The sequence below is a fragment of the Gossypium hirsutum genome, chromosome D03 (assembly GCF_007990345.1).
Source record: "Gossypium hirsutum isolate 1008001.06 chromosome D03, Gossypium_hirsutum_v2.1, whole genome shotgun sequence".
Classification (NCBI taxonomy): Eukaryota; Viridiplantae; Streptophyta; class Magnoliopsida; order Malvales; family Malvaceae; genus Gossypium; species Gossypium hirsutum.
This window is the reverse complement of record NC_053439.1, coordinates 54863011-54930943: the sequence shown is the minus strand read 5'-3', so window position 1 is coordinate 54930943 and position 67933 is coordinate 54863011. Positions and strand designations below refer to the sequence as shown.

At 34.8% G+C, this 67933-nt stretch overlaps 10 protein-coding genes across 15 annotated transcripts in view; 5 read left to right on the top strand and 5 right to left on the bottom strand.

The window, feature by feature from the left end:
• LOC107938564 (uncharacterized) overlaps positions 1–10216 on the bottom strand; it is a 10788-nt gene extending 572 nt beyond the window's left edge. Inside the window, exons 1-16 of the mRNA XM_041089923.1 lie at positions 10094–10216; positions 9767–9991; positions 9135–9707; positions 8653–8847; positions 8407–8561; positions 7104–7521; positions 6414–6646; positions 5669–5710; positions 3861–4001; positions 2655–2767; positions 1631–1735; positions 1429–1530; positions 1106–1178; positions 772–969; positions 408–484; positions 162–301 (exon numbers count right to left, since the gene is read on the bottom strand). Coding sequence (XP_040945857.1) covers positions 7134–7521; positions 8407–8561; positions 8653–8847; positions 9135–9707; positions 9767–9991; positions 10094–10216 — 1659 coding nt within the window. The 3' untranslated portion in view covers positions 162–301; positions 408–484; positions 772–969; ... (6 more) ...; positions 6414–6646; positions 7104–7133. The remainder of the gene's footprint in view (positions 1–161; positions 302–407; positions 485–771; positions 970–1105; positions 1179–1428; positions 1531–1630; positions 1736–2654; positions 2768–3860; positions 4002–5668; positions 5711–6413; positions 6647–7103; positions 7522–8406; positions 8562–8652; positions 8848–9134; positions 9708–9766; positions 9992–10093) is intronic.
• A 1290-nt stretch (positions 10217–11506) lies between these two features.
• LOC107938555 (uncharacterized) lies at positions 11507–15362 on the top strand. 2 transcript variants are annotated; one of them, XM_016871755.2, is made up of 5 exons: positions 11507–12215; positions 12303–12380; positions 12823–12904; positions 14650–14792; positions 14963–15362. In XM_016871755.2, exons 1-5 carry the CDS (start codon positions 11730–11732, stop codon positions 15170–15172), a joined length of 999 nt encoding a protein of 332 aa, XP_016727244.1. In that variant the 5' UTR covers positions 11507–11729; the 3' UTR covers positions 15173–15362. The 2 variants fall into 2 exon arrangements, with proteins under 2 accessions (XP_016727244.1, XP_016727245.1); XM_016871756.2 differs by having other exon boundaries at positions 11583–12215; positions 15048–15362.
• A 574-nt stretch (positions 15363–15936) lies between these two features.
• LOC107938565 (WAT1-related protein At4g19185) lies at positions 15937–19386 on the top strand. Its single transcript, XM_041090663.1, has 5 exons — positions 15937–16973; positions 17096–17381; positions 17882–18037; positions 18561–18712; positions 18855–19386. Exons 1-5 carry the CDS (start codon positions 16966–16968, stop codon positions 18997–18999), a joined length of 747 nt encoding a protein of 248 aa, XP_040946597.1. The 5' UTR covers positions 15937–16965; the 3' UTR covers positions 19000–19386.
• Positions 19387–20414: 1028 nt separating this feature from the next.
• On the bottom strand, positions 20415–23112 carry LOC107938591 (uncharacterized). Of its 3 annotated transcripts, none has more exons than XM_016871804.2 (6): positions 22580–23112; positions 22274–22404; positions 21860–21985; positions 21632–21759; positions 21332–21397; positions 20415–21013 (listed from the first exon to the last, which is right to left on the bottom strand). In XM_016871804.2, the coding sequence occupies exons 1-6, from the start codon at positions 22776–22778 to the stop codon at positions 20725–20727; spliced, it is 939 nt and encodes a 312-aa protein (XP_016727293.1). In that variant the 5' UTR covers positions 22779–23112; the 3' UTR covers positions 20415–20724. The 3 variants fall into 3 exon arrangements, with proteins under 3 accessions (XP_016727293.1, XP_016727295.1, XP_016727294.1); XM_016871806.2 differs by having other exon boundaries at positions 22751–23104; XM_016871805.2 differs by lacking the exon at positions 21332–21397.
• A 948-nt stretch (positions 23113–24060) lies between these two features.
• LOC107938577 (cyclin-dependent kinase F-4) lies at positions 24061–29134 on the bottom strand. Of its 3 annotated transcripts, none has more exons than XM_016871788.2 (19): positions 28938–29134; positions 28072–28326; positions 27951–28001; positions 27327–27837; positions 27163–27241; positions 26992–27060; positions 26827–26916; positions 26602–26740; positions 26410–26512; positions 26262–26314; positions 26107–26173; positions 25811–25919; positions 25655–25720; positions 25449–25517; positions 25274–25337; positions 25059–25178; positions 24872–24903; positions 24684–24753; positions 24061–24422 (listed from the first exon to the last, which is right to left on the bottom strand). In XM_016871788.2, the coding sequence occupies exons 4-19, from the start codon at positions 27332–27334 to the stop codon at positions 24217–24219; spliced, it is 1344 nt and encodes a 447-aa protein (XP_016727277.2). In that variant the 5' UTR covers positions 27335–27837; positions 27951–28001; positions 28072–28326; positions 28938–29134; the 3' UTR covers positions 24061–24216. The 3 variants fall into 3 exon arrangements, with proteins under 3 accessions (XP_016727277.2, XP_040946596.1, XP_016727278.2); XM_041090662.1 differs by having other exon boundaries at positions 28067–28326; positions 28938–29094; XM_016871789.2 differs by lacking the exon at positions 25655–25720.
• A 10339-nt stretch (positions 29135–39473) lies between these two features.
• On the top strand, positions 39474–48510 carry LOC107938581 (protein ENHANCED DISEASE RESISTANCE 2). Its single transcript, XM_016871792.2, has 22 exons — positions 39474–40041; positions 40477–40551; positions 41048–41101; positions 41732–41797; positions 41993–42096; positions 42737–42804; positions 42889–43005; positions 43165–43205; positions 43311–43411; positions 43582–43677; positions 44547–44611; positions 44705–44776; positions 44868–45023; positions 45326–45558; positions 45641–45680; positions 45793–45947; positions 46043–46144; positions 46987–47031; positions 47114–47254; positions 47431–47526; positions 47618–47719; positions 48096–48510. Exons 1-22 carry the CDS (start codon positions 39904–39906, stop codon positions 48201–48203), a joined length of 2175 nt encoding a protein of 724 aa, XP_016727281.1. The 5' UTR covers positions 39474–39903; the 3' UTR covers positions 48204–48510.
• Positions 48511–51621: 3111 nt separating this feature from the next.
• On the top strand, positions 51622–54221 carry LOC107938562 (4-coumarate--CoA ligase-like 6). The gene is made up of 6 exons (XM_016871762.2): positions 51622–53010; positions 53107–53296; positions 53380–53525; positions 53614–53681; positions 53781–53883; positions 53992–54221. Exons 1-6 carry the CDS (start codon positions 51739–51741, stop codon positions 54109–54111), a joined length of 1899 nt encoding a protein of 632 aa, XP_016727251.1. The 5' UTR covers positions 51622–51738; the 3' UTR covers positions 54112–54221.
• A 765-nt stretch (positions 54222–54986) lies between these two features.
• Positions 54987–59062, top strand: LOC107938583 (plastidal glycolate/glycerate translocator 1, chloroplastic). Its single transcript, XM_016871794.2, has 8 exons — positions 54987–55441; positions 55519–55834; positions 57121–57382; positions 57499–57614; positions 57800–57909; positions 58208–58385; positions 58533–58662; positions 58753–59062. Exons 1-8 carry the CDS (start codon positions 55097–55099, stop codon positions 58901–58903), a joined length of 1608 nt encoding a protein of 535 aa, XP_016727283.2. The 5' UTR covers positions 54987–55096; the 3' UTR covers positions 58904–59062.
• A 407-nt stretch (positions 59063–59469) lies between these two features.
• Positions 59470–61868, bottom strand: LOC107938584 (phosphoribulokinase, chloroplastic). Its single transcript, XM_016871796.2, has 5 exons — positions 60756–61868; positions 60517–60601; positions 60340–60424; positions 59980–60224; positions 59470–59875 (listed from the first exon to the last, which is right to left on the bottom strand). The coding sequence occupies exons 1-5, from the start codon at positions 61313–61315 to the stop codon at positions 59624–59626; spliced, it is 1227 nt and encodes a 408-aa protein (XP_016727285.1). The 5' UTR covers positions 61316–61868; the 3' UTR covers positions 59470–59623.
• A 1959-nt stretch (positions 61869–63827) lies between these two features.
• LOC107938595 (secretory carrier-associated membrane protein 4) lies at positions 63828–67686 on the bottom strand. Its single transcript, XM_016871815.2, has 12 exons — positions 67424–67686; positions 66678–66779; positions 66524–66586; positions 66291–66324; positions 66070–66192; positions 65651–65713; positions 65459–65552; positions 65316–65361; positions 65171–65238; positions 64815–64863; positions 64536–64601; positions 63828–64189 (listed from the first exon to the last, which is right to left on the bottom strand). The coding sequence occupies exons 1-12, from the start codon at positions 67478–67480 to the stop codon at positions 64157–64159; spliced, it is 798 nt and encodes a 265-aa protein (XP_016727304.1). The 5' UTR covers positions 67481–67686; the 3' UTR covers positions 63828–64156.
• Positions 67687–67933: the final 247 nt, after the last annotated feature.

The following is a 67933-nucleotide window of genomic DNA, read 5'->3' as shown; positions in this document are numbered from 1 at the left end:
TGATAAGTAATATCGAGATGCCTAATCATGATAGTGATAAGTGGCATAAATATGCAAACATATATGGTGAGTTTCTTAAATCCTAAAGACACAACCATTAATGGAGATACTTTTAGTACCTCAAAGAAGGAAAAGCATCAAAATATCACCATATTATTTACCAGAAAAAGTAGCGTTTGAAACTGAATCAAAGGGTTTGTGAGGTGGCGCTGTTTGAGAAAATTCACAAGGTTCGGCTCTTCTGTCTTCCATCCTGCTATTAACCCATTGACGACAATCCTGCATGTCAAGCTGTGTTCTCCTACATATTAGAACAGCAGTTGTCGGCTCACTAGTTCTTGTAGAGTAATAGCACTTGCAAAAATAGAAAATTAAACATTTTCAAATAAAACATTAGTCCACCCCACCCAAGAGAGAGCGAGCGAGATGAGTGGCATGGTCAAAACCAGATATAAAACAGTTGAAGCCGTTGAAGAGCTCGAACCTAAAGTAGTTCGTAGGTCAGTAACTAAAGAAAACAGATATAAAAATAAGTATCAGCTTCCACTGAGATGGATAACATTCAATCAGCATATGGCAGAAAGGAATCAGATATAAATAGAACACCAGGAAAAGCGTTCGCCATTGTAATCTTTGTATTTGAAATGTTAATGAAGGAAAGGTGAAGTTCAAAAGAGGTTGATGAGATGCTATCTTCATGGTTCAGTAATCATCAGATACTAAATTAGAAAATGCAGTAAGTTGGGTCACGGGTGCCAGAAGATCAGAAACCTGAGATCGTATTCTTCTCCTCCTTTCAAGGAAATTGGATCTGTGCTCGAGTAAATCATGATACCTGGCTTCTCTAGATTGTGACGTTTCAACTTCATGGCCCTGAATGTTAAAAACGGGGGTGTGCGATATAACGGTGGTAGTATGAGCGGAGCCAGAAACGGAAGTAGATGTGGAGTACTGATTGTTTTGCATCCTCTGCAAGTATAAATACATATAGATGTCCAACATTTCATATATCAAAGAGAATCAATAGGAAGCACTATTAGTGAAATGAATATGCAAAGCATTTTTGTCCTAGGACCAAAGCATATATGGTTCAAAGTAAACATGCCTGGAGGAGAATCAGCGAGATGAATATTGTCTAAATCTAGCTTGGATAAGAGAGCCAAAACCTCCTTCTCTTCCTGCATCAAGAGGATACAACCTATCAACATTGATTTGCAGACACGCTAAGAATACAGATACTTAAGACATTAGCATTGTTCATTAAGCCATTCCTTTTTCCGCCAGACTTTACAACAGCCTGTGGTAGTATAGTTACAAGTATATATTATGCATCGAAAGATGGCACAATCAAGAAAAGAAACAAAACGGTGCCATTCATTTTTCTTTATAATTAATAAGACAATCCCTAAAGAAACAAACTACACTTACAGATATATACTGAATGACTTCTTCACTACCAACAATAGAAGCAGTTATGCGCTTTGCTGGCTCAACAGAATACTCAGCTCTAGCATTCCGGAGTGCTCGAGTCTAGCACATAAATTATCAGAGGTTAGCGATTCCCTTACCTTGGGTTGAAGAGTATTTGGTGGCGAATGTAGAGGAAAAAAGAAGAGTTCTATAAACTCACCACAGCTTGTAAATTTTCAAATCTTTTTACCAAATCAGTACTCCTGGGAAGAGAAGTTTGTGGCTAGGAAGATATTATAAGAGCTTCTCTCCGATTGGGAAGTGCCTGAAGATAAATAAAATAAAAGAAAAATCCACAGTTACATCTGCAGAAAACCTTAGGGGATGCCTAAAACAATAAAAGAAAAGAAAAAATATCATTTCTTGTATGAAGCACTATTCATGTATGCTGTAATGTGAACCCAAAATTCACTTAAGTACATGTGCATGTGCAAAGTCAGGCGTGCACATTAAATCTAGACTTGATAAGGTGCTCATAAATGGAAATTGTGTTCCAACGGATTTTATCCAAACTTAATATTAACATGAATGATCAGATTCAAGAATATGGTAAACTAAATGAGTTTAAATTATAAAAATTATATTAACAAAAAATGTGGTAAACACTACAAAGCCCACACCTGCCACAGTTCCTCAGTTACGAATGGCATGAATGGATGTAATAATTTCAGTATATTCTCGAAAACGTAGAGTAGAACTGTCTGAGCTACTAAAGCAACTGAATCATCTCCAGAGTGGTAAATGCGAGCTTTACTTGCTTCAATATACCCATGCAAACGACAAAAACATAAATCCCAAGCATGGGTTGCAGATCTAAAGACTGCACATATAACACGAAAATAACTACAGCTAATCAGAGTAAAAATTATACCAGTTTTTTTTGCAAAAAAACATACAACCATGACAGGTATTTCATGTATGTGTCAACAGCACATATTGATCCAACTTACAATAGAATTCTAGTAATGATAACACTAAAATAACACACACTATCCACCAAATGAATTTTGTAACTTTAACCTTAGAAAAAAAGGGCATTAGTGCTATATAACAACAGCATAAACTTCAGTACTTTTCAGTTTTCATGATCTGTAAATGGCATAAAATCCAGAACTTAATGGCATAAAACAATAGAACTACATTCTATTAGCAGAAAGCAGATTATAAAAGAACATTCTACATACCAGTCAGCAAAATCACCCCAAAAGAAATCATATATTCCTCTCCCAACGTCCCCAAAGAAAAATTTGTTATAACTCTCAGTGACAGCATCAATAAGCATATGCAGTTTTGAGACCTGAAAAATGAACAACAGTACTCAAGTAACTTCTCTGTAGCATTCAGAAAAAGAATAATCAGGGTATGTATGAATGGAGGTAACTTGGCTCAACTATACAAATAAATAGATGGTGGCGAAACAAGCACAGTATTTTTTTCTAACCACCCAACATTCTGGAAGAGGAAGCCTTAGAAGATACCCCTCTGTGTTAAACTGAAAAGGAAAGTTTACCGATTAGGATGATGCCAATCTTCTTAGGAATAGGACATTGTGATGATGTCAAAAGAAAAATTAAGTTACACCCTATGCAATAATAATAGATTTCTTTTTCTTCTGAGAGTAATAACAATAGTTACAAATGCAAGCATAACTCAGATTAATACTGTTGATAGTACAATCAATAAACACAGTAAATACTCCACCTATCGAAACAGTATAAGTTCCTTTGCAATGCCATCGAAAGAAGCTAAACATATGTCACAATAGCAACCAGTAGAAAATAACAAATCAACAAGACAAATGCTTAGAAATTCAATGTAACAGACAGTGAAAGGAAAAATGGAAGTGAGAAAGAACAAGTGCATCTGCATGTATGTTGCAGTAGGAGGAGAATGCACCATGCATCACAACAAGTAAAAGCTCCAATACAACAATAGGAAGGGATATGTAATGTTAGATGGTAACGCCAAAAAGAATACCAGATCATTGGCAGACCAAAAAGATGAGCAAGACATGTAGAGGTTCCAATGTCACAACAAAATTGGAAAGGAGACCTAATTTTTATCGCACTTGACAGCAAGTTGCAAGAAGTATGGCACGTTTAGGTCACCCAACACTGATACATGAGCACTGGAAGAACTGACACAACCATTTCAAATTAGAGGTTATTACTCCGAACAGAGTAACAGATGACACACTTCAGCATATTGTATTTTGACACCAATAAATGTGATAAACGCAAAGAAATGCCAACAAGTAATGCCCCATGTTAATAAATTGTAGATCCACCAAAAGTAGTAGAATTTATAGTACAATAATAGGGAATCGGAGACATCTTGTACTTGGAAGAGGATGCAGATACATCTATATCTATTTCCAACTCCATTTATACCTGAAGGAGCCGTCTATACTGCCCTAGCATAACTTCTGTTTCCATTTGACCCTCTAGTGTCCGGACATCAACTTGTCTGCTCCAAAGCACTATAACGTATATTTCTTAATAAATTTTCATCTGTTGCACCATATCTCCAACCTGAAACAAATCTGAAATACTGTAAAATACAATAATGAAGACTAAGTGATTATCAGTAAGAAATTTGGGAATAAAACTCTGATTTAAAGAATGACAAATATTGCAAAAGAGATATGCGTGAGTATTACAGACAATATAAATTCATCGAATTTTGAGTTATCTCCTCCATTAATTAGTTTATTTTTGTCGTCCCCAGCAACAAAATCGAAATAATAAAACAAGGATTAAGAGGAAGAGATCGATATGGTGATTAAGATTGACTCCAAGCAATTCAATTCTAGTCCATAGGTTTCCCATAAGAGAACGAAACATTATCTCCCCCAAAAACAGATTTGGGAGTTGAGTTGTAGCTTATATTTTTAGAAAAATTTAAAGAAAACCCATCACCAAAAACCCTTTTAAAACAAAATTTGATTGTTGCAAGAACAGAAACGAAACCAAACGAAATTAAACCTGAAAAGAAAAATCTGCTAACCTGAAAGTGTATTGTTGTGATAAAAGAAGCAACTTTGAACGCATTTGCAGAGAAAGTGTGAAGGAGATTTTGGGAAGAATTTTCTTCATTTCTATTCGGCCATGGTCGGAATGGCCATTCAAAGCTTTCAGCACTGAATCCCTCTTACGCATTTGAGGGAATAGAAACGCTTTTAACTAATTCGGCTGAATGAAGAAACCGTAAACCAAACAAAAGCATTGATATTCATCCAAGAATAAAGAGGGAACCAACCAAGCGTGGCCTGGTTCTTTTAATCTGAAAACCGAAAACCTTGACAAAAGCTAGCTTAAAACATTAGTAAAACGAAGCATATAAACTTAAAAACAAAGGGGTATTCTTGGAATGGGATATACCTATGCCGGGGTATCCTTCAAAAGGATATCCCACAACCGGGATATCCTGGGAATGGGATATCCCTTGCTGGAATAAGTACGACAGGTAACCCGGTCCAAACACTTAAAAAATCTGAACCGGATGCCAAAACAGCTGAACCGGGCACTAAAAATAATGAACCGGGAAGGGATATGATGGGGATATTCTTGGAATAGCCTATCCCGATTCAGGATATGACGGGATATCCTCAGAGTAGAATAAGAATGAAAATTAACCCAGTATTTAATGTCAAATTCTCTGAAAATATTTTAAAACTCAGTATGATTTAATTAGTGTTTTCTTATTCCTTCAACAAATATAATGTTTTTACTTGTTGAAAAAGGGAAAATGAGGAGACGATAAAAGGGAAAGAAACAGGAAAATATTTCCATTTATTTTCTGCTAATCAGTTAGGGTTTTAGGGTAGATACTTATATAGTTGTTAGAAACATATCTTCACTATAAAATCTCATAAATAGGACTCAAAGATTTGCAAGAAAATGTCCTTAAATACAGAAAACAAACAATTGAAAAAAAATAAAACACATAACAGGCGATAAACTATCAAAAAGATGACGACATCACAAGATTTAAAAAGACAAATATAAGCAGTGTTTCATAAGGCTGAACACCAAAACGAATAACAAAAACACACTGAAAAATCAAAAAAAGAAGCATAAATCTGATAACTAAAACAGAGATGAAAACCACAAAACCCACAGAAATAAAAGAAGATAAGCATAGGTCTGAAACTAAAAAAGACGTGAAAAGAAAAAGTTAGTAGAAGTGAAAATCATACCTGAAATTACAATCCGATGAAGAAGGGGATTTCAATGTCCTGCTATAGTAAAGAAAGGGAGGAAGAGAAAATAAATAAAAACAAAAGAAAAAGAAGGTAAAAATCAGAATAAAGGGAGACAGAGTAGACACAATTTACAGGAGAAAGAAGGGTCTTCATCAAGAATTTAGAGAGACGTTGGAAGCTGTTTAATGTATCATTTAATTATCAAAAGACACTATGATATCTGTAGGCCTGGTCCAACCTGAACTTAGACAACGTTAAACTCAAAACACTGATTTAAAACCAGGCCAAAAATAGGATGAAAACTTGTAAAGTGAATACTCAGGAATGTATCACTGAGTGAGCTAAGAATCAATCATAATAGTAGGATGAAAACTCAGTGTTTGAATTGATAACAACTTGTTAAAGAGTTTTTTTTTTTTCAAGAAACACTTCCTTGCGAATGTTAAATATCTGGTATGCCCTCAAGTTTCGACAGATGGCCAAGCCATGACTGTCGGAGAACTTGCATTGTCCCCCACACTTGCTTCACTTGGAGGCTGCCTCCTCTTGCGTGGAGGGCATGCAGTGGAATTCCCATCATTGACCTTCAAGTGATCCATTTTCCATTCACGGATTTCATACATGTGGAGCAGCATTTCAAAGGTCCATATATATTTGTGCATATTACAAGCAAAGTTCATGATGCTTTAAAAGAAAAACTGCTTGAACAAGATAGGATAACTTGTTTCTAATATGTTACCTGTAAAGTCAGATCTAAGAGTTTCACATGAACGTTGCACTTGTTTGATGCAAGGTGAGAAGGAACACAGAGTTCCATCTTGTTTCAACATGTTTCAAGCTGAAGGAATGGTTAGCCAAGGTTGCAGTAGGTCCAGAAATACGGAGTCAGCCAACCCAGAAAACTGATCGGAAATCCCTCACCCTGAATATCTCGGACTCCCACAGTGACTAAAGCGCTTATTCCAGTCCTCTCTGTTGAAGGAGTGAAAAATCGTAAAACATTCCTTCTTTCGCGAACCAACACAGAAGAATCAAAGAAAAAAAAAACAACCATCCTTTGATCTTTCTATTATCAATTAGACAAACAGAAACCATATAATGGGACAAAATATGCATCATAAATGAGACCTACGCAAGGTTCCATAAAACCAAGATAATTTTGAGACTATGAAGCTCAACCTAAGCAGTTTCTAAAATCATATTTCATAATTATCTTTGAAACCAAAATTTCATAACAATGCACTCACTAATGAAACTAATAAAGATCTGTAAACCGACATAATTAGAGACAATGAAGTATCACGGCAACAAAATGTAGATCTATGAAGACATCAACTCAAGATAACCCAGAATTCAAGTTCAACCTAAGCAGTTACTATATCATATTTCATCACAATGCACTTTTGCAAACGATAACATTAAGGCTTACCTAGCTGAGGCAGCCCTCTGCTAATGGAAATCAAAGGTATACACATGTCCCGTTGGAGCCACTACTGGTCCCGGATTCAAGAACCAAACAACCAGGAACTACTTCCAAGTACATAATCACAAAGTTAATATCCTCAATGTAAAGAATCTGAGTCCTATGACTTAGAACCAAAGTCCATAACTCCGGTGCCAGAGCCAATAGGTAAACGAATCCACCTTTGTTGCTGAAAATTATGGAACCAAATGGCTTCCCGAGCCAATCTGAATGTTTAAATACACCGACACGATTTTGACGAACCGAATTCTTGCACATTTTAACAGCTTTCATAGTATCGTGCCTCTCATTTACAATAATCAAATCTCCATCTCTAATGCAGCGATTGAAAGATATCTTCATTGAGGAATCCATAAGCAATATCCTTAAAATACGAAAAACACATACAATTGAATATGCAGATGATGTTGGACTAATATGCAATTTCTGGACCAAAATTTACTCCACAAAACGAAAATATTTACCACATATCCAAAGTTCCATTAAGAATAAACTATCACCTAGAATACCAGGAAGACCAAAATTCATTAATATATATATGTATATAAATAGGAAAAGAGCATCATCATTGTCAATGGAGATACCCATTATATTTGTAGTTTCTAAAGGTCACTTTCTCAATACAGGAAAATTCTCAGGACATGTATCATTCTTGTGATTTCATGCCAACCCAGCTCCACAAAATCTCTAAACTAAACCTTTTCAAGCAAGCTCATTAAGAGTGTTAGACGCCAAACCTTCATGAGCCTACTGCTGACTATAACTTGGAAGCATGCCTTAAAACTTAGCATCCAAAAATGATCTAGATTCCAATTCCTACGTGATAGTAAACTAACAATCATTCTTCTTAGCGCACTTAATTCGCTGATTGGATACTGATTTTAAGCCATTCAGCTTTAAATTCTCAAACAAAGAAAAAAGTTTAGTTACCTTATTATTTATTTTAGTCTCATATTTTCATTAGCTTAATTATAGTTATGATATGAATCAAACTGTCTTATTATCAATTTGTAGCTCAGAAAGCTTTTAGTTTCTGCTTTGTAGAACTGATTATGTTTTATTTGACCTCATATACAAATTCATAACTTACTCTGAGCTAAAATGCCAACCACATATTCTTTTGTTGCAGGTCCATTTAAAGTCAAGGCACACACAGTTAAATCTCATCTTCAACTATCCGTCAACAAAAAAAAAAAATATTCAAGTGTGCTTCACATTTCTCAAACAGCAGAGAAAAATAAATACTTACTGTCCAGTCTCATCATTATGAAGTTTGTGTGACTTGTTATAAATTTTGACAGGAAGCAATTCCGCAACTTCATTAGGAGCGGGAACAGATCCAATTGAAGATACAGAAGGTCGAGAAGATAAAACCTCAGACTGCTGGTGGATTTCATCCAGAACCTAGTTAAAATGCATAGAAATTAACTCCAACAGATAGGTGCAAAGAGAAAGAAGACCCACCCAGACTAATAACATAAGAAATAAAAATTACCTCAAATAAAGCTTCAGCTAACATAACGATTCTGGATGGCCTAGCCCTAGCACTTGTCTTATCATTTGAATTGGAATCTCGATTATTTACACGACATGTGCATCCACCAGTTCTATGTAGACCAGATAAAATACAAGACCTTTCATGTCCAGAGAAGTTCTCAAAATGGCTTCCTAGCCGTTGAAGAGCTCGAACCTAAAGTAGTTCGTAGGTCAGTAACTAAAGAAAACAGATATAAAAATAAGTATCAGCTTCCACTGAGATGGATAACATTCAATCAGCATATGGCAGAAAGGAATCAGATATAAATAGAACACCAGGAAAAGCGTTCGCCATTGTAATCTTTGTATTTGAAATGTTAATGAAGGAAAGGTGAAGTTCAAAAGAGGTTGATGAGATGCTATCTTCATGGTTCAGTAATCATAAGATACTAAATTAGAAAATGTAGTGAGTTGGATCACGGGTGCCAGAAGATCAGAAACCTGAGATCGTATTCTTCTCCTACTTTCAAGGAAATTGGATCTGTGCTCGAGTAAATCATGATACCTGGCTTCTCTAGATTGTGAAGTTTCAACTTCATGGCCCTGACTGTTAAAAACGGGGGTGTGGGATATAACGGTGGTAGTATGAGCGGAGCCGGAAACGGAAGTAGATGTGGAAGGCGAGGTAGCAAATTGTCTCGTGTCCCTGTCTCCTCTAAATGCGTGAGTTTGACTGCCGACTTGACCATTTTGTCGTAAAGGGCACAATGTGAAATTAGATAAGGAAGGTCTGCGAAGAACACGCTCACGAAGCCTTCCAACACTTAATGTTCTGCTAAAACGAACATTCCTTTCAACAGATTCTCGACTTCCAACTCCAACACGCCTATCCCTCTCCCTATCTGTGTCTGAATCATTGAAGGTTAAGGGAGAATATAAGTTTATAGAAGAAGAATTTGGGGAAAGTTGTCGATGTTCAAGTGTCTCGAAGTTGTCATCACGGTTCAATATTGTAAGACTTGGAGGAGAAACAGGATATGCCCTAGACGAACCCAAACTATTAGCTCTGCGAAGCTAATGTTACCCGAAAAGAAGCTAAAGCCAGAGAGGCAGCGAGAAGGAGAGTGATGCACTGCTGTGGTGGCTCTGCCAGAGCTGCTACCACTTCTCGAGGCATCTATATCTACACCATTGGAAGATATGCATGGCAGTGGCATTTCACAATCAGATGGCGATTCAGCTTTAACCTTTCTGGAACATTCTCTTTTCATTTGATCCGACAAAGATTCCCGTTCTCTCCTGTTCTGGTTGGTGAAATTAGAGCCGTAGTCTTTATTATGGTGATCAACAACAACCACCTGAAGAAGCGAACTTCTTTTTCAAGGAAGAGGAAGAAGAGAGAAGGGAAAAAATGAGACGAGAATGGAGAAAGACCTGACGGCCAAAGTGGGAGTCAGCACCAGAAGGAGCTCCCAGGAAAGAGGATTGGAAAACTCTATTCTTTCCAATAGATCTTCCCTTCCTCCCACCACTCGACGAGGAAGCTCCTCCCCTGCAAGAACCCTTGCTCCACCGGATCCCATCAGTTCTTACCTAAACACACACAAAAATAAGCCTAAATTACGTCATTGCTTGAAAAATGCATGCATATTCTTTACAAATTACAAGCAGAGTAGAACTTTGATATGGGTTGGTTGTTAGATGTTGGTTGTTAGATGAATTAGGCTAATCTTAGCATATGGCATGTATATACACTACAAGCATTTTGCCACTCATTTTCCATTTTATTATTTTCTGTTTAATTGCTTCTTAAGTTCTTTTATCATTTTCACCATTCATCTTTAACTTAGTTATCATTTCGAAAAAAATAGTAAAAGATATGAATCCGCACTAAAAAATATTTTAACACATATTTACATCTTTAACTTAATTTAATTTCAACTCAAAAAGTACACGATGAGTTGAAGTTGTTTGGCCAACAGTCGGGAAAATGAGACGGTCGTCTGCAGAGTTCGAATTCCCGCAAACAAGTTGGCGTGTTCGAGTGGAAAAAGCTAGTTGGATTTCGTCAAGGGAGATAATGATCGGATTTAAATGACCCACGCGGTTGAGGCCATTGATTCAAGTTGGGCTTTCTAGATCGTAAGGCTATCGAAATCTTAAATTAGGGCATGAGTTACATTGTTAGAAATTCAACAAGGGTTGATTTGCAGGTCGTACCGGAACCGACTACAAAAAGAAAAGTTATCAATTGAGGCGTCATTGATCACTATAACCAACTTATCGTTTGGAAGGGAAAATCTATTTTTTAAGGATCGGTTTGAGTTCGAAATATACTAAGACTGAGGCTAAACTTTAATATATTTAATTCACAGGTTTAATTTAATTCACTTAATTTTATTTTGCAATCATAATTCTATTTCTATTTTTTTTATTTATTATATATTTGTTTATTTTATTTTTCTTTATAAATTAGATTCCCCTTTTTATTTAGTTTACAACTTTGCACACAGAGGTCGAAGGCGACAACTGTCTAGACTCAAAAAACAGAAAAATTAAGAATCTTAGTTCCAATGAGATCTACCTTACTACTCTATACTATTATTTAATTAAGTTATAACATAAAAATTTATATTTGGTGATTCTAACTCACATGCTTTTATTTCAAAAAAATGGAAATCTACCGATGGATAACTGTATTGATTAACCTTTAAATTCAACCAATAGAGATAGGAATAGGTAATGAGATTAGATTCGCTGTTTTTGTCATCTTGCGCGACTAATATTTACTGTGCTCATGATGTGTTAAAATGACTATATACAATTAACAAAAAAGAGAGATTATATATACATGCCACGTGCTATATGGTGGCATCACATTTACGCTGACAATCCAATTCAGATTCAAATGATAAGATGATTGTTTAGATTTTTTTAAAACTCTATTTATCACTATCATCAAAAAAAAAAACTTTAATTATCACTAAATGGGGTGTAGTTGTGAACTTGTAATACGCTATTTATTTTCATTTTTTCAATCACCAGTCACCAACTGAAAAGAGTCTGGACTGAACTAAAGTGTACAATGCATTGTACATGGCTGATTATGTGTGGTTCCAATACTTCCATTTTGGTTTCAAGTTGGATGCAAATTGCCAAGGAAAAAACCAGCTCCAATCCCATCGCATCCTTTGCTTGCTCCACTGCTTCGTATTCTATACATATATTAGTATTAGTCCATCCCTGAAACTACCCTTCATTCCATTTGGTGGTCTCATTCTGCTTCACTCTTTATGCCAAACCATGAAGATGAAACCACCTTCTCCTTTCCACTTCACCCCCAAACCTCTCAGAACCACCACGCTATTGATGCAATTCTACCACACTTCTTCCAGTTTGGGACCAAATTGCAGAAGGGTTTCTTCTATACTTGAGCCTCGTGCCACCGGTAAATTCCCACTCACGAAAAGCTCTCTGCATCGTACTCGTATCCCATCAGTAACCTTTGCTACAGCCAACTCCCATTTGGACACCCCGGGCTCATCCAACAAGTTGGAAGCTATGGAAGAGCGCATAGAGAAGGTCAGATATTCTATATTATTATTTCATTAGATAAGATATTGACTCAGATAATGCGCACTTATCTCCTTTTTTGGATGTATTTTACAGGTCATTTATCGATGTCGGTTTATGACTCTTCTGGCTGTTTTTGGGTCTTTAACTGGATCATTCCTTTGCTTCATCAAGGTTTAGTCAAATAGACAAACACAAATACATATACATAGTAGACTCTAACATGGAATGCTTTTGGTAGTATTTTGTATTTTGTATGTGTTATTGAGTTACCCTTCCGGTGTTTACTTGATTATCTTCTACAATAAATCGGCTTCAACTTTTGTTTTCATGGATGTAATATTGCTTATTTTGTTCTATATTGTATATTCTAGTTAGAGCTGAGATTCTAGGACTGCAACGGAGCTCTTTTCTGATTTTCCCCTTTCATTTTGAGATTCTAAAAATTCAAATAAGAATCTCAGGATGCTAATGAGATAATATAAAGAGCTGATGTAACCTGGAGAAAACATAATTTATAATGCTTTATTCTATGTACCACATGTGAGGAGAGGCGTCTTAGAATATTGCATTAATCTGTTATCTTAAATGAATTTATTTACACTGTCATATGCAGGGCTGCAGTTATATCATGTCATCTTTCATGGAATATTGGGTGGATCGGAGCAAAGTGATTTTGTTGCTGGTTGAGGCCATAGGTGAGGGTTGGTTTGTTATGGAAGAGTCAAAGTATTTGTGCTCTTATGTTTATGGATGATAGAGAGTAGCAATCAAAGAAACAACGGAGCTTGCCTTCATTTCTTATCTACAATTTATTTGATTCTGTCTCAATTACTATTGCTACCATACTTGGCTGTCAATTGAAATTCAACTCTTACTGCTAGTAATCTTATACATAGAATGAACTGGTTCTACAGCCTACGTCTGATGCTCAAATTTCCAGGGCAAACAAGCTTTTGGTAATAAGCAAGTTCCCTAATCAACGTTCATTTAGGTTTTACATAACAGCTGCATTAGCATCAATATCCATTACACTTTTTTTCTCTAGAAACTGTTTGAAACCAGCGATTCAATAAAAAGAAAAAACCAAATTCATGTTATGGATCTGGTGTAAAGCTGACAGTGGCTGATATCAAATAATCTGTTTATTAAGTTGCCACTACTAGTTTATGTAATTCCATTTGGGTTTCCTATTTCTTTCCTGAAACTAATATTAGTTTGGAGTCTAGATTTGCATGCTGATATTTTCTTTTGTGTGAGAAGTGACAACTTACGGTTTTGCATGATTAATAGGCTTTTATCATTTTGTTATTAATTCCCAGATCATTTGCTACCCGCTCCCAAGCATTATTTTCTCTCAACTCCCATACTATCAAGCCTATTCTTGCTGCTTCTACTTATTTGCTTTTATAGGTATTATGAGAACGTTCAGGTTGAAGAAAAGTTATACTTAGTTAGACAAACACATGAATTTTCAGTTTGTTTGCATTTAAAACTTTCCTTTCTGCTGATCCTGTTTGGTGAAGCTGGGGGACAATATCCCAAATCGCAAGTACTATACCCTAGAGGAAAACCTGTTTTTTGTGCATAATTTTGAAACTGCTATTCTATTCTTTAATTCTGATTGATGGTCTTTTTACTCCTTTCTGAATGATTGATTAGAGTGCTCTATCTTTTCTTCTTCACGAGGTGGGATGGCTTTATAATTTTGTGTCCAGCTGCATGGTTAGTTGATAACTTGAGCAAGATTATTATACTTTAAGGCTACTAAGCATTAAAGTCTAGATGCTCAGCCTCCAGCTTAAACAAAGTTTTCCACCTTGAAGTAAACTCCTCTTGTGCTTTTGAGCCTGCATAGATGGTTTTATTCTTGTTAATTCAAAGTGATGACCCTAGAATTGTGTCCTTTGTTGCCTCATGCTTTACCATGTTACACTTTGTCCAATTAATCATCTCTCAAGGCAGATATGGAGATCCTTGTAACTAGCAGCGACTCTGATTTCTATCTTTTCCTTCTCAATTTCACAATATTTTGACTGGCTATCTAGCTAGGTTTCCAAGTTTCAAAGATAACCACGACTTTTGGTTGGTTTTCAATGTGATGCTTACGACCAGATACAAACCCTTGATGATTCTAAACCATTTAGACTTAAATTATTAGGTAAATTGCTGCTTTGCTGAGTATTAGAATCTACAGCAAAGGTGTTGAAAGTCTTTATCTTTATGTATATAAAAATGAGCTTAGTGTATTAGAATTATTCAGTAGTTGCATAGAAGCTGTGCTCTTAAGTAGGTTATGCATCTGATGTGGTAAACTTGTTCTGTTTAGTGTTGTAATGTCAAAATACAGGTATGCGGTTTATTGTTTCTAAACCCAGATTGATGCTTGTAGTTAGATCCTATTGAGATGAGGCCACTAATTGCCACTGTATTGTTCTTCCAGATATCTATCTAGTGGGAACAGTAATGCTGGTTTTTGGAATGGGTCTTTATGAGCTCTTTGTTTGCAACCTTGATATTGCAAAAACACAATCGAAGGAAAAGGCCACATCAACATCAAATCTCTTTGGATTGTTTGCTTTAAAGGTCAGTCAAAATTTTTTTTCTTTTATCTTCCTAGTTTTGGTCATGAGGATCTTTTATACTACTTGATTGTGAGATTTAATTAATTGGTGGAAGAAAGAAAAACACTTGTGGAAAATTCGAAGTTATCACATTCATGTAGTAGCTTGTGAATATAATTTCATTTGTACCAGGAACGACCAAGATGGTTGGAAATAAAATCAGTGAGTGAACTGAAAACCAAACTTGGGCATGTAATAGTGATGCTTCTTCTGATAGGATTTTTTGACAAGTGCAAGAAGGCTGTAATACACTCTACACTGGATTTGCTTTGCTTCTCAGCTTCTGTCCTACTATCGTCCGGTTGCCTATTTTTGCTATCTAAGCTCAATGGCTCTACATGAGACTTGATCCTTCTCTTCTCTTCTCTTCTGTTTCATTCAGTAAAGAGGATAGTTAGGCAAAGCTATGTATGTAAGATATATGTTAGAAACAAGGAGTGGTTCCTGCTTGTTTGTTACTACACGTACTGATGTATGCATTGGGATGTATTATTTGTAGACTATAGATATAATAAAACATATTTGAAAAGTATCTTATCTGATTGTTTGAAGAGGTTGGATGACACTAAAGTAGTTGATTAGTTATAGACAACGGAAATATATATAGCTTGGTGGATGGGTAGTTTCCTAATTTCTCCTTCGCTTAACATTTCTTCCAATTCCAAGCAATGAATTCTCAAAACAACTGTTTGGAAGAGAAGCTCAATCACTGCAAGCAAGCAGAGGAGCCGGGATCCCTGCCTCCGCCTAAATCCTCTATCTTCCATGCCACAACAAACATAAAAGTGAGCTTTTCAGAAGTTGGATCTCAAGCTGTGTTTCTCGGACTTGCTGCACTTAACTGCCTCTTGCCATTCGCTCAAATCAAATCACAATAGTTCATTCTGTAAATTCTTCTTACATTTTTTTTTATTTCAATTGTGTCTTATTCTATAAAAATTTATCATTTTTACAAAAATTTCAAAATTAAAATTTATTATTTGATAAATGTTGAACTATTATTAGATTAATAGAAATATGCTCACCTCAAATAACTGTGATTAAAAATTTATTTTCAATTTTTTTAATGATTAAAATATAAAGCGGGTAATATTTCAGTAACCATGTAAGTTGTCCTATTAAATAATATGATATTTGGTTATGGGAATGAAAATTTTAATATGAGACTCAAGAGCCTACCCCCTTAGCCCATTCACTTCGCCCCTGTTTTCGTTCCCATAACCAAAAATCACCCAAAATTCTCATTTATATGTTATCATTATTTCTGCTGTCTAATGTGGATTCGGAAGGAAGAAGATGTCTGTAATGAATGGAGGAGCGTCCCATGGAGAAGCTTGGAAAGCTCATGCCTCCATGGCGTTGGTGCAGCTCATGCATGGAGGCTATCACGTAATTACCAAAGTAGCCCTCAATGTTGGTGTCAACCAGCTTGTCTTCTGCGCCTTCCGCGATGTTCTTGCTCTCTCTCTTCTTGCCCCCATCGCCTATGTTCATGAAAAGTATGACCCTTTTTTTTTCTGTACTTAACTCTGCTTCTTCTCAACTACCATTTTAGATAAAATGGGCCATTTTCTTTTCTCCTTTTTGCATCCGTTTCTCACAGAGATGAAACTGACCTGGTATCGTGATTGATCTTACTAATCGACCTGTTCTCATCTCATTAAAATTATCTACATGTATCAACAACTGAATTGATAACCGTAGTTTGCTTGTTTGCTGACTCGTCCAACTAATTCCTGTAATTTTTAGTCAATTTTCAATCTGGCATCTCTGTTGATCATATGATATGTACTCACAATTTGGTTTTCTGAACGCTTGGATTGAAAATATAACTTTTGGATGATGATGTTTCACTTTCCGGTAGAAGTATTCGACCTCCTATGACCAAACGCCTCCTCCTGTCTTTCTTCTTTCTTGGGTTAACTGGATGAGTATTGCTTCTCTCTGGCAATATAATATCTAATAAATTCCGCCTCTAAAAACTTCCTGCCACCCAGCTTATCCGGCTTTTGGTTAACTGGAAAAGGATTTTCGCCAACCAGCTTTTATTTCTCATTGGTCTAAGCTTTACGAATCCAACTTATGCTGCTGCCATACAGCCTTCGGTTCCAGTCTTTGCCTTTCTCTTGGCTGTAATGATGGGGTAATGGCATTATGCACTATACTTTTTCTTCTAAAAAAGAATCTTTTTTTTTTTTGGTTCATTTATATATTTTAATGTCTCTATTACTTTTTGCCATAATTTATTTGAAAATCTACATGCAGTACAGAAAGAGTGACTTGGCTAAGCATTGAAGGTCAAGCCAAGGTTGGAGGTACCCTAATCTGTGCTTCTGGTGCAATATTAATGGTTCTGTTTCGTGGTCCAGCCTTGCTTGGACAGATGGATGCAGACTTTGCTGATCAAAATGACATCAGTGCCAGGAGTCAACCAGAAGGTGCTGGATGGCTTATTTCTAGTCTCCTCGCATTTGGGCTTGAACATTGGCATGTTGGAGTTTTATGCTTGATTGGGAACTGTATGTGCATGGCTGCTTTCCTGGTCATTCAGGTAGGCCATTGCATGGCTGATATACGGATACTTATTTATTATTTTCTCTTCTTTTTTTATCACTCCTATTAACTAATCTTATATAGGATCCTACCACCTCCACCCCCCAAAGAAAAGATTATATAATTAGATTTGTCTTGTTTATAGCCAACACTTTTTACGAAGCATTTCGTATAGGTTTCAATTTCAGCTTTGGAAATGCCTTCAGGTCCATTACAAGGCTTTGCAATGCATGTTTTAACCATATTTTTGAGCAGCTCTCTTGGTCCTTTATGCCTGTATTTGGTTGGAAAGCACGAAATATGCAACATCTACTATTTTCTTAGTGGTTGTCACAAGTAGTGATGGGAATGAATCTTGTAGAATTTCATCGATAAAAACTATATTAAGTTTCATGGAAAACAGTGCTCACTTATTTCATCATTTTGCAACTATATTATAGATTGAACTTTGCTTGTATATTTCATTGTAATTAATACTTTTTAACACTTCCATTCCAGGCTCCAATTTTGGCCAAGTATCCTGCCAACATTTCTGTCACCGCGTTATCCTATTCTTTTGGTGCTGTATTGATAGTAGCAACAGCATTGATTATGACGAATGAATCAACAGACTGGAGTCTAACACAGTCTGAGCTTTTTGCAGTCTTGTATGCTGTAAGTTTGTCGTTGATGTTATGTCATTGCAAATCTTAAATAAGTTTTGGAAGTTAATTTCTTAGCCATTGTCAAAGTGATGGCTTTATCAGGATGTTTGAAATGGTATTTGATGAGGGTGCACATTTTTAAACCTTTGGGGACACTGCTTGAGATGCTAGTTTAATGACCAAGGCCAAACTATAGGGACAGAAGAATAAGAGAAGTGTAAGAAAAGTTATCATAAATAGCAACTGGTGAGGCTCTTCCCATGTAAAGGGAAGTGCATGATTTCTTGCAGAGAGTAGTAGGGTAGACAGATTTCAATAAGAAAGTACCAATCATACAAAGAATTGGTGCTGTCCGTGGGGTCTGTAACTTGGACCTCTGAATGATGCTGGGAAAACGATTATTAAAGGCTTGGTATAACATTCACAGAAGTAACAATAATATGTTGTCCCTGATTGACTGGGTTATAATGAGTATAAAACATAGCTAAGCTACCTAATAGTTAAAGCTGAAACTGAGATGAAGGGTAATGCAGGGATTTGTTGCATCTGCTCTAAACTATGGACTGCTGACATGGTCGAACAAGATCTTCGGGCCTGCTTTAGTTGCTCTCTATAATCCACTTCAACCTGCAGCATCAGCCTTTCTGTCGAGAATTTTCCTTGGAAGTCCAATTTATTTGGGAAGGTTGGTTTTATTTCTGTTGCTACCAGGCTTGAGGCTTCCACTACAATCTAATCTGTTGCACTAAAAGTAGTTTGTGTTCCTCCAAAGGCTGAGGTGAACTTATTTGGTTTTGGTTTTGTTTTGCATATTATGGCAACAACAGTGTAATTGGGGGATTTCTAATAATTGCTGGTCTATACATGGTCACCTGGGCATCCTATTCCTATAGATACAGAGAAAGAGAAAATGGAAGGCACACTCCGGAGGGGGTTGGGTCCTTTGAAACTGTGATCAACAAAAATGCATAAATTAACAACTTTGGTTGGGGCCATCTCATCTGCTTCATCACAATAATCAAATTCAGTGGAGATGCATTCCCTCCCGCAGCCACAGCAGGCCACAGGTATTATCATTATTACTATTTACAAAGATCAACTTCAAATGGTGTCACACGGCAAGGCTTGCCGTGATAGGGGAAAAAATTTCAGTACGTACATATAATAGAGAAAGAGATTGATTGATTGATTAAATACGTTTAGTTTTAATGGGCGTGAAATTAGATTTTAGGAATGTATTACTCACTTTTTCTTTCGTTGATATATATTTAAATTTGATTTAGAGAGCGTGGGATTTCAGAGGATTTATTGTTTCACACCACTTTTTTATAATTGGATTAATAATTCGTTGGGACATTCTTCTTCTTAGTATTAGAGTGAGATTTGACGTTATGTTAGGTGTAGTGTATTTTGCTCATATTCATTCCACCTGATTCCAAGAGAACAACAACAATGATCTTATCCTTATTAATTAACATTTTATGATTAAATTGACATCATATAATTCACTTAATATCAAGTGTTAGGGAACTGTGAGATGGACAAGTTGAGCAACAATATCAAGTGGAGGTGGTAATATAAGTAGGAAAGATGATTGAATAAATGAGACTGACGCCGTGCGTATGTATTTTTACACGTTTACGACAAGGCTGTTGCTAACGTATGGTGTTCACTTGTTTAGTTATTGTTATTTTGCGAAAAGAAGCGTTGCAGCTCAAAATATTTAAACAAGCAAAATATCAGCAAACAACTAACTATTAAACCGTAATATCCCCCCGCAAGATGTGGCTACAAATGTTTGAAAAGCAGGACCATAAAGAGGTTTAGTAAAGATATCAGCCAACAGAAGAAAGACGTAGAAAACCACCTTCGATATGATTGGTACGTTGGTGAAATACGAGATTGTAGGCAATATGAAATGCAGCTTGATTTTCACGATATAAGGAAGCAATTAGTGTAATAATCTAAAAGGATGACAAAAACCAAAAGCAATAGCTTAGTTTGTGTTGATACGTTTCTAATTATTGTCTGAACAATAGCTTTACCGAATTTAATTGAATTGAAGAAGAGCAGAACAAAGCAGAGATGGACAAGTTTGCATTGCATGATGATGATGGTGCTAATTCCGCTGCTCTTTTCTTTTTCTTGATTAAACAAACGCACTTCACATTCACGTTGTACATAAATTGAAATGAAGAGGAGCAGAACAAAGCAGAGATGGACAAGTTTGCACTGCATGATGATGATGGCGCTAATTCCGCTGCTCGTTTCTTTTTCTTCATTAAACAAACGCACTTCACATTCACGTTGTACATTACACAAAGAAGCATCTATGTTGGTAACTTACCCAAAGAAGAAAAAGAAAAATTCTTAACTACTACAGCAGGTAAACAAAAAAACAAAAGTGATTCTGTTCATAAATCATAATCCTGTTCCATACAGAACATGCACTGTGAACTACTGAGTTGAATCTCTCAGGTACACTAAATTCCTACCTACTACTGCAGGCAAACAAATATTATACATCAGAATACATCTTTTTTATACAATAAATCATCTGTATACCACTCTTTCTCTCTGCTTCTTGCTTGTTCACCCACTCAACTCAAGCATACATCTCCACTATATAAAGCAACATCATACATACTATGTACCCAGGGGCAACTTGCACTAGTAAAAAAACAAACCAACTGCCGCCTAGTAGTAGTACTTATAGACTCTAATCAATGGGATATTCAGCCTCTTCCAGTATTGTGATGCCAACCAACATATAACCGAAAAGTACACTACAAGAAAACAAACACGCTTGATAGGGGCTGTGTTAATGGCTTCAGGAAATAAAGACTTCATATGCTGTAGGATTCTAACGAAGCTGATAGTGATTATAGATGTTGAAAAACCAGTGATGACACCTGCTATTGTTTCCCACCTCCAATATCTAGCTCTCCCCTCACCCAAAAACCAAGACCGCAAAATCTTGGTGGATCTGATGCCATCAAAACAACAATAATTAAACAGAGGAAAGCAGCATTAACTCACCAAGACATCAAAACAGAGAAGTTCACAATATCTCCTACTCAAATATTCTGCAACCATGATCAGCAAAAGTAATTAACAGATAAGATTACTGCACATTAACTAAATGATGAAAATTAAGGCATAAAAACTTTTGCATCATTCTCGGCAAAATATCAACTGCAGTCTAAATCTAGAGAAATTATCCCATCTTCATTCAATTTTCACAAGTCCACCCGCTACCCTCTCTTTCTCTCTCACCTTTTTCATTTTTACCAGAATCCATTACCTTATTAGAATTTCTCTCCCCCAAACTTCAGAAAGAGCTCTGCTGCTGTTTGTCCCAGAATATGCACTACATCCAAAACAGTGTAATAACTTCAGCTCTGCACTCATCATGTGATCCCAAGGGTAAAAAACTAACTAGAAACTCAAGTTCAAAATAAAGGTGGACCAAAATGCAAATCTAGTTCATCCCAACCAAACAATTTAACGACCAGAAAAGCACATTGTTAAGAAGCAGCTACCGAAAACAACTTCCTGCAACTATATAAAATAAAATGTAAATGAAACTAAGTAGTAAACTCACATTATTAAATATCGCTTTATCATTTCAATTGAGGATGGATGTTTTGCTTGGCAACTGAAAAAACCATCATCATACAACTTTACTGTGGAAATACCTAATATATACCAGCAGTCGTAGGTTTCATTAACCTGAAAGAGGGGACTGATTAGATAGATTTACATAAAATTGCACTTAAAAAATCTGGTCTGCACATGATCATAAGGAACAACCGGAACTTGAAAAAGCTACCTTAAACTTATCTTTGGTCAACCAAGCAGCACCAAAGTTAGGTCTGCAACTAAGCGGAAGAGCTTCATTCGGTGCCTCTGTAAAGGCAAGTTGCGTCTGACCCAAAGAGTGGTCTCTGTACTCCACCTGCAATCGTTACGCAATAGTATAAAAATAGAGATATTTTAGAGTGCCTAATATTGATGCCTTCCTCTTTCACAAATCTTTTCAGTAATACAGCTAAATTACAAGGTTTGGCAAATCCCAAAACCAATCAATATACCATTCTTAGGAAAATAATCAAGTAGAAAGCAAATATTATATAATAATGACAAAATAATCAAGATGAAATTTTGCCACAATCAAGAACACCCATATTTTGCAACCAAAAAAAAAAACAGTTGAGCTAATGACTTAAATTAGATATAATGTTACCTTGAACACTGAGGTCCAGTAATAATCATAACGGCATCTAAATTTGCTCCTTTCGAAAGGATAAAACACATGCTTTGCTTTATAATTCAATAATCCAAGCTCGCAAACCTTCGATGACCTAATATCCACACCTGATTTAAAATAAGAAAAAAAATAGCAAAAGAGGCAAGCTTGCATTACCTCGATATAACCGAAAAAAACATAGTAATCGATAAGAAATAAATATCAATTTTGAAAAAATAATCAAAATATGATACAAAGAGAAGTCGAAGTTTGATTAGTAAAGAGAAACCGAGAGAAGCATACTGCTAGAGACTATCTTGCACTGTGTGGGGATGGAGATGGGATTCGAAATTGAGAGTTCCCCCATGAAAATGGCAAGAAGTCCGACTAAGAATGATAAGGAAAAGACAGCGAAGATGGGGAAGAGAAGGGCAAAAGCGATTCGAAGTAACATGTAGCGAAAACCCTTGTTACCATTATCGGGGAGTTCTTGAGAATCCATACACTCAAAAGCGCAAATTAACAGAAGCTAGACGGTTTTCCTGTAAGTGGACCGGTCACCGGGACCATTTATCCGGTGATCGGAGACTTTTGTAGAGTCAGAACTGATAAAAATAAAGAGAGCACGCTGCGCTAGGGATCCTAGCGTTTTTAGAGAGTTTTTTTTTTCTTTTAAAATAAAAAAATTTAAGCCGACCGGCGGATTTTGAAGAGAAAAAACGAAAACAGATCTAGCTGAAGCCTAGAGATTTGAAACTTCTATATATTTTTGTTATATGAAATTATAAAAGGAAAAAAGTCCAAATATTTGTTGGATCATAAGAAAAAATAGCAACATCATATTAACTCAATCCAACTCTTAAATAATATAATTCATGACACAACCGGTAAAAAATAATTTTATAATAAATAAATTTATAAAAAATTATACTAAAAATAAAATTGATAAAATTAAAGTTTTTAAAACCATAATGAGTTGTGTTCGAATTCATTAAAGTGTCACAAAAATCCCTCTATTATGTTGAGAAGTTCATTTTAATCCCTCTACTTTGTAAAGTAACGTTTTAATCCTTAAATGTTTGAAAACATAGCAAGGTTAAAAATGTTTAATTGACTTAAAAATGAATAAGATGTCATAAAGTTAGTTGGTAAGTAATATTAAAAATCTGGCATGAAAAAACCTTGCCTGATATTTACGGATTAGCTAACTTGTACCCATTGAATTTGATAACGCCTCAAAATTCTCAGTATAACACTTGATGGTGTTCCGAGTTCGTGTTCATCGGATTGATGAGTAATCTTGGAAATCTGCATCGAGGATGGTGAACGAAAATGTGGTCTTCGTCTCAGAAAAAATCATATATAAACAAATAATTTCCCTTAATCTTTTATCATAGGTGTTTGAATCTAATATCCATATAGTATTTAAGAAAGTCTAGAGCTACGTTAACAGCAAGAGCCTAGAGATTTTGGTTTTCAAGGTTAAGACTTACGAGAGGTAAACAAAATTTTGATTTTAAATTATAATTAATACAAAAGGGAATTTTACTCGCTCAGAATCATAAATAACCTGTAACTTACACCTTGTATTACATCTTGTATTCAATACAAAATAATATTTGACCAAACATACGTCCCAAAAGACCAAGGTCTTCCTCTGCACCGTATACAAAATTAGCCTAGCAGGTTGGATTACTCGATACGAAAATTTTCACAATTAAAATCATGTTAGAAGTCCGAAATATTGCATAATCGTTCCAAAACAAAAAGCAATAGCTAATGCGTAGAACAAACGTCTCCATTTCATAACCGAAACAGAAAACCAAGTATTATATTACCACGAAAGCACTCAAACAGCGTTCATTTCCATAAAAGAAAATTATTTGGACTCCGATTACACATACATAACAATAAACCAAGATGCTGGGCCACCACCCATCTCACCCCACTACTTTTCTGGTAAAACTTCTTCCAGACTGCATCTGTTGGGTTGGTCTAATAAACATGTCATTCTTAGATTGCGCAGTCCACTGTACCCCAGCTTTCATTGCGGCTGGCCTTTGCCTGCGATTTACAATGGTCACATTTGCCAACTTCTCCACTACATCCGAAGCTCCAACAGTAGTTCTATGCTTGCCGATGGACACTGCAATTCATTTTCAAATTTCAAATATCAAACAAGACTAGACTGATAAAAAAACAGGCTCTTGGAAACTTTCCATCCAACAACCAGATCCAGTAAGCAGCAGCCAGGAAACTTGATTTATATTACATATACATAAGTATATATGTAGGTTGCATATTTCATATTCTCCATGGACTGGTAATATTCAGATACAAATAGTCATGGCATGGTTGAATCTAGATTTTTTTTTTTAAAATCAAACTTCATATAGCAAAGACTTACTTGGACTCTTTCTTCCAGGTGGTCGATACCTTGTTTGTTTCACAGTGTTCTTCAAGGATTTATGATCACTCTTATCCATACGTTTAAGAGAAGGAAAACAAAACAAGATCATTTTTAGACACAATGTACAGAAAATACTACTAGAGAAGCAAAACCACTAAGAAACATTCCATGATAAATAAAATTACCTGATTAACCATCTCCAGCTTGCGTTGCACACCTGCAATAATTAATGATAATTAGAAATCCACTATGTATGATCATCTAGGAAATAAACAGCACAATAGACAAGGGTAAAAAACTAGATCAAGCTCTCCATAACAAATATCATTAGTAAACTATTTAAGCATTAGTACATATTCTACAATCTATCACCTGTGATTGTGCCCATAGATGCATTTGACTTCAGAGAAAGATTGCCAGTGAGCCCTGCATTCGGTAGAACCCCAGAAAACCTCCTAGCTGATTGCTGCTCCAATTTTTGTCTCACCCCAACTACAAGCATGCAAATTAGAGATTAGCCATATAATAACCAAATAACAAAACCCATCCAGAATAAAGGACAAAAATGGCTGTATATTAGAACAAACCAGGTGGAGGAGTTCTAGAAACAGCTGCTCTAGGACGTAGAGAGGGTGGAACATAAAGGCAACTCTGCACATCATAAGGAAGCCTAATGGTCAAGCACTTGCTACAACATAAATGTCATTTGACCTCATAAACGAACAAATAGAAACATTATTAACACACACAAAAAGAAACTACCTGAAAGAAAGGATGTTGAAGGGCCTCAGCAGCAGTTGGCCTTCTGCAAGGATCCAACGAACAGAGAGACTAAAAACAAACAGCAAAGAATATGTCAATTTGCCTTCAAACAATCCAAATATTAATAAACATAACAGAAAGCTCTTCCTGCAGCAGGATGAGGGTGGAAAGGAATAAAAACCAATAGTCAGTAGAATGCACTCAACTGTAATAAGGTTTATTGCATCATGACTTGCTGATGGAATCAACACAGACAGATGTGTCCCATCGAACTTCCATGTCCAATAACAGAAGTTGAAAAGTATTTTAGATACTATACACTCACAAGAAAATCCATATGAAACAATTTGAGAGAGAAATACCTGCGGGAACTGGTAGTTTATAGTTCTTGCAAGATTAAGCCCATCTGGCCATGATTCTTCAGTTGGAGTGCCTACTACACTGCAAATTTTGTAAATTTCATCTGCTTCACTGCACACATAATAGTAATGAAGGGTTAGCAGCAATCCTGTGACTAGCCAGGCAAATATCTGCTACTGCCACAAAATAGAAAACATAATTGAATACCATCTAATACCTACAAAAATGCATGATAATGTATGGTCTTGAGAAGGCACTAGTAAGTAAACACAGAATAATGATAGAAATAACAACAAACCTTGTGCCAGGAAAAAGAGGATGTAAGGTGAACAACTCAGCCATGATTGCACCCATCGCCCACATATCTATAACCAAGGAGAAAAACCATAATTAACAAGGGCTGTCGCCACTTTTTTCTTAAGTGATTCTCTATTGATTAAACAGAAAACACACCAACTTTTGAAGTGTATAGGTATGATTGAAGAAGTACTTCAGGGGCACGATACCTAAAAAGGAAACCCAAGGCTTAGAGTTAGAACGAATATAAAAATAAAAAATAAAAAAAGGTGAAAAAACCACTAATTCTCAGTATCAAACCTACCAGCGTGTTGAGACATACTCGGTGTACGGTGGACGTGAGCTTATTTCACGAGCAAGACCAAAATCAGCTATTTTGATTATATCTTTAGTAACCAACAAATTCTCTGGAAAGAAAAAGGCAGTTACAGAATATTCCTCTTGAGTAAATTAACAAAAGCATGAATTTCACTAAAAAAATGAATAAACACAATACCAGGCTTTAGGTCACGATGAAAATAACCACGCTGGTGCATGTATGCAAGACCTTGAAAGACTTGGAAGCACCAATTTCTAATGTCAACTTCTGAAAAAAGCTTTTCCCTGTCTTTCATAAGTTGGTATAGGTTGCATTCCTGGAAAATTTTCATGCTTTCAGTAAAATAACTTAACTCCCAATAATTAAAAGCATGTTATAGTAGAAAACAGATAGGTTACCAACCATATATTCAAACACAAAGTATAGAATGTCATTTTCCCTAATGACCTCCTTAAGCTTCACAATATTGGGATGATTCATTCTCCGCAGTGACTGTCAAAAGAAACATACAATCATGTATAAGAAAGGGGGGGTAAGAGCAAAACCTGAAAATCCAACTCATATTACCTTAACTTCTCTCAGATTCACACACTCTTCCCATGAGTAATATTTCTTCTTCATTTTCTTAATTGCAACCTTCAGAACAGGAAATAGTTAATTGAAAAAAATACACCGATATCAACATATTAGAAGAAACATGTTCACAAATCAAATGAATAAAATCTTAGGAATACTCACAACTTCACCAGAGAGCCTATTAATAGCTCGCCAAACAGTACCAAATGTTCCATCACCAACTTCCTTAATTAATTTGTACCTAATATCATTGAAATATTGATAAGAAAAAAATTATCATGCATAGAAAAATTATTGACAAGTATATCACAGGATAAACAACTTACCTCTCCATTGCCTAGCAGAACAAAGAGTAGCTCTTTCTTTATTCAAGAGAGGTATGAGAACCAACAATACCCATGTGACATTTATCTTCAGTAGAAGATTGCTTGTATTAAATCAAACTATAGAACATTATAGAAAAGAAATGCGTAGCAGATCAACTAAATCCACCAGAGGTTTTAAGGTGGATGGGCCTCACAGCATAGTTTGGTACTAAACCCACAGCTTCAAGATGAAAATAATGCATCAACAGAAGTTATACATGAGCTCCACAAAACATACTGATTTGAACCAACCAGAATGGTTGCTTCAGTCAACATAAAGGATGCCAAGCTCAAGGTGCTCTTTGCCCAATTCAGAAGCTTAATTGCAATTAACGTATATACTAAGAACAAACTCTTGTAGGTAAACCACCATCACATCACTAATCAGGAGCAACAATAGAAAATTAATCAAGTACTACACCAGCTAATGCTTAGTAAGCAACTTCTAAATGTCTACTGTGAGAGCTCAGGCCTGTGATAATTGACAAGAAAATAGAAAAATAAAGTAAAGGTCACAAAATGGACAAAAGTTAATACTTAATAGATATGGGGAAAGATAATCATGTAAGCATATATTGTGTATACCTGGAAGGTGTTTTCGCAAAATCTTTGACCAAATGTTGTATCAGCAAAGCACTGCCAAGAAAATTGTTTTAGAACCTTACTATCTATTTTCAGTCAAATGGAGAAAGACAAAATACCTTACTTGCAGAAGTGCGATCTAACACGTATCCCTGAAAAAACTTGCATTACGCTTCCTGCTTTGGGTATTAAAAAGAGACTGGGCACTAAGTGCAATTGACAAATGAAACCAAGAGAAAATCTCCATGGATGATAAACCGCCAGTCAAGTACTTCTTGGAATGAAAACATCCGGAAAAGGTAGCAATTTGACCAGAAGCACACTTGTTCCATGTCTTGAAAAGGAAACTAAATCCTTTTAAATCCAAGCCCGGTGCAATCTAACATTAAAACATCAATTGAAATTTGAGTCAAGATGGATCTTATAGAAGCAGATAATCTAATATGATAAACTCTATTAGGAATAGTAAAATAGTACAAGATCATGGTATAATTGGTAAATAATCTAGAAAGGGACCGAGTTGCCATGAAATAAGACGCAGTGATTCAATCATATCTCATGCAATTATGTGCAAAAGTGAAAAAAATGAATATCCATCCCAGAAAGCGAATTCAAGACAAAAATCAACCAACCTAAACCACTAGCGACTCATCAGATCAAGATAAAATCAATGCCCAGTTCTATATAACAGCAATCCATTAGGAAACCCCGTGAAACGAGCATCACGAAAAAAAATTCAACGAATCAATTCAGGAAAGGTCGACAAATGCAAATAAATTTCTTCTAAATAAAAGGGGCAAACCCTAATAAACTAGTAAACTGAAATCTATGAAGCCAAACTAGTTCCTAATTATTAAACAGGAAAAAAAATTCTAAAGAGAAACTCTAATCTAACCCTAGACATTTAAGAGAGAGAGAAGATGAGGTCGGATCAGATCCAAGTTATGAATTAGAAAGAAAAAGAAAAGCATGAGAGAAGAGAAGAGATACCTTAAAACCAAGTGGCATAAGCACCGTCGCCGAGGACGGGAAGAGGTGGAATCCAGAGTTTCGCTATTTCTCCGTCTCCCTAAGAAGCAAAAATTAGCACAATTTTTTGTATTTTTGATGCTTAGCTTTGTGTTTGGGAATTGAAGGGAAATATCTACTCTTCTTTAAATACTGACGTTGGTAGGGTCGGGGCAGTTGTTGCTCTCGTCTTGTCACGTGTGAACCAAGAAGAGAAAACGCTTGTATTTCGCTCGTTTGCCAGCCGCTTCTCTACGCTACGCCCTACTCTATTATGTTGAGCTCGTATGATGGACGCTCTGGTGTCTGAATCTCCTTGACTGGGATTTGGGACAACATTCCCACGCGTCCAACCTCTATTCCTTTTCTTTCCTTTCATATCTCTACAACAAAATGACTTCCAACCAAATTTCTGGTTAGTTTGTTATTGTTTTCGTCAACTTTTCTTTTAATGTACAGATCATGGATATCATTCATAATATTATGTTACGGACAATTAACTTTGTAATAAGTAGCTCAACCGACCAGGTTTGGCCACCACAACCTCATCAATGCAATTATCTCAAATGTTTCAACTTTGTCAAGGGTAACAATTCACTGGGATCAGATCCCATTAACCACGTTCGCATAATATGTAGAGTTCCTTTAACCTACTTCATCAAAGACAAGTGTTGTGCATTTCCTTACATAGTTTACACGTTAGACCTTACTTAACTTGTCTCCATCTCATCACTACCCACCAAGAAGGTTATTGTGTCTCCTCAAATGGTAATCATGATAGAACTTGCACCATAAGCGTGTTAAGACCCCAAGTTAAGAAAGGGTCACCATCACCTAAAAATACCTATCTCTAACTTTGGGGAGAGATCATTTTTCTTTATCCTTTTCAACCTCTTAATTAGACCAATAACACCTTAACTTCTTTACAATTCTTTGCATACCACTATGTGAATTGTCTTCCAAGCCTCCTACATTTTCTTCCCCTCAACAATTTGGTGTGGTGAGTATGGATCAAATATAGCTTATCCCAATGAGTACGACCCTGAAAACCAAACAACATTTACAAATCCTTCCACCCAACAAGCTGGTCAAGCTAGTTCTCCAGAAGCGACCTATAACCTTTATGTGGATGTTTATAGAAGATGGCTTCACCCATAACATGCTTATGTCAATTTTCCTCCTCAACCAAACATCTACCCAGTGCATACCTTTGAAGAACAATCCCCAAACCCCTTGTTTAAACCATCTTGTAACACCCCACGCCCGACTCCCTTATTGGATCCGGGTATGGAGCGTCATAGATTAACCTAATTAGAAAACACACATTTCCATCTTTTTTTTAAAGGAAAGACCGTTAACCATTTGGCGAATACCCCCTTTTCCAATAGCAGTATTCCATTCATTTAAGACCACTTTTATTTAGAAGCACGATTTAAAATAATAACCAATTGTATTTAAGGATTTAAAGATGCACGGATTTGACCTTTGGCAACCACTTAATTAACATCAATGGGTCACAATAACGTTATGCTTTCAAGGCTTCCATTCAACATTCGACGGGTTCATTATAACGTTCAATATAGATTAAATATTTCAAAATGGAGGTATCTAACAATTAACCTAACACCTCCAACAAATAAACATTAACCCCCAAAAAATAAAAAGGCTCACAACTTGGCGCAAATCTGGATGTATCCCTTCGATCACCACGCTTAACCTAAGAACTTGAAAGGAAGAAAAAACTGGATAAGTTCGTAAGAACTTAGTGAGTTCCTGAGAAAAACAATCTCACCTTAATTATTATCAAACATTAAGGAAAATAAATACTTGACTAGTTCGCCATAGCTAGAGGATACATTACTTTGGTTTGTAATCATCTGGCGGTCAATATCGCAATCGAACTCAATTGATTGGCGAATAATACTAGTTTCTAAACTCATATATGACAGTCATGGGCACATCTGCTCCACGAATATGCCACTTGCGTGGATTACCATTTATGACTGACAGACTTACTGTTTATGTTTTCATGCAACATGCACCACTTTTCTATATACTCCCTTCATTGTGCTAGTTTCTGATCCCGATTCCCAAAGAACCAATTTTTTCTATAACTTCATATTCGCTCATCAGAGCTATATAACAACATCACATTCCTATCCTTCTAATTCCCTTCATTGTATAAACACATAAGTGCTCCCCCACAAGGTCGGGTTTTCAACATTCATGGTTTGCATCAAAGTGTCATTCCAAAGGATCCTGCCTACCTGTTGCCTCCTCATACCATTCTGGATACGGAGCTTGTGCCCTAAGGAATGTGTAACAGCCTAAATTTTCAGTGGTAACGGAAACGGTGATTTGAAGTCACCAATTCCGATAAGTAAGCTCATAAATTTTATTATTTAGTATTTACGAGTTAAATGTAATTTTAGAAATATTTGTGAAATAGTGATTTGAGTTTAGAAGAAATTATTAGGTTAATTGGATTTAAAACGGGGTATCGAGACCTTGATTTTATAAACCGAGTCGTAAATATTTTTATAAATATTGACGAACTGTCATTAAGGTAGTATTTCGTTAAAAAATTAAATTTATTTCGATAGTTAATTAATTAAAAATAACTAAATTGGAAAATGTGCAAAACTTGCTAATTAAGAGAAATAGTGATTAAACAGCTTAAACGGTAAATAAGGGAGGACTAAAGGAGTAAAATAGCCAAAAGGAGATGGCTGAGGCGGCAAAAGCAGAGAATAAAAAACAAAATAAGGTGAATTAGGGGCAAATTGGTCATTTAGTGAAATTAAAAAAATAAAACAAATGGCTAATTAATTTCTAGACATTTTCTTCTCCAAAATTCAGCCAAAAATAGCCATAGGAGAGCTCCTTAATCTGGTTTTTCATATTTTAGCTCCAAGTGAGTTCAATTCTTGCTCTTTTCTTGTAATTTTTGTATTTTTAATACTTTTACAATTAGGCCCTACTATCTAATTCATTAGTTTTTATTTTATTTTATGGGTAATTTTGAAAGTTACCATTGATGAATGTTGGATGTTTATGATGAATTAACATGGATTTGAAGTTTAATTTTTGTTAGATGAAGATTTTATCAAATAATTTCAATAAAAATTGATTTTAGGACCAAATTGTGGAAAAGATTAAATCTTAGGGTTTGGTATTAAAGTTTGCTTATTAAAGGCTGTGTAATAGCTTATAATATTTAGATAAAGTGTTAATTAATAAAAATTAGCTCATTTGATGAGTTAATTGATGAGGGACTAAATTGCAAAAAAATTGTGAAAGTTGGGCAAAAGTGTACATATGACAAAGTTTAGGGGTAAAAATGTAATTTTACCAAAAAAGTGAAATTGAGCTAATTTGAGTAGCATGATGAATAAATAAGTTAAATGTGTTGTTATAGATCAAGAAAGACGAGATTCGGACTTAGAACGGGAGAAAAATAAAGAATATGACGAATAAGTCCTTTTCACCGGTTATGCTACCGAGGTAAGTTCGTAATGTGATGACTTCATTGGAATGTATGTTAAATACTTTGATTATGCCTAAACTGTGATTACGAGATTTTCATTAATGTATGAATTGTAAATATGACTTTACAGATATATTCGAAGATAAAATCGACAAGCTAGAAATCTCAATTGAACCTTAGGAATAGAATTTGATACTTGTGAAATATTATAATTTGATATACCAATTTGGCTTCGGGCCATGCATATCAGATAAATTGGCTTCGGGCCATGATATTAGCACTTCGGGTGCGATTTATATCAATTTGGCTTCGGGACATGCATATCGGATAAATTGGCTTCGGACCATGATATTAGCACTTCGGGTGCGATTTATACCGATTTGGCTTCGGGCCATGCATATCAGATAAATTGGTTTTGGGCCACGATAATAGTTCTTTGGATAAGTTACATTGATTTGGCTACGGGCCATGGTATAGGTACTTACCATATAAGATATTTGAGCATCCGATTTCTATTCCGAATGGTTTAACCGGTAAATGAATGAGATGAATGAGAAAGAGGTTAGTACGAGACGATATTCAAGTATTTAATAGAGAAAAATGATGAAATGATTATGGAATGGATCATGTAATTGTATAATGAAATGTGAAATAAATTGTGAAAAACTATTTATATAGCAAGTATGAGAATTGAAATATGATATGGTTGTGGTAATAATTAAATATTAATACAAAGAAATCCTGAAACAGTAAAATTTGCAATAAAATAGTTTTGGACAGCAGTAGTTGTATAAATTTGAAAAATTACCAAAAATTGTGGGAATCACATTAGAGGTTGAATAAGATATGAAATTAAAGCTTATTGAGTCTAGTTTCACATAGAAGGAATGATGTAAGCAAAAGAATCTCATATTATGAGGTATTTGAATTTTTGTGAGATGAGACAATGTCAGAATGATTTTGGAATCCCTTGTTCTGACTTTAGAAAATCATTAAAAATTGTGTAAAAAGAATTATGAGTTAGAATTTATATGATTAAAATTCTTAATAAGTCTACTTTCAAGAGAAATAAACGGGAACATCATCCAAACTCCGTATTAAGAGATAATTATTTTTTTACTGAAGAAGGGTCAGAACTGTCAGACAACATAACAGGGATGATTTTGAAGAATTAACTGTACTTATTGGCTAAACCAAAAATCCTGAAAATTTTATGGTAATAAGATATGTGAGCCTAGTTTCAGATAAATCAAGCGGATTTTAATTTGGAGTTCCGTAGCACATGATATAAATAATTTAGTGACCATGTCTCGAGTAGACAGCTTGATATGAACATGAGTAAATAGTGGAACTATGAGCAATTATGATTGTATTATCTTGAGAACATATTATGAGGATTGGTAAAAGCATGTTAACAGACTGTTTATTATTTACATACCAACTTACTAAGCTATATATCTAACCCCCTCTCTTTCTTTTTCCTATAGTGTCACAGATACTAGCTTGGGTTGGAGATCGTCGGAGATTCTATCACACTATCAAGCTATTGATCGGTATCAATGTATTCAAGCATTTTAAGTTTATGGCATGTATAGGGACTCAATCATTTTGTGTATGAGTCATTATGTTTTGGTCAAATGTTTAACTTAGCTAATTGGTTGTAAGCCTATATATATATATATTAATTATATGCCAATGGCTAAGTTTTGCTCAACGGTATGGTATGTTAATTAGATATAATTATGCTTATATAAGAGTTGTTGACGATGCATATTGAATGTGACTAAGTATGTTAGTTTTAAATTGAATGAAACTTTATGGCCTGGTTTTGTATGGTTGCTTGTGTTTAAGACCGGTAATGCCTCGTATCCTGTCCTGGCGTCGGACACGGGTAAGGGGTGTTACAGAATGAGTACTCATACCATGCATATACTAGGTTTTTCGAGCCTGTTTATCCCTATGTGACCATGCATGCACAACCTCTTGATTGGGTTTTAGGAGTAAACGAATTAACGTAGATACCAAACACAAGGTACAAATGAATTCACCAGAATACTTTACTTGGAGTTTTGTATACTCTATCGATTCTTTCCCTTTATTTTTAAGATCTTCTCCCATTTCTTTAGCTAAAACAATAAAACTACTTTAATTATTAAAATGACTAAAAACTTATAATACAACAAGAATCTATAGACATGCAAACAATTTCTGGATAGGAGTGTTCATCCTACCCAGTATTCCAAGAAATCCTTTCTTAAATCAATTTCGATCTATCTGATAAAGCTTAAACGAATGTTTAAGAATTTACTAGTAGACAATTATCATAGAAGTTCTCCTAACTTTAACAGTTAACAACCTTGTTAGCAAAAAACTCTCCTGGTTTCTTTAACGATAACAAATTCTAGTGAATAAGATGAATAAAAAATGTTCCCTCTACTATCAAACTATATTTATAAATAACCTTCGTCCAAATCCCAGCCAAGATTATCTCTATTTTTTACCTTTTCTCGCACGTTTCCACTAATTAATCACATCCTACAAGGCTCTACAAGTGTCCTAATTATTGACTCGTTGCCTTCACTAGGATGCCAGGTGACTTAAACGTTTCCTACAAGCCATCATACCTACTTAAGTAACGATACTAAAACACAAGTGGCGATCTCATTAACGGTAGAGTCCGCCTAACAAGGTCATTGCCCTAACTAAAATCTTGCTGTCACTTAGATTGGTGCTTCACGTACTGTATTGGAAAAGTTCTTCATAGCACTCCGCCATGAAGTTACTAACCTTATCCGATCTAAGTCTTGCAACTTAGGCGGTCTTCATCGGTGTAGTCTCTTGAACTGATCCAGTTCACCAAACTAGGGTGTGACACATCTCCTCCTCACAACAATTTCTAGAACTTTAAGATTAGTTTAGGGCACTGAGGGATCGGGTTGTTAATGGTTATTTGAGTTGAATTACTATATTTGAGATTGAATATCGAGACAAAGACTAAAAGGTTTGGTCTTTAGATATGGGCTTATACTTATCCAAAAAATATCAATAAAGAATACAACCCAAAGATTTTCTTTACAAAAATTGTAACTCTAAAAAAGACAAGTTATGAGGTTGAACAATGCTAGATACAACGGGCATTGCTTTTGCCACTCCTCTCAACAATGCTAGATATAGCGGGCAAATGCTTATTGAGAAACTGCTGATGAAGTTTTTGCTCTTGTCTGACCCTTGGAGTATGAATGTCTAGCATGAGTATCGTCTTAAATATGATACACGAAATAGCGAGAAGAGAATGATTGTTTAGACTATAATATTTCTTGCTTGATCTTAGGCTAAGGGAACCACTTAAAAAGATATATAGGGTGGGCTAGCTAAACTTCAAAATGACACCAGAATCTATGGTAAGACGACTTTTGATAGAATTATACAGCAGTGGGCTCTAGGTTGTGAATTTTCTTAGCTTAATGGTAATGGATATATGCTGGAGCATTGTTTAATGGTGATTTGTTTGCTTGATGGGCTTATTGCTATTTCACAACTGAATTCCCTTTCATTTAATATGGTTTTTGTAGAAATGGTAAAACCTAGTTGGCTTAGTAGTAGCCATACAACTATCTTAACTAATATCGACACTGCAACAAATTTATCTTTGGGGCAAAATTAAATTATAAAATTTAAATGGGTAAACAAGAAAATTAACAGTGTTAACAGAGATTAAATTCCTATTTTTTGAAAAATACACATATTTTAACCTTTTAAAATCTTCAAGACAAAAATAATATTTTGCCATTTTGAGGGGATAAGGCCCCTGCTGCAGTCGAAATAATCTCTGTTACTGCCATTGTTGTTACTAGACAGAAATAAATAAGTAAAAAAAAAATAAAACTGAAATTTGCTAGCGTAGGACTTGACAAAACTGCATGTATTGCTTCCACCCATTAGCTTCACCACGCCGATTCCATTCATACGACCGAGCCATGGATTACTTGCTCAATCATTTCTACAGCTGTCTGGAATCCAAATGATCTATCAATTATGCTCACATCGTTGTCAACAGTTTTCGAAATTCCGTTAACTCCTACTTTCAGTTTCCGCCGCTGAATCTCCTCAAATATTTTGACAACACTACGCATTGTGCCATCTTCGCCTATAGTGTAAACCTATAATATGTTAAATTTAGTAGATGTCAAATTCATTATCCAATTAAGACAAAAGAAACACATCCAATTACTTCAGAAACTAATATATGTAAATACGTAATTGGCAAACAACAAGCAAACCTGATTAAAGACGTGGTTCTCAACAGCATCAACAATCTTTGTGAGGTCAAAGACAACCGTAGATGTTCTAAGCACAGTTTCGCCCTTCCTATGTCACCTATGCATCATCTTGGGATTAAGCTCAACGAGGTGAAACCGTAAAATTGGCACACCCCATAGAGCTCCCAAAGGCCAACAACCAGCTCCCTTATAAAAGTATTCATCCCAAGATAGAGTCCTCCGCACGTGATGATAGCAGCCCTGGTTGCACAAGGGTCAAAGAAAATCTGTTTACGGGGACTTGCTCTGATATATCTCTAAGTGACGAGAAGGAGAAAAAAAAGGTTCCGGAGTCTTGTGCCATCAATCACTATTTTAAGCATCTTCTTGTGGCTTCTAAGGTTTAAGTTGGCCAAGCTCCCTTTGGAAGCTAAGAATGAAGAAGAAAGAACGGAGAAAGAAGGGAAAAAAAATTGACGTGGATGAGATGGATTAGAAAAAATTAATAATAAAAAATATTGTTGACCGCCACGTTAGCTTACAGTTAAATTGTTAACAGTAATTAAGAGTTCAATGATGAAAATTAACAAATCAATAACCCTAATGACTATATATCATAATTTTTAAAATTTGGTAACAAAATATAATTTAAATTATGAATCAAATTGAGGCAACAAAAATATATTACCTAAACTAAGCTTAAGATTACTAAATTATTAGTAAATTTATATTTTGGTCACTTAATTTTAAAAAAATTACAAAATAATTATTGAACTATTCAAAAAGTTCCATTTAAGTTACTAGACTATTAGAATCAATGTTGTATAGCCTTCTCTATTCACACCGTTTGCACTAATCAAAAGCTCTCATTCTACTTCTCTTCTTTGATTCAGTTTTTTATAAAAACAACTTTAATCGTCAAGATTCTACAAACCAAAACTTAAATAGCTTTCTTTTTCGATTTTGACATTGACTATAAGATTGACTTGAATTTATAGTATATTCTTCTACTTATCAGTGGGTGTTGATCCATTACATCAATCCTCAAATCCTTACTTGAAGCTCGTTAGTTAGACTTTAGAAAAAAAACTTAACAACCTAATGACTTAAATGAAAACTTTCAAACAGTTTAGTGATTATTTTGTAATTTTTTGAAGTTTAATGACCAAAATGTAAATTTACTAACAGTTTAGTGACTAAGCATAGTTTATCCAAATATATTTTACCCAATATAAAAGGGTAAACTACAAAAATAGTCACTTTTGTTTGCCTCAGATTACATTTTAGTCACTTATGTTTGAATTGTTACGTTTTAGCCACTTATGTTATTATTTTGTTACAAAGTGATCACTATTTCGTTAAGTTCTGTTATCTCCCTAACGGTAATCCTACGTGGCAGTCTAACTAGATTTCTAGTGCCAACTTAGATTTCCTAATAGGATGAGAATAGATTTTTATTTAAATAAATTTAATTAATTAAAATTTTTAAACCCTAAATCTTAGTTAAAAAACTGTTCATCTCCCCATTTTATTAGTTTTCAACACTAATTTAATCCCAGTAGATGGCTCAGGAATTCCTAGCTTCTCAAGGGAAACCGCTTCCCATATGTCATCCAAGATCACCACAAATCTACTCTTCCGAGACAATGTTTCAAACAGCATCCGTGCCCTTCTTGTTTCACATTCGTCACCACAAAAAGTTACTTTAATTTGACTTGCAATGGCCTTCTGTAGCTTAGCAATACTCATCTCCTTGGATGCAGTGATCCAAATCACAATATCGAACTTCTCCCTCTCTTGTAAGAGTTGATTGTTTATAAGTTTCATGATGCTTGTTTTCCCCACACCACCCATCCCCCAAAATCCAATCTTTCCAACCTCATCATCCATCAAGCACTTCCAAATCTCTTCCATACAGACCTTTGTACCTTCACCTGATAATCTTGTTGTCGACAAAACCTATCCAATCCATTGAGGATTGTCAACCACCAAATCTTCCTGAAATTTGCCTTGCTGAATAAGTTCCTCAACTTCTCTTGTCCTCTTTAACACATCGTCTGCATGAAATCCACGTGTAAGAGTACTGCTTTCACCGATTCGTTCATTAAGGTTTTGAACTTCGCCATTGATTCTTTCAACGTTTTCTAACCATATCTAGACCTCCCTCTTGAGTTTCTTTCTTGGCTGCAGCTCTACTTTCATTCTAGAATCTATATCTTCCTTCACACCATTCAATTCCATTACTTTCCTTTTCAGGTCATTCATATGCTGATTAAGGCTTCTGTTATTGTCCCAGTGTTTATCAATCTTATTCAGAGCAAATTCCATGGCTGTAAGTTAAGAGTACTGCATAACATGTAATATGTTAGAAACTAAATAATAATGCATGGTCAGCTGTGTATCTAACCATGGCTAAAAAATAAGTCAACTGAAAAAGAAAACTAAAAAAAAAAAAGAGATAAACGGTTTTTTAATTAAAATTTAAGGTTTAAAAATTTTAATTAATTAAATTTATTTAATTAAAATCTATTCTCATCCCATTAAGAAATCTAATTTGGCACTTAAAATCTAGTTAGACTACCACGTAGGATTACTGTTGGGAAATAACGAAACTTAACGGAAGAGTGATCACTTCGTAAAAAAATAATAACATAAGTGACTAAGACGTAACATTTTAAACATAAGTGACTAAAATGTAACTTGAGTCAAACAAAAGTTACTATTTTTGTACTTTATCCCAATATAAAATATTCTATTACCGTCCCCTTTTTTCTCTCTTTCAAAATACGCTCACTATTTTTTTTTCAAAAAAAAAAAATTCAGCTCTCCTTTGTAAACTTCATTTGATCCTGCTTGCTCTTGTCTCTTTCTCTTTTTTTCCCCTCTTTAAGTTTACTTGTTTTCTTGTTGCCGCTTTGTTTCTTCTTATCCCTATATCGTAGCTTACTTTCAAAAACAAAATTCGCTTTTGTGATTCTCGTGTTCTCCGCAACGTTGAATTCGAATCGTTGAAGCTATTGTAGAACTGAGAATTAAGAACCTTCGATTCGTCCCTATTTCAAAGATAAAGTGACAGATGATTAGAGATCGAATGATTTAGGCGGTACTGATATCGCGGGAGCAAAGATTACGATCTAAGCTTCCGATTTTGCATAGTGAGCTGGAATTTCGGTTCTTGTTGGTGGATTTTGAGAGGACAGGAATGTCAAAGGTGGTGTACGAAGGATGGATGGTGAGATATGGACGAAGGAAGATCGGCCGCTCCTTCATACACATGCGGTATTTCGTGCTCGAAAATCGGCTTCTGGCTTACTACAAGAGAAAGCCACAAGATAATCAGGTCTTTAATTTTTTTTTTGTTTTAGAATTCTTAATTTTGCTTGGGCATTTTTTAGCTTCTTAAAGGATATAAGTATTTATAATAATTAAAAAAAAGTTGATTTCGCCTTTTGTTTTTTAGGATTGCAGAAGAGAGAAAAGTTGCTTTTAAAATGTTAATTAAGATCAACTGCCTTCGGTTTAATTTTATTTTAAGTAATGGAGCTTTTATGGTTAATGATGCCGTGCTTTTAGTAAAAGCAGGAGCATCTTGTTGACAAGGTGCATCACATTCTTACTGTTTATGAAAAGAGAGCAGAGTAATTTTTATTTTCATTTTTTCGAAAAACCTTTGTGTTTCTTCTGACTATTCGCTTTTGTGCATTGCGTTCATTTTATGTAACTAAATTCAAGCACTGTTGTTGACTGTTAAGAACGCTTGTGTTCCCAAAATCAGGTTCCAATAAAGACTATGTTGATAGACGGAAACTGTAGAGTGGAGGATAGAGGCTTGAAGACCCACCATGGACACGTGAGTTGTTGTCTCCTCGTTTGTATGTGTGTGTTTGCTTGTATTCTATTTTAGCATATCGATGTTATAATGGTAATTACAGTGCAAAATGCTGCTGTCGGTAGCCAAGGCTGAAACTCTCTAATATCATATATATACATAGATGTACTTGTATGTGTACATGTGTGTATTCGTAAGCATATTATCAGATCAGAAGTAACCTGCATTCTTATACTGATGATTACTATGCATTTTATATTGTTGTCTTCTAGAGATTTGGTAGTCTCCTTATTGACCTGCTGTTTTGCTTATTATATTTTATTGCTCTTCCCTGTCCTCTCTATCTTTTGTTGAGACTCATGAATGCTCTCGCATATTGTCTCAGTTTATGCATGGTTGTTTGATCACAGTTATGTTTCATAAGAAGTTACATTCTAGTGCACTGTGAAATGTATTCCTTTTGATAGAACACTCGTTTATCCTTCATTTTGACTTTCTCATGGTTTATATTTTGCAGATGGTTTATGTTTTATCTGTTTACAACAAGAAAGAGAAGTACCACAGAATCACGGTTTGTTCTTATTTTAATTATAGAAAACAGTATATGAATGTATATTCTTAGATTCTTAATAACCTCATGTTGTTATGTTGGTTATTCAATTTGGAGAAATGAAACATGTTTTTGGCTTCTTCTCTCTTAGGCTCTTACCTGCTGTCAGGAGAGAGTTTCTAGGAATGAACCCCAATTGCTACTTTGCTGTTGCCAGATCACTTATCTCATGTACTTTTTGATAAATGAACAATGGTTTTGCCAGTTCTATGCTGAAGGACTTTAGTCACATTGGCATATATTGGTGATGCGCTTAGCTTTACTATATGGACATGTACTTGAGTTCCACTTTGATTGCTCTTGACGGTTTGGTACATCCTGAATTGAGTTAGCCTCTTTATTATGAGTGAATTTATTATTAAATGGGAAATTTTTATCTGACGAGACTAGAGGGGCATCTGTTTTCAAAGTGATACATGCTTAAATTGCACTGTGTTTCTCTGTCATTGTGGAAGCATAAGCGATAAATGTTTTGGATTTACTATGTGACCTCTTTGGTCCCTATGTTTCCTTTTACATCCAGTTACAAAATCTTATGCTTTTGAATTTTGGGAACCTAAAATAGATCCATGTCTGCTTTCTTCTTTCAAGATGGCAGCATTCAACATCCAGGAAGCCCTAATGTGGAAGGAAAAAATAGAGTCTGTAATTGATAAGGTACATCGCTGAGTTTGTAACCTAATTCCTGCTTCTTTCCATGTTTAAGACTTGCATTTTATAGTTGGTTCACCCTTATAACCTCTGTGCAATGGACTAGGGTCGTATTTTCTTTGTGAACTTAATATAAATTTTTTACGTTAATCTGTTACCCAGATCGATTTAATTGTGTGGTTACATCATTTTCATGTGCAGCATCAAGAGTCACAAGTTGCAAATGGAAACAAATATGTTTCTTTTGAATATAAATCTGGGATGGATAATGGGAGGACTGCTTCATCATCAGATCATGAAAGTCAGTAAGTGCCAATTTACCACCATTTTTCTTTTTGCTGTTGTCTATCTGTGTTGATAAAAGTGAATGTTATTTTGTGGCGAGTCTGGTGGGTGTGTGGCTGTGGTCTTTTGTAAAGCTACTTGAGTGTCTTCAAGTCTTCGGATCAAATCCTCATGGGTAGAGAGTTTTTTTCATAAATGAGTGGGAGAAGGTTAGAATAATTAATTGTGTCTTGTGTTTTGTTGGATTTCATACATGTCTTGCATCTTACCCCGTGTTGCAACTTTTAAAGTACAACATAGATGAATTCTATGATATTTCATGTTTGGAGCAGGTATATAAGTTTTGCTAATTTCAATATAAGCCCATATCTTGTAACTAGTCTGCTGATTATAGATGAATATCAAGTAGTTCATTATCCTTGCATCTATGCTAGATTAATGCACAATTGAACTGCCTCCTGTTAAGTTTAGCGACGAGCTGAATAAAGCCTAGTTCATTTGCTCCAACTCCATATAAGGCTGATTGTCAAATTAAAATGAATTGAAGTACCTTGTTTCTTATCAGTTATTGGCATATACTCCCAAGGTTTTCTTTGTAATGATAAGGCAAGAGATTAGCAATTCTTGGCCAAACTTTTAATTTCTTAATATTTTCTTCAGGTTTAGTGCCCAGGAGGATGAAGATGATGCTCCTCCAGATTTACTGAGGAGAACGACAATTGGAAACGGTTCTCATTTGATTTCCTTTTCTCATCTTTTCTACACTATTTAGTGCAATGTTAGGAAACTCAACATCTATATAAAAATGTCAGGTCCTCCAGATTCAATATTTGACTGGACACAGGACTTTGACTCAGAATTGTCAAATCAAAATGCGAACAACCAAGCTTTTTCTAGAAAACATTGGCGCCTCCTTCAATGTCAAAACGGTTAGTTTTTCATTTACCATTCCATTTTATTGGCTTTAAAGTTCAATCCAAGTAAAAATAGGTTGTAGTGAAAGACAAGAAGAGTATTTTAATTATCATAATGTTGCAGTGCCATTGATGGATCATTTATGAACCTGAACATTTTATTTGAAATGACAGGACTTCGCATTTTTGAAGAGCTTCTTGAAGTTGATTACCTTGTATGGAACTGTTCCATTTCTTGCTTTATGTCTTCTATTTATTTATTTTCTCAGTGCATTAAATTGTTGTGGGTGATAATTATAGCTTATACTTTCTTTATGTAGCCAAGGAGCTGTAGTAGGGCAATGAAGGCTGTCGGTGTTGTGGAAGCTACATGTGAGGAAATATTTGGTCTTGTAATGAGCATGGATGGAACTCGATTTGAGTAGGTTTCCTTATTTTTCCTGTTAAAATATATCTTTTAGTTTTCTCAATGTGTGATACAGATTCATACCTAGGTTATCCACTGAATTTGTGAGACTTTTCAAGAGTTATTTGCTTTAAATATTTTGGGAAATTTCCCTATTTCTTATTTATATTAATTACTTTCTGCAGGTGGGATTGTAGCTTTCAGTATGGTAGTTTAGTTGAAGAGGTAGATGGGCATACTGCCATACTTTATCACAGGCTTCAGTTGGACTGGTTCCCAGTGTAATATATGCTCTCCAATTTAAATAATTTCTATTTTCTTTTATTGAATATTTATCTTTTGAAGCAGTACCAGCATAGTTCTGTTTTGGGAACCAAAAATTCTTAGGAAAACATGTTAGAGATCGTGAACCCTTTTTAGTACATTTACTTTTGATGCGAGGCAAACTTTGGTTGTTGACACTATATTTTATCTAACCAAAGCATTTAGAAAATCCCAAAATATCTAAGTATGCCGGACACATGCTGGTAAGCATCAAAAGAAGGAATGAGAAAAGATAAACTTCACTCTGTATGAATAAAATGCGAGGAGAAAAAGTAAAAGGGAAAGCTGAGCAATTGGGACAGAAGTAATAGAAAAGGCCTAGAGATGGAGAGAAATGATTATGTGTATAGGTGTACTACAAGAATTGGAAATTGAAGCTTCTTCTTCTTCTTCTTCTTCTTCTTCTTTTTTTTTTTATTGCATTTTCTGGCTTTGATATTTTACTGAAGTATTACCTTGTAATCTGGAATGGCTTTCGCTAAGATTGATGAAGAGTTAGTGGCTTTGCCTACTAAATTTTCTTCATATAAATCTTTGTATGATGTATGTATGTATGTATGTATGTATGTATGTATGTATGTATGTATGTACACTAGTTGTTTTCAGAGAAAACGGGACTTTTGAATTTATTTTTCGACAACGGGAGTGAGCTTACTATTATTATTGTTACTATCATCCAAGCTTTTTTATAACACTTTGTTCACTTCATTGAGTGTCATTTTTGCAACTTTGTGGAACATTTCTATAATTATGCTTCAGTTTTCAAAATAAATCTTTGCTCATGAAGTATGCGCAATTTTAAAGTGTATGCACCATGTTTTTGCAGGTTTGTATGGCCTCGTGACCTATGCTATGTGCGTTATTGGCGCCGAAATGATGATGGAAGTTATGGTAAGTCTTTGCAGATTAACTTATATCTTAAATATATATTTATTTTCTAGCTTCAGATATTTCTCCTTTTCTCTTGTTCTGGTTATGGTGCAGTTGTATTATTTCGTTCTAGGGAGCATGAGAATTGCGGCCCACAACCAGGATATGTGCGGGCTCATGTTGAGAGTAAGCTTATGCTAATCCCTTGGCTGTGTTGAGACTTGAAAGACGAGTATTTAATTTGTAGTATATTGCACACTAAGTCCAATTTTCTCAGGTGGAGGGTTCAACATTTCCCCTATGAAATCTCAAAATGGGAAGCCCAGAACACAGGTGCAGCATCTCATGCAGATTGATTTAAAAGGATGGGGCGTGGGTTATATTTCATCATTTCAGCAACACTGTCTTCTTCAGATGTTAAATAGTGTTGCCGGTGAGTTTTGTTTCTCTATTTTGCATGTTACATCACATTGAAAGATGGGATGATATTTCATATTTCCTTGTTATATTTCTTTCTATTCTCATTACTTCCATCAACAAAAAGAAAAAGTTTTTTCTTTTTCTTTTTTGCAATACCAATCTGATCTGCACCTTGACATCCCACTTGTCCTAGTAAACAGGGTTGAAGAATTAAAAAGAACGGTGTAATGCAATGTTAAGAAAACTACAATTATGTCTTTTTTAATGGCTGTATTCATCATCCTTGTTTAAACATCTTTTAACCTCTCACTGCAGGATTGCGTGAATGGTTTGCCCAAACAGATGAAAGAGGTGCTACTCCTAGAATTCCAGTTATGGTCAATATGGCCTCATCTTCAGTTTCCTCAAAGAAGACTCAGAGGATGTTTGAGTTATCTGTTCCCTCTGCCCCTTCTCTTGATCAAACAAATGCTGCAAACCGAAACTCTGTGTTGATGGATGAATACTCTGACGAGGATGAAGAACAAATGCCTGAGGCAGAACAAGAGGTTTCATATTATCATTATCTTTATATAATTTTTGTTTGAATTATTCCTAACTGTAGGTTTCTTATTTCACTAAAATTTTCAGGCATATCCAACTAAAAGTGACAATGATTTCAAGAGAACAGGTGGGGTCCTACTAATAATCTTATACTGGATTCTTTTGTTGTAATTGGATAAGATAAATTTGTGGGACTGACTTTTTATCTCAAATATACAATGTTTTTTTATGAATTAAAGCCCTGGAAGAAGAACCAATTGAGAAAATTGATTTGTCATGCTTTTCTGGTAATCTACGACGCGATGACCGCGATAATTCTCGTAACTGTTGGACTATATCAGATGGTAACAATTTCAGAGTCCGTAGCCAACATTTTTGTTACAATAAAACAAAGGTTCCCATTCTTGTGCTTGTTCTTCTAGTTACATTTTGTACATGCAAATCAATATCTTATGTCTTTGTTTGCACTTCTCCCTATATGCAATGAAGATTCCTGCGGGGAAGCATTTAATGGATCTTGTTGCTGTTGATTGGTTTAAAGACACAAAAAGAATGGATCATGTTGCTAGGCGTCAAGGATGTGCTGCACAAGTGAGTCTGAGAAGTTATGTTTTATTGTAGTTTGCCTCTGTACTCTTCTGCTTCACTTCAATAGTCTGTACCTTATTTCCTGAGAAAGCTGGATTGTTAGTATATGGTTAGTTTATTTAGTTATTTCTGCTCCATTTGCTATTATGGTCTCTGTTCTGCCGTCCTTTAAGCCTTTACTTCAAATCACGGTGCACATTGTGATACACATGGGAGACAAAACCGGTTGCATTGTAACTGATTGGTTTACTTATACGTTGAGTTGCATTTCTTGTTGTAGCAACTCCACAACCTGAAATAGTTGTCATTTAGATTGGATTCAGGTTATGCATGTGGCAGATCAAAATTCTTTTGTTAGCTCCATTAGTTAGGTTGCAAGATGGAGGTATCAGAGTCTCATTCCTTTCGGCACCCCATCTGCGTGCTAAGACTTGAAGCTAGGACCTCAAACTTGTCTGATGGTATTTTGGGAATAGAATCCACAACCTTCAAATATATCCACATTTTTTATTAAATGAAGGGTATATGATAGTTTTACAACTAAACAGGAAACGTTTTAATGGAAATGAAGTATAATTAACCTGAACCTACAGACTTAGTAGAAGGAACTCCAAATTAGAGTACCATGTTTATGTTACTACTAAGATTAAGCTAATTTTTTTGGTGAAAAAAATGGAACAAAGAGTTACATTACACTTATAAGAGCCATGCTTTGTCTTGGCCAAGTTTTCTTTGGTTATGGTTTTCTTGGATTGTCACTATGAACTATGTTGATGTGGAAAATCAATTAAATATTTTATGAAGTATATTTACAGTTCTCTAATCCTTGTTGTTTCCTTTTGTAGATTGCTTCACAAATGGGGCTTTTCTCTTTGGTCTTTAATGTTCAAGTAAGTATTCATGATGCAGGTAGTGTTGTATCCTATACTAATGGATCTGGATGTTGAGTGGTTTATGTTGTTTTTGCCCCAGGTTCCTGGCTCAACACACTATAGTATGGTATTTTATTTTGTGACAAAGGAACTAGTACCTGGTTCCCTTTTGCATCGATTTGTTGACGGTGATGATGAATTCCGCAATAGTAGACTGAAGCTTATTCCATCAGTCCCAAAGGTATCTCTCTCTTCATTGTGTTTGGACTAATGTTTAAATCAGGATGTTTGAAACAGTTGGAGGCAGTCTTCCTTCTAATTGTCCCTCCATGGTTCTTTCCGTCCATTTACTTTGTCTATCCTTTGCTATTCTCCTTTGAAACCTTGTTCTTGAATTGTTCACCTGGGATCTTGCAGGGATCATGGATTGTGCGACAGAGTGTTGGGAGCACCCCTTGTTTGTTGGGAAAAGCTGTTGATTGCAACTATATCCGTGGTCCTAAGTACTTAGAAGTAAGGATCCTTATGATTTCTTTAATACCTAAATGTAGCAATATGTAAGGATCTTTGTGATGTAGGTTTATTCGTTTATTTCTCTCTGTAGGTTGATGTTGACATAGGTTCTTCTACGGTTGCTAATGGAGTCCTGGGGCTTGTTATTGGTGTAATTACAACATTGGTGGTTGACATGGCTTTTCTTGTACAGGTAAGGTTCTTCTAAAACATAAGTTGCCTTAAACAGCACTGTTATCGGGAAAATAATACTTGCTTTGGAATTTATCGCCGCACTGTACACTGACTTGCGAGCATTCAGATTTAGTAGGAAGTGGCATTAATGATTGTTTTCATTATTAATGGCATGTTAGGAGCAAAGAGTATACTCATAATAGTCTTCGCATGATATCTAACCACACAATTCTGGTTTCATAGGGCTATACAGGGCTACTGCTCATCGCTGGTAGAATTTAGGCGTAGGCCATTGTAGTCACATTTGTGATTTACTTGTGTTGCATTACTATATGTTGGCTTAAAAGTGGTTGCATTTTTTTCTTTTAAATTTCCTTTTCTTTTCTCCACCTTAGGCAAATATGACGGATGAGCTGCCAGAGCGGCTAATTGGTGCGGTCCGTGTTTCTCATATAGAGCTATCATCTGCCATAGTTCCAAAGCTCGACACTGATCCATCTTGATTGTGTTGACGGACTGCAACTGATTTTATACGAATCATTCTTCTGATATTCATACTTTCATTCACATTTTCTCTGTCATTAAATATTCAAGGAAGATGCCATCATTTTTTTCCCAAATAGGATATTCAAGAAAAGTAGTTAAAAGAAAATGAAAATTGTTTTGTCCGTTAATTCTATTTCTGGCTGGCTATTTGTTGAAGGAAATATAAAACTATGGAGCAAATAGAAGAGATGAAGAGATTGTGATGGATGATGGCCATGCTATTTTCATCATTTTTTGCAATATTATAATAAGTGTTATCTATCATTTTGTGGTTGAGAATATGAATGGTATATCGTGATAATTATCTTCTCTTATAATGTAGTTGGCGTGATAGGAAAGACTAAGAATTATCGGCTGAAGTAAAAACTTAGATAATAAATGATGCTTATTTATCGGCGCTACTTGATGCATTTCTTGAAGATAATTTTAAGCAATTTCAGGGATTTTATTTGGTGATAATACAAAGCAGTGAAGATTTACGAATTCAATTCGTTTGTAAGGAATGCTCTACGTGCCTTGTTTTATACTTTGAGGGTTTGCTTTTTTACTTTCGGTTGGAAAGGTGAGTGATAGAGTAATATTTTTGTTGAATGGGTTTGACTTAAAATCTTTTATTGTAATTATGTGATATGGTAAATTCATTTCTAGACGTCCTTGCAAACGTAAGTTAAATCTAAACTACATTAACAATATGTCATTGATTATTTTCTCAAAATTTTTAGTTGTATATCATTGTATGTGTTAACTAAATAATTTATACAACGTATGCAATTATTTTAGTTTAAAATGTAAAAAGAGAAAGAAAATGCATAATTGCGTGTTTAAATACTAAGCGATAAATTGAAAAAGTTATGGAAAGTAAAATTTTGATTGAAATTTAGTTCAAATGTCACTTTCAATAAAAGTTAAAATGTTGAATAATGTAAAGTGTGACAACATAGACCAAATTAATTTAAGAATTGAATATAGGCAGTGTGACGAGGCAATGGCTGCTTAACCAACACATATATAGAACTAGAAATAAAACAAATGAATAATGAGAAACCCATTCAGTCCATTCAAATAATTAACTAATTACAGGAAAATAAGGCATATATACTATGTTTTTTAATGTATTTTATTCTATATTTATTTGAATATAAATATAATTATAATGCTTGGAGTTTACTAGCAAAGCAATTTGCTCGTGATTGCCAAGTTGGACCAAAATATTGATCCTCCAATGTCCCATGTGGAATTTGCAATTGGGTTGGTCTAGGTCTCTGGATCAATAGTTAGTGAGACTTTAACTGCAAACAGTTGAGAAAATAATTGGTATACATTCAAAACTCAATTGCAGCCTTGCAAACAATGAAATGACTCAACTTATTACATTACATACAATTAGATTTTCTCAAATTTTTATGGTTTAATTATGCTTTAATCTATATACTCTTCAAACATTTTAAACTTAGTCTTTTTAATCTATATACAATAATATTATTCATGCAAGTTAAGATCACTCAACCATTAATGTCCGCGGAATAGAATAAATAAATGCCTGCCAACACATTATCGGTTGTCCGGCTAAACATGCGTGTCTGCGCCTTCAATTTGCATTTCTAAAACTCATCTTTATTTAATCAAATCAATATAGAGAACTGAATCTCATAAATTTAATTTACTGGAGAAAGTAAAGGGTTGACTTCAGTTTATAATATAGAAAACGTTGCATCCAAACATGATTTTTTTGAAGATTTTATAATTACCATCAGAATGGGTTTCTCCAATTATTTATTATTTACGAAATGAATTAAGGGTAATTTGTTTATTCATTAATAATAATAAATTGTTTAAGGTTATTTAAGTCGGGACAATTTTATTTTAGATATTTTTATAGTGAATTTTCGTGTTTGGCCTAGTGATTAAAGGTTATTCACTCGTAAAATTCAACCAGATTTGAGCATCTAGTAGTAAATTTCTATTTGGGTGATTCTTTTTGGATGTAGTGTATGTTCAAGCTATTATTATGAGAAAACGACCTAATATAAACAACATGACTTTTTGTGCATATAATTGAATAAAAATTAAAATTTCATATGTATAATTACATTAAATCAAAGTGTATGTAACACATTATACATTTTATTAAAATTCATGTATAAATTTGAAATTTATTCCTAAATCTTATTTATTAACTTAATTTTTTGTTATTTTATTTAGTTAAATTAAAAAATTTGTAGCAGTTTAATTGTATTCTTGGATTAATAAATTTCATCATTCATCTAAAAAGATAAAATAGAAAATTATTTTTTTATATGATAAATATAATGATATATTCCTTAGAATTGAATAAATAAACAAATTATTTTTACATCATTTTGTGCATATGTAGAATTTGTTGGCCCTTATGTTATAGAATTGGAAGAGATATGATGATTATGTTATTTGTGGTTCTAAATGAATATACTGTAGATGAAATTAAAAGTATATGTATCTCCTTAATTGCCAATTAAAGAGAATTTTATTTTCATAAGTTTCCTTAGATTGCAAACCTTTTTTTTTTATTCCTTTAATTGCCGAGAGGGTTTACATCACTTTTTTTATTCATGTTCAACAGAGAGAGAGAAGAGCGTTTATACTTAAAAAGGGAGAGTTTTTACTTGGACAAGAGGCGGCTATTAGATGGAGTTTGACGGAGTTGGGGGAGTGCGCGTTGGGTGCTCTTCCTAGAGATGTGAAGGTGAGCCAGCTTATTTCTCCATGCAAATGGGAGCGGGTGGAATACCAACTTTATTCGTCTGTCTTTAACGGGGTGGGGGCAACATTCATTTTGCCTCAACAACCGCCAGTGGCTAGGTGGAAAGCACCGGAGGGCTGATGGTGAGCAACATTTGTCATGAATAACTCAAAGATATTTAAATTTAGATCAAAATAAATCATGTAACTACAACTAAAATGAAATTATTACATGAACAAACAGTTATCAATCTGTTACACGATTTATTCTAGTTTAAATTTCACTACATGTGATAATTTTAAATTGGTTAATAGAATCAAATTATTTTATGTCTAAATTATTAAATATTCAAACGTTAACTGAATAATTTTATTCTATGTCAATGTTGATCTTCTAAGATTAAGAGAGAATATAAAAACGAAAAAATAACAAGGGAGAAGATGAAGATGTGTTTGAAGACTAAATTAATAGAATTTATAAATGCAAATAGTTCTATTTTTTGAATTATTTAGAATTAAGACACAATTGATAGAATGTATAATTATTAAGGAGTAAATGTATTATTATATCAATTAAACACAAAACAAAAGAGGTCGGATCAGTGACAAAATAGAAAAAAGTGGTTCTAATTTGGTGACTGAAACATTAACAGGCAAAAAATTTAGAGACTATATTTAAAATGGACTTTTCTATAAAAACTGTCTTTCGAGAAAAGTTGAATTTTGGTTTTCATCTTCCAAATTTTCTGCGTTTGACCCGTTTATTGCCTATCAATGAAGCCGACATCAATAATTGATAATTCCGTTTTCCATTGCCACTCCCTGTTATTTATATGTCAGTCCTTTGAGATTGGAACTCAAAGGCAAAGCAAAGGTGGCCAAAGCCAAATCCATAGCAGTCCATCCTTTTGCAGCACCCGACGAAGCTCAAACTACTGCAAACCTACAATATCAACATATTTTCTCCCTCTATCAATGGCAACAAGCTTAAGCTCACATATAAGCCTCCAAACTTCAGAATCCAAAATTAGTGATTTTCCTGACTGGTATTCGCCGGAAACAGGAATCTATTCCAGCAAACATCCCTCTATATCTCTCCCCACGGATCCATTTCTTGATATTGTTTCCTTCGTGTTCTCTCACAAACATGATGGGGTCACTGCTTTGATCGATTCCTCCTCTGGGTATTCAATACCTTATTCAAAGCTTTTACCTTTAATCCAATCCATGGCCTCTGGTCTCCACCACCTAGGTGTTTCTCAAGGTGATGTAGTCTTGCTTCTGTTGCCAAATTCTTCTCACTTTCCCATCATTTTCTTCAGCGTTCTATATTTAGGTGCAATCGTTAGTGCCATGAATCCACTAAGTAGTACGTTTGAGATCAAGAAACAGGTTTCTGATTGTAGTGTACGTTTTGCTTTTACTTCACTTGAAAAGATTGACCAACTCAACAACTTGGGTGTTCATGCAATTGGGGTACCACAAAACATCGACTTTGATTCAGAAAATATTGGTTTTTCCCCTTTCCATGAGCTTAATGGTGGCCGATTTGGTAAAGCACCAAGGCCAGTAATTAGGCAGCAAGACACAGCAGTAATTATGTATTCATCAGGTACTACAGGTGTTAGTAAGGGAGTTGTTTTAACACATGGGAATTTAATAGCTACGGTTGAGCTTTTTGTAAAATTTGAAGCTTCACAGTATGAATATTCAAGTTCAAAGAATGTTTATTTAGCTGTGGTGCCTATGTTCCATATCTATGGATTATCACTTTTTGTGGTTGGATTGTTATCACTGGGTTCTACCATTGTTCTCATGCGGAGATTTGATGGCAATGAAGCGGTGAAACTAATTGACTACTACGGAGTTACTCACTTTCCACTTGTTCCACCTATACTAACAACATTGGTAATGACAGCCAAAGGTGCTACCAATACTGAAAATAGCTTCAAGAGTTTGAAACAGGTTTCTTGTGGTGCTGCTCCCACAAGCAGGAAAATCATAGAGGACTTTTTTCAGGTTCTTCCTCACGTTGATTTCATTCAGGTATATATATTAAGGCTTAGCACTTACTTGGTGATTAAGTAACTATTAGCTCTAGAATTTGATTCTTAAGCTTGATTGAATGTTATATGTTAATAGGGTTATGGCATGACTGAAACAAGTGCAGTAGGAACTCGTGGATTCAACACCCAAAAATGTCATAAATATTGTTCAATAGGACTTCTTGCCCCAAATATGCAAGCTAAAGTGATGGATTGGAATTCTGGCTCTCCTTTGCCTCCGGAATATTATGGCGAGCTTTGGCTAAAGGGACCTGCGATTATGCAACGTAAACAATTAACGAACTCTTCATTAAAATATGGGGTGACCTCATACTTTGAATATGATTAAGTAGCTTATGTGATTTTGCAGGATACTTGAATAATGATGTGGCCACCAAGATGGCAATTGACAAAGATGGTTGGCTACGTACTGGTGACATAGTTTGTTTTGATGAAGATGGGTATTTGTATGTATCTGACCGCTTAAAAGAGATTATAAAGTACAATGGCTATCAGGCATGGCTTTCATACTTTACAACGAGTCATAATCTAATGATCTAAAATCCCTTTTAACATGGTATTTACAATTTCATGTATCATTCAGATAGCACCTGCTGATTTAGAGGCAATATTGATTTCCCATCCCCATATACTTGACGCTGCTGTAATTGGGTAAGTAGTAATTTTCTCCAATGCTAAACAAGGAAGCATTTTGCCTTTGATTCCTCGAAGGATAAATGAACCTATTTGTTTCTATTTTGAGTGCCTTAGAGAAATGGATGAAGTATATGGGGAGATACCAGTGGCATTTGTGGTAACAAGGCATGGTAGTACACTCAACCAGGAAGATGTGATGGGCTTTGTGGCTATGCAGGTGAGCAAGTTGTTGCCAAATCATACCAAATACCGCCAGCTTTTTCATTTTTTTGCTGTCTTGTTTATTAAACACTTACCAGCTACTTTCTTCTTTATTATTTATTAGGTTGCACCTTATAAGAAAATAAGAAAGGTGGTGTTTACAAAATTAATACCAAAGTCTGCTACAGGCAAGATCCTTCGAAGAGAACTTAAAAAGTTGTTAAGCTCAAGTTGTAGACTGTAACATCATCTTTGAGTTTATTCGCCTTTTAAGTTCAACGTTCCATATTTGTGCTTCATGTAATTATATTTACCATATCTGCAGTGAAATAGAATCCTCAGATTCTGCAAAAATTGGAAGAAAACTCCTACTACCTTACTTCCATTATATTACCATTGCATAATGATGAGATAAATACATAGATATTGCATAATTTTAGATTGGGATAATATAATTTTTGGTCCCTGAAATTGGCAACTAGGTTTACTTTGGTATGTGCATTTTTTTTTGTCTACTTAAACTTGACAATTAGGTTCATTTTGGTAAAATATATAATGAAAAATTGATGATGTGGCACTCTAAGATTGTGCCACATCATCACTTGAAAATTGAAATATTTATATAAATTTTCAAAAGATGTGGTACAATTTCAGAATATCACATTTAGTATTTTAATAACCTGGTTGATGGTTGAACAAGTCAAAATACTTGTCCCCGATTCAACCAATTTGATCAGTTCAATCACCATTCTAAAAAATTAATTTTTATTAATCCTTTTCAATTGTCATTTTTGTCCTAGTTTTTTATTTTTACAAATTTCAAATAGTTTTCGAATCAATCGGTTCAACACCTTTGTTTAGACTATTATATAGATTAATTCTCAATCTATCCAATTCGTTTATGTTTCAATAACACTGGTCACATCATTAAAAGACAAAAATAGATCTAGTTGCTAAATTTAAAGATCAAAGTGAACCAAAAAAAATACAGGTACCAAAGTGTAGTTAGTTGCCAAATAATTGTATTATCCCTTTTAGATTTGATGAAATATACCGCTTGTTTTTACGGTTACTGACACCTTCATATCAAAACACGGGGGAAAAAAATCTCATCGGGTTTGATGAGACGTTAGTTTACGTCCATACAAACTTTTGATGATACGCGTCACCTCACTTGTGAAAATGGAGAGTTTCTTGGAAATTCTTTTGCTCACTCCAAAACATTCTCAATGGCAACGCCATTCCTCACCACGTCCACCACTTTGTCCCTTTCTCTTTCAACCCATCTCCACCGTCTTTCCAGTTCCTTATCCTCTACTTGTTTCCCTTTTAAGCCAAACCTCCACAGAGTCCGTAGAAGCCCATCACTTCTTGCTTCCTATGGAAACCCACACTTATTTAACCACGAAGATCATCATTCCACCTATAAATCATTGCTATCCACCAGAATTCTTGGACCCAAATCCAATTTCTTGCAAATGGGTCCTTCAGAAACTAGCTGTAGCAGAGAAATTTTAGTCAAATCCTCTGCATCAGACAGTAGTAACACTGTCATCTCCACTCTATCTCAAAAAGTGAGTAAATTTCCTTTTGTTTTTAATCAAAAATGAAAGCTTTACCAAATGTTTATTGACATGATTTAGTTATATAGGTGTTTGGGGTTTTGCACTTGGTTGTTTCGCTTGGGATAGTTCTGGCAATGGATAAGTTCTTGAAACAAGCTTTTGTGGCTGCTGCTATAAAGTTCCCCAGTGCATTATTCGGAATGTTTTGTATATTTTCTGTTTTGGTCATACTTGATACTACTATCCCTGTTGCTGCAACAAGCTTGATGAACTTTTTTGAGCCAGCCCTCATGTTCATTCAGAGATGGCTTCCACTGTTTTATGTTCCAGCTTTGGTGGTTCTGCCACTTTCTGTTAGAGATATTCCTGCTGCTTCAGGCCTCAAGATATGCTTCATCATAGGTATACTTTAAGGGTGATATTTCTTAATTGTTGATTCTTTTTGGATTGATTTTTGCATCAATTAAAGTCATTTGCCTTTCTCAATGAGAATGGTATATTACTGTTCTCTTCCAAGAATCACAGATACTGTGGAAGGAAATTGCCTCAAACATCACATGCCATTGTTGCTTCCAACTGTAAAATAGAAGATTTGTGACAATTGGAACCTTTCTTGTAAGGTTCTGTTTATTTATTTTGAGTTGCTAGTACGTGTTTGATACTGGAAACTTGAATTTTAAGTTTCGTACTTATGAGATGAAAAGGGGTGAATAGTGCCCTACCTGGAAACTTCCTCTCAACTTATGGTCGCCTTTGTTATAATAACTTTTCTGATAATTTAATCATGATTTTATTTATTTATTATGGAATCTATTTATCATAAACATGAGAATGTAATTTCTAATAAAATATGGGAAAATTAGATTGGAAAGTTAAAAATAATATAAAGACAAAATTAAATCAAAATATTGGTTTAAGGTATTTATTAATAAACTAAAAAAAAAGCTATTACTTTGCAAGTATTATATATGCCTAATTTTTTTAATTTATTCCAAAAGGTTTTATATATACATTATATTTAAAAAATATATGTAGGATAAATTTGAAACAGTTTTTCTTTCTATTAATATTATAAATAATTTTTTTAAATATCAATTAAAATTTATTATTTAATATTTAAACCAAATATTTATTAAGAATAAAGTTTATTATAAAAACTAAATATATAAATATTTTTGTGACAAAAACATAAATATTTTATTTTATTTAATAAGAGTAAATTCATAAATTGTCATTACATTCTAAAAAAAAGTATTTTCTAAATCAAAAGGTAACTTTTTCGGTAATTACTTTCCCAAGACTCACATTCTTTAAAGTAACTTCCCCGACATTCATTTTATTAGGATTCACAATTCGAAACACCAAAAGCTACCTATATGTGCAGAGGCGTGGCAAGTATAGGATGTATGTACATGTCTTGCTGTTTAGTTTTAAATGTCAGCATCGTTTTGAATGTTGTCCATTTCACTTTGAAATGAATCACCAATCCACCAGGAGAAAACTGGGTGATATTTTCTGCTTTGATCCCGAACTCACCGTTATGAAGGTAGGTACCCTGTAGTCTGAGACCGACATTCATGCCTCATTTTTACGTTCATTTGTCACGAATTACATCAATCTGTTATTCATTTTTCACCTGTTTTAATCTCTAATATAGTTGCAAATAAGTGTGCTTGATTCTTCTGCAGCTGGAGGATGGTTAGCTTCTCTTTGTGTTGCGGGTTTTACAGCTATTGCCATTAGGAAAATTGTGAATACAGAAATGGTAGATGCTGAGCCTATGGCAAAACCTTCCTCATTTGCTCCTATAGAATTTTGGACTTGGGGTGGTATCTTTCTTGCATCATTTGTTAGTGCAATTTTTTATCCCACAGCATTAGGGACAACTGCTCGAACATGCCTTCCCTTCCTACTTGCTTCCACTGTGCTAGGCTACATGGTTGGTTCGGGGTAAGTTTTCATTTTTTTTCATCTTTACAGCAGATTCATACGGACAGGTTTTTCCTAATAACAACTATAACATAATTTTATGAAATTTGTGCTAATTTGTATTCTTCTGATTTCAGGTTGCCATCTGCTGTGAAAAAAGTTCTTCATCCGATTATTTGCTGTGCACTCTCAGCAGATCTTGCAGCAGTGGCTTTTGGGTACATTTCACAGTCGGGAGTTGATGCGGTATTAGGTATTATTTAAAAGCTGATCTTTCTTGTTCTTTAATTAAAGGAAATCCAACATGGGAGTGTCACAAATGCATTCCATCCTCGAATTTGCAATTCTTGACAAGTTTCTTGTATTAAGGTTCGTGCTTTACGTGCAAGTCTTTGTTATGCTATGTAGATATAACGATGTTGGTCTTGGTTCCTGCAGGAGATTACCTTACAAAGGTGTCATCTAATCCTGGAGCTGGTGATGTTCTCATGGGATTTTTGGGCTCTGTCATTCTTTCTTTTGCTTTCTCAATGTTCAAACAAAGAAAGGTAACTTACCGCCCTTCAAATTCAGCAAACAACACAATTTCATGATCTCCCTTTCACACTATCAATGATCCATAAGCCAACAATAAGTTTAATCCCAAGGGTCAACTTTACCGTTATGAAATATCCAACTTAATGGCAGGCCTTATGCTCCAAATATATGGATAATTAAAAATAATAATTATACCAAAGTTGGACACGTACTCATATTTGATACCTACCATCGAGTACGAGTAACATAAGTCCTAACTAATGAAATACTTTGATGAGTACTAATAACTGCTGCACTTGACTTTTACAGCTTGTCAAGAGACATGCAGCTGAGATTTTCATATCAATCATCTTGTCAAGTTTGTTTTCTTTGTATTCAACTGCTCTTGTTGGACGTCTTGTTGGATTAGAACCAAGTCTGACAGTTTCAATTCTACCGAGATGTATAACTGTGGCATTAGCTCTCAGCATTGTTTCCCTTTTTGAGGGTAAGATAACTCGCTACACGGTCTACACTCTATAGGACGTTGCAGGCAACTATGTCTTCTGATTCATTTATGACATAACTAAGCACATAAATGGAGAAGATAAACCATGCTTCAGTAGATATAATAGCTTGTCTATATTGCTTGTAGGCGCCAATTCATCTCTCACAGCTGCAGCAGTTGTAGTGACTGGTCTAATTGGTGCAAATTTCGTGCAAGCAACACTTGACAAATTACGTTTTCGTGATCCTATTGCTCGAGGAATAGCGACTGCATCTAGGTATATACCTGATAAAACCAGTGAGAGCTAACTATTCTTGATTATGTATCTACTCTCATTTTGTTGACATCTTTACTTGTATTGGTCCAGTGCCCATGGATTGGGAACAGCTGCATTATCAGCCAAGGAGCCTGAAGCCCTTCCATTCTGTGCCATTGCTTATGGTCTCACTGGTATATTTGGCTCATTGTTTTGCTCAGTACCGGTAATCAGACAAAGCTTGCTCGCAATCGTCGGCTGACACTACCGGTTGTAACAATTCTGCACACTTGCTTGTCCCCGTCAGATTGATTATATTATACAGCATTAGGTCAACTCTAAACAATGATGCTGCAAATATTTCATCATATCATTATTTGTGTTTTGAATATCGTTTTATAAAATGCTCTTTATTTTCTTACCACTTAACTTTCACTTAAAAAAAAGACACCTAATCAACAAATGCTACTTGGAGGATATTAGGAAAAAAAAGTTAAAAAACTGGAAATTACAGACGTGATCATTATGCCACCATGATAGATATGGCACATACTCATAGAAGGAACATCCTTTAGTTCCTTATTGTAATCGTAACAAACAATGTTGTCAAAATAACATCATCTTGGATATTATTTCCTTTTCTGCACTACTTGTTTGCGCTTTTTTTTCTTTAATTTTGTTTTACACGTTATTAAAAAGTGTCGCAACAGATTGGAGAATGTCACATTATGGCCATGCTCCATAGCCAATCCTCTTATTCCAAAAACAAAAACAAAAAAAACAAAAATCATAAGCATCATTAATGATTACAAACAAGAAGCGTAGAGATGATGGAATCCTTGTATGAACTTCTTGAATTTGATCTCTGATTCGTTTTTCTAAATTACAACAGGAGAAAATAAATACATAGGAGGTGGAAATTGTGGAAAGCTGAAAAGAGTGAAGCCAAAGCCAAAGCCTTGCCCAATGTATGAGGAAACTCTTAGGCTTTTGTTGCTTGTAATGGAGCTGCAGTTTTGCTAGCGGTAATTTGCTCATACAGGTCTCTTATCTTCAACCCCACAATGGTTTGGAAGAGGCCAGTTCCATTGTTACTTCCTGGGAAATCAGCATGCTTCAACATTTGTTGAGTGACTTCTCCATAGAACTTGGTAGAGAGGTTGCTTAAATGGCTTTCTACGTATATCAGTTCATCTAATCTGTCAAATTGCCCGTCCATCTCCAGAACAGAAACCTAAAGACAAGAAGCATAGCATTGCCATCAAAGAGTTCAAAACAAAAGTTTACAACATGAGGGCGGTTCATTAATGGTTTTAATAGAGAAGGAAGAATAAATACCTCATGGCCGAAGTATGTGTCAGGGCCATAGGAGAATTTGATGCCAGGGTAAGAACAAGTGAGCTTCCTTCCACATGGTATCCATGAGATGGTTGAGCCTTCATCAAACAGGTAAACTGGACTGAAATGCTCCACCCCTTCTTTCATTATCAACCTCACTCTCAAAACCTTCCCCTCATTGTCATCTGGGATCAGCTGAGTTGGGAGCACTTCGATTACTGCATCGGCGTATTGCTTTTGAGGATCTGCAGTACAAGATTGGACAAGGTCCTAAGTTTTGTATGCTTGTAGCTACCAGTCTTGGTCTGGTTTTGAATAAAATTAAATAAGCAGTAGAGAGAATCATGATAGTGTTTATACCGATAAAGGCATCGAAATCAGGCTTCCTGGCTTCAATACTGGCTTTAATGCTTTCAAGGCTGTGTCCTCTCTCAGCCATGTCCCTCTGCAATGTTTGTAAGATGAAGCTAATGAGCAAAAACCCATGCTTAGAATTTGCACAATTTTCACATTTAAAAAAAATACAAAGTTGGTCACCTGAATTTTCCATGCAAATTTGACCTCATTGCTGATATCCAAATATATACTGAAGTCTAACAGATCCCTCACACGTTCATCAAACCTATATATTATAGAACAAACCACTCATTAACTGTCACATGCAAGTCGAGGAGTGCTTGCTAAGACTATTGGAACAAATTCAATGCGTCCAGGCCCAACAGGCTAGGGGAAAGAATGAATGAATGAATGGTTGTAATGTGTAGTTTATGACTTACATGGGGTGCAGTCCCTCGATGACAAGGATCTTTGGAGGCTTAATTAGCTCAGGAGGATCCAAGAGACCAGAAACATGGTTGTAGATAGGCTTGTCGACAGCAATACCGCTCTTGAGAGCCTTAACTTGTTCATACATGAGGTCAAAGTCGTTGGCTCTTGGGTCAAGTGCTGTCACTCCCTTCTCTTTCCTTCCAGTTCTGTCAAGTGAATGATAATCATCTAAACATATCACAGTGGTCATATCGCTGATCAGTGTGTTGGAATCAGGGTTGCCTCCCTTTGGTGGCTCAGCTGCACCACCGAACACACTTGTTAGCCTCCTCATGAAGGTACTCTTCCCACATCCTGAGTCAGCAGCTAAACCAATCACAACTGTTTGTGAGTCACCAGCTGAGCAGGTTATCACACATGAGCTGCTGCCACCTCTCTTGCTAGTTCTCTTGCTAGTTCTGTAGAAAACTAGGTGGTTGTGGTGAGAACTGAAGTGGGTTTTTGATGGTGTGGAGATTGAACATGTTGAGTTGAGAGATTGGGTGGTGTATACTGGGCAAACTGCCATTGTTTAGCTACCTCACTATCTCAGGTTCTGTCTGCTAGGAAGCAGAATTGTAGAGTAGAGAGCTTTAAGAGAAGAAGAGGTTGCTAAAAATGGGCAAATAGTGTTAGATGGTCCTCAATCAAAGACCACATAAAAACGTGTTTGGATTATTGTCCTTACAAGGGAAATTATGGAACACAAATAACAGGAGGAAAAAGGTTGAAGAAAAATGGTTGAACAGCTGAGGTGTATTTCGTTTGTGGGTTCCTGTGACTGCCCCTAGTTTTGGACGGGTTTTGCAGGTGTGCATGAATGGACTTGATTCAATTGGAAAGGGACAAAAGAGTAATTTGAAATGCTTTTGTTACAGAGCATGGGGTTGTCATTCGTTGTAGTTTGGATATTCTGGTGACACGTGGCATGAATGGAGTGGCTGGTTAAAGATGAGGGGTTTGGGGGTGTGGAGTGGTGGAGTGGGGTGGTGAGGCGATATGGACCTTGTGCCATGCATTTGTACTGTTCCTTTGTGCAAATGTGGGGAAGTTAAGTCTACCATAAATTATAATCTTTATTGTCAACATCCTCATCTTTTAACCGTTTTAAAATTTTAAAATATTTTATGAAATTTAAATTCCAACACTAATGTAAATAAATTCTTTTTAAGAAATTCAAGTGAAAAAATTTATAAAATTTAACTATTAAATTTTTTATAGTAAAAAGTCTCTTTTATTAAAAAAATTGAAAATTTTAATTCGATCAAAAAGTAAATTGGTGTTTTTGTTAAAATTTTTATTAATTTCTATTATTAAAAATTGGTAGCATGAGGTATATACGGCATGTCACATGCCGCTATTTAATTATGTTATCAACAATGTTAAATTTTAATAGTATAAATAAATAAAATTTTAATAAAAATGATCAATTTATTTTTTAATATCATGTTTTTTTATTAAAAATAAATACAATTTAGTAACATTTAAAGGGTGATTTCATTTTCACATCCACAAAAGAAATAAATGGGCAAAAAACTAGGACAGAAGAACAGCGGCCTCCGGTTTGCGATATAGCTTTTTCTGGGACTGTGGGTCATTGGGCCTTTGCAGCCACATGTTTTATTTATTTTCATGCAAAAATAGCCGTGCTTTGCGGACCTTATTTCAAAAATCAAAACTAAGAGGGGGTGGGAGGAAGATTCAATTGTTAGCTATTTTCTAAGCCCTTCAAGTTGGTGGTATATGTATGAAATTTGTTGGACCACTTAAAGGGCCATTAGTAACTCAATGCTTGGATGAAGCCCAAATTTAATTACAAATATAAAGGTCATAGAGCTCTTAATGATACGGCTAGATCGGTATCATTGTCAAAGATTATGATAGGTTTATTGTGAGTGAGAAGAAGTATTATATTTATACAAACTTTATTTTTATTTATAAATATTTTTTGTGGAAAGAAAAAAATATTTAAATGAGTTCAAATTCACGTCCTTATAATTATTATAATAATAACAATACTAATTAATTTATTACTCAATTAAATTGGAGAATGTATTATATATTATCTGAATTGAAAATTGCAAACATTGTGAAATTCAAAGTGAGATTTCTTAATCACCAAGCTTATCAAAGCGATCATTATTGGGCCAACTGTTAGACTACACTTAGAAAATGCAAACATTAATCACTAAGCTTATTAAAGTGGTCAGTATTGGACCACCTTTTAGACTAGAAAAGGGCATGAGTGTTTTTCATACAATTAGGCTTCCTTTGTATTCCATGGCACTTATGGTGAGATGGCAATTCAAGGACATATGCTTCTTTTATTTCTTTAGAGTTCCTTCTATCAAAGTTTAATAAGCATATAAATCTTATAATTATGAAATTAATATAAATTAACTAAAAATAATTCCGTAAACAATAAACATATAATTCTATTACTTTTTAATAAAATTATTATTTCGCATTAATATGATTTTTATAATTACTTATTATTTATTAATTTCATAAATATCAAATAAATTAAAATTTTCCTCTATATATAATTACATATACATTTTAATCGAGTGCCTTTAATTATCATTTTACATTTTAACAATATCTCACTTTAAAATCACTGTTACAATTGAATTCAAAAACACATCTTACTATTAAATTTAATATATTACAATAATTAGTTTTTTATTACCACATTAAAATTCATGATGATGTAATGGACAGTGCCATATATACTTGATTAATAAACTTTGATTATTTTTTCAAAAAATTATTTTCAAGTTTTTTACTATTTTAATATTAATTTTGCGATTAAGCAAAATAATTCCTTTTTAAAAATTTTCAATTTAAAAAATAATAAAACTATCATGATTTTAAAGTTTTCATCAAATTTAGCTCATATTAAATATCAACAAATTTAGAATTAATTCCAAATTAATAAAATGTATAAATGTTAAAAAGTTAAAATTGTTGTTTTTTTAATTAAAACAAAATTAGCAAAAAATAATTGTTTTAATTGTCTTTAATTGTGATACTTGAAAAAATAACCAAGAATGGGAAATAAATTGCGATAATAATGAATTTGAAATTATTTGCTTGAACACTTCCCTCTCAACTCTAAATGGCAGTAAGAACTAATTCCCTAGAATCTACCTCAGTTGTAATGCATACAAACCCATTATATCAAAATCCACTAGACAATATCATGAAATGAGAAACACAATCATAAGGTATAAAATATATATAATACCCCATAGATAGGGCTTGGCACCATCAACAATCATCCACATACGACCACAGCATACCGCCATACCCTCGCTTTATATCTCTTGTTCCCCAAAAGTAATCATAGCACAGCCTGACTTCATATCTCTTACTTGTGTCCCCTAAAGTACAAGTAAATTTTCTGCACACACCAACCAACACACACTGGTAAAACATTCCGTCAAAAGCAATTAAATATCAACGCAAAGCAGCTACATAATAAATGAACTTACTATATTAAGACACTGATTCGAAGAAATCTAGCATATAGATCTCCAATTTCACATGTTCAATGAAACTTAAAAAAGCAATTATTATGCAGATTCACGTGCAACATTATTTACTAGGAAACGTTATGTATTATTAAATGTAGAGTGAGTAAAGAAACATTTCTTACCAAGAATGCTAATTAGTGTCTAGATCTTAAAAGAGAGAAATCAGATGACATTGCCACATATCCATTTTTCAATAAAATACAATAAACTAACCTGAATAACCCACAAGCTCAGCAGTGACTCCAAGCAAAATAGCCCAAAACCAACAAAGAAGAATACCTGTAAAAGCACAAATACATTAGTTAAGCCCAAACATCAAATAAAAAAAACGTTTGAAAAAGAAAAGAAAAAGCATCCATGTAACTCTCCTTCGAACTACATTGCGCAAACAATTGTACCAAGTTAATAAATTACATTTGTCAAAAACAAAATCGTGATGGAAAGAAGAATGCACATCCTTAAATTCCTACATTCAAAAGCAATAAAACTTACCCCCGCCAACATATGATCAGAGATAACATCAATTGCTGCCAGGATACCACTGCAATTAAAGGCAACAGAAAAATATAGTAAATTACAAACTTAAATTGAATCACACTAGTTGCGCATGAAATGATACAATCATAAGAACATTCCAACATCTAACAATTTTAACAAGGCAAAACTGAACAAAAAGAGGTCAGAATGTCCCAGTAACTACAGTGTCTATAACAACAGCTAAACATGCTAGGATCATCTATACAATCAATCGCAACTAAAATGTGCAGAAAATTGCTTAGACAATCACCAACTATGCCAACTCAAGGTCTTCCCAACTTCAGGAAAGAATTAAGGAATAAAGAACTTACGTTAACGACTTCCCATGGAAGACAATAGGAGGAGCAATTGCAGCAAAAATGCAAAATCCAAGGTGGAGCTACACAAAGCAAATAGACAAGTTAAGCAAAAAGAAACCAATAATAATAATGCCTCCCCAATCACAATTAAACTCACCAAGTAGAACATGAAAAACCAACCAAAATTCAAGGCACTATCTGTCCTGTAAGATGAAACCCAGTAGAACAACCATCAGCACTCCAAAATTTTCTATTTTCATGCTACAAATAGAATATTTAAACCAATCACTAAATATTTACCTCATTGCTCGGTAAAGTGGTCTGTACCACAACACATATGAAAGAGGGCATCCAAGCAACATATAGATTACAGCAAGGAAAAAAATCTTAACACCTAAAACATAAGAACCAAGTTAGAATATAAATATCATTGTATGCCTAGACCACATTCCATAATAAAGGTAAAATACCAGACAAACAGAAAATACATACCACCACCCTGAATCCAACAGACAATCACTGCAATAACATTAAAAACAAGGCAAAGAACTATGCCTGAAACGTGAAAAAATGAAGCATGTCAGTAATACAAAACAATGAGGTAGTACGGTGTAAACTTTACCATAATTGCCAAAATCAATATCATACTATAACTGTCAAATGAAGATTCAAGGACACCCGACTTGAGATTTCCAAGGTTCAAACAATGAAAGGATTAAGAAGATGCTCTGAATACATTACACAATAACAACTTGCAAAAAAGGGACAGAGACTGATATAACAATGAAACTCAGTGCATAAAAATTACAAGATGGTCTTTCTTTTGTATAAATGCTTAGACAATTAACATTAAAAAAAAAAGAAAAGGAAAGAATGGACAGTAGTAGTGGAAAATCCATAAAAAAGCATACCAAGCCAACTTGCAAATGCAAGATATTGCAGCCTCTGAGCATGAACCGGTATCTCATTAGCTATATCATGATGTATAATCGGGAAAATTGGTGGCCAATTTTTATCATCTACAGAAACACCAGCTGATATACCAAAACAAAAAAGGGAATATTAAGCACTATATCGGACCAACCAAAAAGAAAGTAAAAGTAAACAATTGCTTATGGTCCAGTTCTCTTACCTTGGGAAACAGCATCTTCTCTTCTCTTTATATCCTGAAAATTAAAAGATAACATAGAAGAATAAAAGTTAAATAGAAAACTCAAAACTCAAGTTGCAGGCGAATCATAAGAACAGTTAATGTCGTGCACAAGGAGTCATCTCATGATATAATCAAGTGACTAAGTTTTTATTCAAAGGAAAAAGGAAAGCAAGTAATTTATGCTTCTAAACAAGCACCAAGTTGAAAATAACCTTTTCCCTTCTTTTAAGATCAGCTTCCCAAGCTGCGAGCTCCTTTTCTCTTTTCTTAGAATCCTGCAATTATCAATATCAATGAAGCAAAGTAATCAGTCATCCCTTGTGTATTCATGATATGGAAATATAAAGGAAACGGAAACTCCATTACATTCATTGAATCCAGAGGTATATCCACAGTAGCATCATGTTTCTGCCCAAAACCCAGAGGTTCGGATGCCAGTGGTCGTGCAGGTGCGACAGAACCACCATTCTGCAATGACTCTCAATAAGTAACACTAAATAACACAGTCTAATATATTTAAATTTAATGCACATCCAAACAACAAAACACGATCAAGTAAGACGAGAACAACATCTGTACCAGAAATAAAAATCATGCCAAATAAGCATTTATGGTCCAAATAACAGCAATTAACATGGTATACATTATAATCATATATGGTCTCACGGTTAATAATTGAGAAGCAACAGAGGCTCACATTCGGCTTATATTGAACTTCTGTAGTCCATAAATTTCCAAATCATAGTAATCAGGTTTGAAACTACAGTCAATGTGAAAATATATGAAAAATTAACATTTCAACTTATATTACATATTAAGGCTCGAATATAAAAAGGCACCTAAAAAATCTATACAGTGAAAGTTTCGGCCGATAAATCGTATATTTTCAATCATTTGCAACAAAAGAAAAATTAAAAAATTAGAAGCCATTTCATCCCCGAAATGTTAGCAAGCAAGCTCTTCAGATCTAGTATTCTTGAAATCTAATTCCCAAACTACCCTAGAGAAGTGAAGAAACCGACTAACGTACACGTAAACAAAAGAAGAAAATTTCCAGATCTGAAATGGGCAAAAAAAGGAAATTAAAAAAAGGAAAGAAATAAATTCAATACCGAAAATGGATTGACTTCTTCTTCATCGAAAGGGTTTGGATCGTGGTGGCGATTCATACTCTCTCTCTATCTCTCTCTCTGTTTCAGATCCAAAATTATCTCCAAAGTTACGCCAGTTTTTGTTGGGTGACTTGAAGATAGAGAGACGCTACTTTACTTTTCGTAAATTAGCTTGGCTTGGCTTGGGAGTGACGCGGGATATTGAATGAAATTCGAGATTTGCCCTTTTCATTTTGAAATATTCACGAGTTTGGGCTTTGCTTGCATGGTATTGGTACGCACTAGACACAGTACCTTATTCTCCTAGGTGGGTGTACGTGGCAATACATGTCGCACGTTGAAAATGGTAAATCACTGGTTGCCACGTAAGGAGAGTGAAGAGGCGTGATAATCACGTGTTTCCAGCCTTCCCAAGCGTCAGTAGGTTCCCTTTCCATTTTCCTCTCGATCAAAAAGGTCTTATCAAATATTTGAATTAACTTTTACCTTGTACTACAAGTTTAGCCCCCT

Bases quoted from the DNA above. Each gene is read 5' to 3' on its own strand.
- LOC107938555 (XM_016871755.2), top strand. From the start codon at position 11,730: ATGGCTGATTATGTGTGGTTCCAATACTTCCATTTTGGTTTCAAGTTG. The intron at 12,216-12,302 runs GTCAGATATTCT...TGTATTTTACAG, and splicing joins TGGAAGAGCGCATAGAGAAG to GTCATTTATCGATGTCGGTT. The intron at 12,381-12,822 runs GTTTAGTCAAAT...TGTCATATGCAG, and splicing joins CATTCCTTTGCTTCATCAAG to GGCTGCAGTTATATCATGTC.
- LOC107938565 (XM_041090663.1), top strand. The intron at 18,038-18,560 runs GTAAGTTTGTCG...AGGGTAATGCAG, and splicing joins TTTTTGCAGTCTTGTATGCT to GGATTTGTTGCATCTGCTCT. The intron at 18,713-18,854 runs GTTGGTTTTATT...TGGCAACAACAG, and splicing joins AGTCCAATTTATTTGGGAAG to TGTAATTGGGGGATTTCTAA.
- LOC107938591 (XM_016871804.2), bottom strand. From the start codon at position 22,778: ATGGATTCTCAAGAACTCCCCGATAATGGTAACAAGGGTTTTCGCTAC. The intron at 22,405-22,579 runs GTATGCTTCTCT...ATTTTAAATCAG, and splicing joins GTGCAAGATAGTCTCTAGCA to GTGTGGATATTAGGTCATCG. The intron at 21,986-22,273 runs GTAACATTATAT...TAACGATTGCAG, and splicing joins ACTGGACCTCAGTGTTCAAG to GTGGAGTACAGAGACCACTC.
- LOC107938577 (XM_016871788.2), bottom strand. The intron at 25,721-25,810 runs GTATTTCTCTCT...TGGACATGGAAG, and splicing joins TAAACTACCAGTTCCCGCAG to TTCGATGGGACACATCTGTC. The intron at 25,179-25,273 runs GTTTGTTCTAAT...GCATGCTTGTAG, and splicing joins TTCTAGAACTCCTCCACCTG to TTGGGGTGAGACAAAAATTG.
- LOC107938581 (XM_016871792.2), top strand. From the start codon at position 39,904: ATGTCAAAGGTGGTGTACGAAGGATGGATGGTGAGATATGGACGAAGG. The intron at 44,612-44,704 runs GTAAGTCTTTGC...GTTATGGTGCAG, and splicing joins AAATGATGATGGAAGTTATG to TTGTATTATTTCGTTCTAGG. The intron at 47,255-47,430 runs GTATCTCTCTCT...GGGATCTTGCAG, and splicing joins TTATTCCATCAGTCCCAAAG to GGATCATGGATTGTGCGACA.
- LOC107938562 (XM_016871762.2), top strand. From the start codon at position 51,739: ATGAAGCCGACATCAATAATTGATAATTCCGTTTTCCATTGCCACTCC. The intron at 53,011-53,106 runs GTATATATATTA...ATATGTTAATAG, and splicing joins CTCACGTTGATTTCATTCAG to GGTTATGGCATGACTGAAAC. The intron at 53,682-53,780 runs GTAAGTAGTAAT...TGAGTGCCTTAG, and splicing joins CTTGACGCTGCTGTAATTGG to AGAAATGGATGAAGTATATG.
- LOC107938583 (XM_016871794.2), top strand. From the start codon at position 55,097: ATGGCAACGCCATTCCTCACCACGTCCACCACTTTGTCCCTTTCTCTT. The intron at 55,442-55,518 runs GTGAGTAAATTT...TTAGTTATATAG, and splicing joins TCTCCACTCTATCTCAAAAA to GTGTTTGGGGTTTTGCACTT. The intron at 55,835-57,120 runs GTATACTTTAAG...ATTCTTCTGCAG, and splicing joins CAAGATATGCTTCATCATAG to CTGGAGGATGGTTAGCTTCT.
- LOC107938584 (XM_016871796.2), bottom strand. From the start codon at position 61,315: ATGGCAGTTTGCCCAGTATACACCACCCAATCTCTCAACTCAACATGT. The intron at 60,425-60,516 runs GTGACCAACTTT...CAAACATTGCAG, and splicing joins AATTTGCATGGAAAATTCAG to AGGGACATGGCTGAGAGAGG. The intron at 60,225-60,339 runs GTATAAACACTA...CTTGTACTGCAG, and splicing joins TGATTTCGATGCCTTTATCG to ATCCTCAAAAGCAATACGCC.
- LOC107938595 (XM_016871815.2), bottom strand. From the start codon at position 67,480: ATGAATCGCCACCACGATCCAAACCCTTTCGATGAAGAAGAAGTCAAT. The intron at 66,587-66,677 runs GTAATGGAGTTT...TGATAATTGCAG, and splicing joins TACCTCTGGATTCAATGAAT to GATTCTAAGAAAAGAGAAAA. The intron at 66,193-66,290 runs GTAAGAGAACTG...TTGGTATATCAG, and splicing joins AGAAGATGCTGTTTCCCAAG to CTGGTGTTTCTGTAGATGAT.